This window comes from Lathyrus oleraceus, chromosome 6 (assembly GCF_024323335.1).
Source record: "Lathyrus oleraceus cultivar Zhongwan6 chromosome 6, CAAS_Psat_ZW6_1.0, whole genome shotgun sequence".
Taxonomy (NCBI): domain Eukaryota; kingdom Viridiplantae; phylum Streptophyta; class Magnoliopsida; order Fabales; family Fabaceae; genus Lathyrus; species Lathyrus oleraceus.
The window spans coordinates 436,244,206-436,316,294 of NC_066584.1; the positions used below are offsets into that span (position 1 = coordinate 436,244,206).

The 72,089-nt window shown below is 36.2% G+C and overlaps 1 protein-coding gene, 1 long non-coding RNA gene and 1 pseudogene across 2 annotated transcripts; 2 read left to right on the forward strand and 1 right to left on the reverse strand.

Annotated features, from left to right (window-relative positions):
• Window positions 1-8,216: 8,216 nt before the first annotated feature.
• On the forward strand, window positions 8,217-49,256 carry LOC127096126 (uncharacterized; annotated as a pseudogene).
• A 16,334-nt stretch (window positions 49,257-65,590) lies between these two features.
• LOC127091789 (uncharacterized) lies at window positions 65,591-70,048 on the reverse strand. Its single transcript, XR_007792004.1, has 2 exons — window positions 69,703-70,048; window positions 65,591-65,814 (listed from the first exon to the last, which is right to left on the reverse strand). It is a non-coding gene; the product is annotated as an uncharacterized LOC127091789 (long non-coding RNA).
• Window positions 66,377-68,632, forward strand: LOC127091784 (uncharacterized). Its single transcript, XM_051030488.1, has one exon. The coding sequence runs from the start codon at window positions 66,539-66,541 to the stop codon at window positions 68,507-68,509; it is 1,971 nt and encodes a 656-aa protein (XP_050886445.1). The 5' UTR covers window positions 66,377-66,538; the 3' UTR covers window positions 68,510-68,632.
• Window positions 70,049-72,089: the final 2,041 nt, after the last annotated feature.

The following is a 72,089-nucleotide window of genomic DNA, read 5'->3' on the forward strand; positions in this document are numbered from 1 at the left end:
CTGAGCAGTTTATTTTCTTTGTAGGCTTATCTCCCATTTTTATGGTCTTGACCTAAAATTCCCCACAGGTTCGATGATGTGTCTCTTTCCTCAGCAGATCTCCTCCTTCCCTGGTTAGGGTTGAGCCTTTTGGGATTGTTGATCTCTCTGTTCTCCAGCAGTTGTCTCCATCTTTTGTGGATTGACCGAGGATTGTACCGATGATTCAATTTCTTTGCTACACCTTCGTATCCTTTGGGATCATTTTGTCAGCATAATCATCATATAGACATACATTCATATAATTTCATAATTGCATATTCGCATATCTGATTAAATTGTTGGTTTGAGATTCTCATTCCCTGTATAGTGGTACTTTATCCCCATACAAATTTTGGTGTCTGTCCTCCTTCAATTGTAGAGTGTCAGCCCCTTAGGCAGAAAGACTTTAACCTTTCTCCTCTTCCCCACTGAGTTTGTTTCCTCGTGGATGATTATTACTTCAGTTTCCTCCCTAGTTAATTATCTAGAGGGAATCACTCCCCTTGAGTTATATCCTCATTGGGTTGAGTCTTGATTGATTGTTTCTTTCTAGCTCTAACCTAGATAGATACTTTGAGTCCCCTAAGAGTCTATTGCCCAGTAACTGGTAATATTCTTCTTAGTTTGCAGTTTGTTACTTCTTGCCCAATACCCGACAAAAGTACCCCTGTTTTTTCCAGCAGTAGAGTCCCTAGTGGATTTAATCCCCTAGGAAGTATATCCTTGATATGTTCATCCTAACCGGTGACGGATATCTTTCTCTCCCCTGCTTGAGTTTATCCTTGATGTGTTCATCCTAATCGATGATGGATATTCTCTTCTTGGTATTCTACCTAGTAAAAAGGTAGTTGTAATCCCTATTCTTGTTTCCTAGAGAGTTAATCCTTGATATGTTCATCCTAACCGATGACGGGTTTCCTTCTCTTTGCGGTCTTCTACCCAGTAACCGGTAGTTGTAAATCCTACTTTTTGTTCCCTCCGCAGAGTTGATCCTTGATATGTTCACTTTAACCAGTGACATATTCTCTCTCTTGGTATTCTATCCAGTAATTGATAGATGTAATTCCTATTTCTCTCTCCTCACAGAGTCTATCCTTGATATGTTCATCTTAACCGGTGACGAATTTTCTCTTTGATCGGTATTCTATCCAGCATTCGATAGATGTAATTCCTACTCTTTGTTCAGTTGGTTTATCCTTTATATGTTCATCTTAACCGATGACGGGTATCCTCCTTGACAATCCCAGGCAAGTTTATCCTTGATATGTTCATCCTAACCGATGACAGATTTTCTTCCCTGTTGAGTTTATCCTTGATATGTCCATCCTAATCGATGACAGATACTCTCACTCTTGGTCTTCTGCCCAGTAACTGGTAGTTATAAATCCTATTTTTCTGTAGTTTTCCCCAACAAGGTTATTCTTACCCAGTAACTGGTAATGCATATTCCCTTCTGTTGGTTCCCAGCGAGTCATCCTTGATATGTTCATCCTAATCGGTGACAGGTGTTCTCTCTGTCAGATCTTTATTATCTCCTTACCCAGTAACAGGTAGTAGATAATAGATTTTTGCTCCTCATGTGTTGAAGTTTATTTCTCCCCAGTCGAGTTGAGTGCGCATTTCCTTAGTGAAATCGCTTTTCCCTGCATGATTCAAGTATTTCAGTTTTATCCTGACTTACTCGTATCTCCTGCAGATGTTGTTAGTTCCCCGACTGAGTCTTTTCCATGTTTGTGAGGAATCCCTCGAGTCCCCTAGCAGTTTTAAGTCGTAGCCTGGCCTACGCGTAACCTCTTTTATCCCCCCAGAGTCTCGGTCTCCCCAGTGAGTTTTCCTTACAGAATGCATTATACTCCTGCAGATTTTCGGTCCCTCTGATTTCTTTTCCTTTGTGGCAATATTTCCCCATAAAGCATTAACTTTTACATACATATCATATGCATCATGAGGTCTCTTAGGGACCAAAATTTGTTTATGTGTTGTTATTTAACCCATTCTATTGAGTCGACATGAAGATTTTAACCTTCGCCTCCTCAGTTAGAATGTCCTTAAAATAGGGGCAGCTCTAGGACCCCAATTTTGACCCTAATATCCCTCATGCAATTTCATCATAAGCATTAGCATTGGGATCATACCTTGGCATCCTCCTTACCCCTCATTCATTGGGTTTGTTTTGGGAGAGATCACCAAGCTCTTTGTGATTGTATCATACTTGTATGTTATCATTTTACTAACCAAAATACAAAAATATGTCTTTGCATTTTCCTAACTCTTTTGTAGGTAGGGCATGATCACCATTGGTCTATCAAGTTCACATCTAGGGTTTGAGACCCTCATGACAAAGAGCACAACCATGAATTGATACAAGAATGGTTATGGACATCATATATGAGTTCCATTGATTACTACATGTTATATTTATCAAGTTTTCTTCAAGAGTTTGAGGGTGATTTGCCTTGGAAACCCTAGTTTGATTAGGTATCTTGAGTAACTTCTCCAACAAGCTATCTCACCAATTGATCAAATTTATCAAGGGGCACTTCAAAATTCATCATATTATGCATATATGATCTACCATGAGCCTAGAAAGTCAATAGAATTGAATATTAGCAAGTTGGTTGTTGGTGGTTGGCCAGATGAATTCATCTGATCAAAACTGGGTCTCCCTAGACCCTATCTCCTACAATTTTCACCATATGAAAATGATTCCAAGATCAAACTTACTCTAAATGACATTCCAAGAAACTTTCATGTTGAGACCTAGAGCTCATTTTGCTTGGAAAATCATTTTCTATGTTGAAACATTATAGGTCATTTTGTCTAAACCCTAATTCAAAAGTCAACTTCCCAAGGCCATAACTTGCTCAATTTTTATGATATTAAATATTTCCAAGTTGCACAGTCAAATTCCGGATGTCTACTTCAACTTTTATGTTTGGAGGGAGAGCTAATTCAACTTTTTTGAGCATGTGATATGAGGTTACATTATAGGTCACTTTTGACCTATAACATTGATCAAGTGATTTTTCCAAACTTCGAAAATGCATAACTCTATCATTTCAAATCCAAATGACATTAAATTGGTGACCATTTTAAAGGTCTTTGAAAGACTTACAACTTTGATGTAGACACTTTTCTCATTTGAAACTCACATAAAAAGTCAAGCAAGGTGGAATATTGAGACATATGGCTTGACACTTAAGAAACATTTTCAATATGTTAAAATTTACAAACTTCCACCTCAAAATTCTTCAAGTTCCAAGCTTCAAATGGAAATTTTTTGAACATGAAAGTTGTTCTCTTGATCTAACGTTTCCAAAAAGCCCAAATTCATCCATTTTGGACAAGAAATGAATAGGTTGTGCATGACTTGAACATGGTATCATCATTTGGCAAGATTGAACTTCAAACATCCATGCACATTTTCCTAGAATTCCAACATGACTTCTGCCTCGCTTACACTCAATTATGGATCAGATGGAGTGATTTCATGGGCCTGCACACGCCCATGCACTCATGCATCACACATTGCTAATTTTGGAAGTTCATTTCAAGTGTGCAAATATCAATTGAATTGGCTATAAATAGAGCCCTCTTGCATCAGAATTTCACATACATTTGCATCAGCTTTGATCCCAAACCTCTAACCCTATCATTCCAAAGGATAATCCTGAGAATATCACTTGAAATTGAGTTTAAATTCTCACTGTTTTGAGATTCAAAACTCCAGGGATCCAAGACCTTTTGAGCATTCCAGAAATTTTAATCTCTTCGATTCTCTCTCAATCTTGCTCAATTCTCTTGATTCTTTGGTTGTCTGAAATCCTACCAATGTAGGCAAGAAGATTTAGTTGCTTTGAGGCCAAATCGAAGCAACTCAGTTCATGTACCTCAAATTTCAACTCCATGTATCTCTCAATATACTTGGAGTTAGGATAAATTGAGGTCAGATTCGTGCTCAGTGCCATTTTACTTTGAAATCATGTGCTTCTTTTTAATTTTGGTGATGGTTATGACTGAACCAGTCCGGCGAGGCTCGCCTGAGAAGGAGACAGGAGCTGTAGCTCCGGTGGTAAGTTGGCGTGTTCAGAGCCACATGATCCTTGTGAAATGAAATAATCTCGTGCGTTGGTTTGAATTACCTTTCCTGTGGCGCGCTGACTCGGGCATATCGTGGATTGCGCGCTTGTGACCACTTGATCTGCCACATCAATTAATGATGGAGATCAAGTGGTCCACGTTTTTTCTGATCATTTAATTTTCATTTTACTCCTTTTATTTTCATTAATTCATATTAATTTTAATATTGATCCAAAAAATATGAGAGTTTCACCAAAAAAATTCAAAAAATTTCCTCTTTCATATTCTGAATTAAAATTATTTTTGGGATCATTATTAATATTTTTCATGATTTAATTGTTTTTATATTTGTTTTTAATTGTTTAAAAATACTTTTAAATGTCCAAAAATTATGAAATTTTTTCTCCAAGGTCCTTTGACCTTGTTTGACCTATGATAAATCTCATGGCCATTTCTTTGGTGTTTTGATGAGGTTTTAGGAATTGGACAAACCATATTTAATTTAAATGCCTTATTTTAGTATTTTTAATTTGATTAAATGCCAAATAATTTTGTTGACCAATTGTGATGACTTGTTGGTGTTTGACTATTGTTGTTGGGCCTTGGTCAAGGTTGATTTGACTTTGTTAAGTTAATATCATTGGATTTAGGGGATTGATGGAATGTACATTCCATCTCCCAAAATGAATGGATGATATTAATTTGGTTAAAGTCCTCCTTTGACCAATTTGTGTTTTGATCTATTCCCCTCCCACTTCATCTTATTCCTTTTCATCATTCATTCATTCATTCCATTTGGCCTATGATATCTCAAAATCCTAAGGCTAGTTGATTGAAAAATTAACATGAGTATGGATGAGATTAGGCCACACCTTTTGCATATCCTTTTTTGTGTGTGGTATGTTTCATGAGCATAGTTCATAATACTATGTCTCTAACATGCATTAACCAAAATTCTATTGCACGACCTCATATAGTTGTGACTTCTACATAAGTCCAATTACGATTGCTTAACATAGCACTAAGTTTGTGACATAAAAGACATAAGCATTCTAGTTAGTGAGATTGTAAGTCTCCCCTCTTTCATGGTATTGTGTGGAAACTTGGCCTTTTTTCATTCCTTTGAAAGATGTCTTGGTTCAAGGATCCATGCTTGTGATAAGTGGGTTGAGTGTTCTCCAAAGAATGTCTTAAAATGAAAAGCAAAAGCAAAACAATACTAACTTCTAACCTATTAACTACTAACATTTAAATTCAAGCCATTTACCTTAATGCAATTTACTTTTAGCATTTTATTTCATTTGCCATTGTTCATATCATTCTAATTGTTTATGTTAATGTAAATTTTCACTTTGTCCACTTGGACCATATTGTGTGATATATTTTGTTTGTGTATACTTTGCTTGTTTGTGTGGTCTTTGACCATTAATGTACATAATAACAACAAAAAACCCTAAAAAACTTTTGTGTGGACTGTTGGCTTGATCTTGGACAAATGGACTTAAAACTTAGGCAACATTCATATGCTAAAGGACTTGGCCAATGCCAACTTATTGAGAAACCAAGTGCTTGCAATTTGAAGCTTCATCTTATACATCATTCAAGATCTCTCTAAGTTCATCTACAACATGATCATTGTGAAGTTGTTATTTTGAACCTGTGACTTGTGGAATTCATCTGTTACATGGGCTACTTTGAAGAAGATCATGGAATGGATAAGCTTGGATGTGGCCATCTTTATTTGATGCCTTGCTCTTCAAGATAATATCATTGTGCATTTGTGTGTTGCTTGATTCTAAAAGTCCAAAGGGAATTTTGGGTTTCTATTGACATTCTTGTCTATTGGATTGCTACCCATTTGGTCAGATCTTTTCAACTCTAAACTTTTAACTTTGTACATAGGATAGTCTCTTCATCTTCTCCCAATTTCTTTAATTTCAAAAATCTCTCCCTCCTTTTTCAAAACCTTCTTTGATTGAACTTATTTTGTTCTAAACTTTGACCACTTTTGCAAAAAAGATAGAAACTTTGGCCTTATGCCATTGCATTTTCAAACTTAGATTCTTAAATCAAACTTGTAAATAAACTTAACTATACTTGACTTAAACTTTCAAAAAGCCAAAAAAAGAACTAACTCATTCAAACCATTTTTAGGCCTTTTTGCCTTTCAAACTTAATGTTTGTTAAAAGCAATGCATCCACTTTGAAATTTGTATCACGAACTACGAGGTTTTGATCCTTCATTTTTATGTTGGTACGTAGGCACAAGACCGAAGATTTTGTCAAACACAAAAAATATAATTAATGAATTCTTTTCCAATCCCCCCATTCTATTTGTTTGTAAACATCAATTTATACCAAGTACATGTGCACACAAAAAAGGGCTCCCTAGGAGTACCTAGGACACTTTTGGTGCTAACACCTTCCCTCTATGTAACCAACCCCCTTACCTGTAATCTCTGAATTTTTATTAGTTTTGATTTGAAAACTTCTTACTTTTTGGGTTTTGTTCGTACTTTTTCCCTTTTCCCTTGGAAACAATAAAAGCGCGGTGACGACTCTTATTATTTGATCTCTAGCTTATCCATAGCTTGATGATCATGAATTTACCGCTACACCAGGTGACTCTTTTGGTGCAGGGTGTAACAAGGAAGGACAAATCTCTAGAATCTTCCCTCGTAACTTTAAAGTCTACTAAGGCATCTCTTTCAAAGGCTCAAAGAGAACTGAAAGCTTAGCCTTTCGAGAATTCTTCTATGGCTCGACTTTTGACTGAATGCACGACCGCCGGTTTTTGGGATATCTCGCAACCTTTGAGAATGCCTTGCAGCAAGTGGAGTATTTTCACCATCTTTTGCGTGTTTAGAGGGAGCCGCCTGGATTAGATTCTCAAGAATAGGCCGGTTATTTACCTGTAGGGGTAGCCCCCCCCCCCCCCCTTTTTTGTCCATGCCGTGTGTGGAAAGTACATTTGTAGTAAAGAAAAAATAAATAAATAAATATATATATATATATATATATATATATATATATATATATATATATATATATATATATATATATATATATATATTTGCGATGAAATATTTTACCTATGTAAGGTATGTTTGTGTGATCTCGAGTACGTAGCTATGGTTTTGGTGCTACCTTAAAAGGTATTCCCTTGAAGTTTATTTTGATGTCTTTCAAGCCACTCTCATCCAAAGTTTGATTCCCTTCCCCCACCTAGGTGAAAACTCGATTTGAGGTCGATGTGTAGCCAACTCATTGCAGCCTCTAGAGTGGTTAGCTCCCAAGGGGGGGGGGGTGAACCATATTGCATGTGGGGAATTGATTGTTGTAGTCAAACGCGCATAGCATTTGTGATAACACCCTTGACTTCCTTTGTGCTTGCTTTACTTTATAGGGAATTTATTGATGTAGTCGCACGCGCATGGAAATTACGACATTCCCTTGAGTTTCTCGTGAGTGCTTTACACTATGGGGAATTAATTGATGTAGTTGCATGCGTACGGAGTTTATGGCAACACCTTAGACTTTCTCTGTGCATGCTTTATGTTATGCGGAATTGATTTCTGTAATCGAACACGCAAGGCATTTGGGACATCCCTCCCGAATTTCTTTGTGTATGCTTTATACCACAGGGAATTGATTATTGTAGTCGCACGTTCAAGGAATTTGCGACAACACCCCTGATTATTTGTACTAGGGCCTCGATCTCTTTGGTTGTACTCCATGCTCGTTGTTACCTTACATAATCACAAAGAAATGAATATTTTGGAATTTGTAATATTTCATTCATATATGAGAATCAATTCTACATATGAAGAAGGTGATTGTACATGCATATCGTTTAATATTAATAATAAATAAAACCATAACCAGACGCGTTAACTGCAACTTATTCCCCCTATTTCTCTTTAGTTTGCTCGGCCATTTTTTTGGGGGTGGATGATCGTGCGTCTAAGTTGGCCGGTTAGGGAAGTCACATTGATTTCTATTGCCTTGCCTTCTCCTTGGTCTCACTAGAGTGATTGATAAGTTATCTTTTCTCCCTCGAGATTAACATTGATGGTGTCTGGTTCCTCTTGAAGGTTATCGTATTTAAGCTTAAGATGGACCAGAGATGCTACAATATCCAAGGTGAATATGAAGGGTCTTCTTATAATGCAATTGTAGATGCTCCTGCAAGGGACCATGAGGAACTGTGAATTGACGAGCCGAGTGTCTTTCCCTTTTCCTATTGATAGCATCATCTCGATATATCCCCAGGGACACGTAGCTATATCATTGAATGTATTGGAAAAAAATTGTTCACATCAATTAGGTTTTAATGATAACAAAATACTTAAAGAAAAATGGGATATACTAACATTTGTTCAAGTATGCAGGACCATAAGCTTAAAAGTCAACTCAGAATTGACCCTGTTGAAAGCATTTGTTGACAAGCTTGTAGTCTTAGATTCTGATGGATCAGAATTTGATGACTCTGATAGTGGTGTTTCAGCCTCTAAAGGATCAGACTTTGAACGTGGTGTTTCAACTTCTAAAGCTTCAGACTCTAATCATGGTATCTCTGCCTCTGGTGACAACTCTGACTCTGGAGAGCTCATCCTCTATCCTGTACTTTGTCCCCATAACAGACCTTTCTTGTCAACACCAAACTTATGGAAAAAGTCAACTAGAGTCTTTGAGTGGAAGGCTCAAGGAAAGTTGATGTGACTTCTCTAGTCCTTCCCCTCATATGGTTTATATCTAGTTTGATAAAGATGTAGTGGACTATGTTATTACACTTTGGTTGAAGATGTGCAAACAATTGTCCAACGACTCTTTTTCTACCTCTATAAAAGGGAGCTAAAGATTTGATGGAAGGTTAACAACTCACAAACAACTATCATACAATCTAACAAAACGCATTGAGTAAAAACTTTGAGCTAAAGTTTTATTTGTTTATTTGCATAAAGCATTTAAAATTTCTTATCTTTGTATATCTTAGAAATCTTAAGTGTTAAGAAGCATTGTGGTTATTGTAATACTTATATACTTCTGATTGTGTATCAAAGTATAGTTATAATATTTCTACTAAACTATTTTTTAAAGTAGAAGAAGTCTCTTGCAAGGTTGCTTGAGTAGTGAAGTCTCTTTCCCATGGGCTTGAGTAGTGAAGCCTTTTGCCTGTGTGCTCGAGAAGAAGTCTCTTGCAGGATTGCTTGAGCGAAAGTCTCTTTCTGGTTTTATTGAGAAGTTAAAGTCTCTTTCTGTTTTGATTGAGCAAAGTTGTATTCAGGTTGATTACAATGAAAATACCTTGTTGGATAAGGGGACTGAACTACTCTCAATTTATGGGAGGAACCATGATAAACTCTGTGTGTTGATTTGTATATTACTTATGAACTTTATTATTCTTCCACTACTAGTTACATTCTGATATCAAACTTTGAACTTGTTCAGATTCTAAAGTTGTACATCATAATAGAAATGTTAGTACTTCAGTTAAACATAGTCGTCATTGTTGTGGCCATAATCCATATGGAAATGTTAGTACTTTAACTTATCGGCCGTGGACTATTCTTTAATGGGAAAATGGGGCCTAATCCCTAATTTTTGGAACTTTATGATAGTAAAGTCCTGATAGATCTTCTCTCACGATGCATTTATCAGCATGTATCTGTCATATGGGTCCTGCATTCCTCGATCAGACTTATCCTTCCGCCAATGGGACTAATTTCCTGTAAGGTGCTAGAGTCGTTGTCAGTGGAAGCGAGATTATCAATCCAGGTATTCAACCTTTCCTCCAAGTTGATGTAAGATTGAGTCATGCTTAATATATCCTGCATGGTTTGCGCTCCTTTTCTTCCCAACTTCAATATGAAGGGGTGATCTCGCAGAAGGCCATTCTCGAAGATCCAACAATTAAGACCTTTTTGGCCCCTACCACTTCAACTGCTACTTGTGTAAATCGATCTATATAAGACCATAGGTTATCCTCATTTCCCTGAACAATCCATCTCAAAGAAGCTATGATCAATAACTACCTTTTCTGGGAAATAAAGTGAGTAGTGAATATTTCATAGAAATTTGTCTAGGATTAAATACTCCCGTCCCACATAGTGTTGAACCAGAGCCTGGTCGTACCAACCATAGTTATCGCAAAGAGTTTACATTTGGAGGCCTCATCAGCATTGAAATAATTCAATTGATCGTTGGCGAGTTGCACGTGCTCGTTTGGATCTCCTTTTATGTTATCCTCAATTATTTTGGGAGGTCTCTCTATCAATTTGGGTATTCGACTATCTAAAATACGAGGGCATAGGGGATGCTTCTACTAGTTCTTTGGCGGTTTCTTTTCTTCCTAGTCCTACGGAAGAGTGTGTCTACCTCAATCTCCCTCAGAACTCTATGGAGGGCTCTGATGCTTCTTTCTCCTCTGTTGATTTGGTTATCTTAGAGCTTTATCTTTCCTCGTCACAGTCGAATCAAGGAAGGAAATTTGAGTTCTCTTCGATATAGCCTCTTGCATGATAGTCCCTCGTGGAGGCGTGTTGTGTAGGATTTCTTAGAGACAAGATAATCTCTCCTTGATTTCTTGCAAATTTTGTTACCGAACATTGTTGTACGTAATGTTTAGTAGTTCGTTGGTGAATTGTAATCCAAGGCTAGCTCGTAATAATTGGAAACCAGGAAATGCTTAAAGTTATGAAACTAGAGGTGGTACATGAGGCACAAGAACAAAGCTAGTGACTTGAGGAACTTGGAGTAGATATCTATGTAGAAGAATTTATGTCACTTGATTTGTAACACCTATCTAAGGAGGTGTAAGCGATTGATTGACCGTCGCTTGAGCAGCAACAACTTCGTACATTACGAATGAATGAGTAACTTTGGATCCAACGATTACCAAGAAATGTAGAAGTCAGAAATTTGAAAATTCAAGAGGTTAAAGTTGATATGTTGTTTGATTATATCTAACATGATGGATCTTCGCATTCAATTTTGAGAGCTCTTGGTCGAGTGAACTGGAAATGATTCGAACGGACGAATGAAGAACTAACGTGAGATCATGGAAAAATTCAGGAATCATAAGTTTATTCCCATAGACCATGCCGCTATTCTGTTGTGAAATCGAAAATGGAGCAAGAATTGGCGCTAACGACAGATCTGAGCTTCTAATGCGACAAAGAGGGGGCTGACCTGTAAGGTTAGCACTCCAACACTCAAGTCAGTATGTGAAAGAGACGAGTGAATTGAAATTGAAATTTAAATTTTGTACATGAACTTGAATGTTTTTTTATATATATTGGAGAGGAAATAATAACCTGACATTTGTTAGGCGTGAATCACAAGGAGCCGTTGGATGTATCTTGAGTTTGGGTCCTCTATACTTATCTGTAGAGTAACTCTTGTGTGCTAAGAAGGTTCTACACAAAGTTACCTATTATTTTGAACGGTCGGTTAGGGACTTTTATGGTCATTTAGAAGCAAATATGACTCCTCATTTGGTGTTAAATGTGTATCCTTTTGAGTCTTCAAGGTCATTTAAAGTCAATGAAAATCCAACAATGTAATCGCCTCATAGGGCGACAGTGATCCTTTAGTGAAAGTACAATAGATAATTGCCTCGTAGGATGGCAAGGATCCTTCAATGAAGGTCCAGCAGATAACTGCCTCGTAGGGCAGTAATGATCCTTAAATGAATATCCAACAAATGATTACCTCGTAGAGAGGCAAGGAACCTTCAGTGAAGTTCCAACATCTTCAATAGCATAAGGATTCTCCCAGCTATCAATGTATATCCTGCAAAATCCATACATCTTAAAAAGAGATTGGACACCTCCTTAAAAAATTATACCCGAGGAAAAGAGTGATACCTCATTTGTTGTACCCCAAAATTTGCCATCCCCTTTTCCTAGTTTTCCATCCAACCATATAACTTGGGATCAATTGCATACATTCATGATTCATTCATATGCATCATTCCTTCATTAATGGATCACCATGGATTCAAAACCTTGGGCTTGTAAAGTTAGGGTTTGTGTGGATATCAAGCTTCAAAAGCATGGTTTGACTAGCTCATCAAGCATAGGGATTGTCCAACCAATCCTCAGGGGTCCTCAAAATCCTAATTCCTCAAGATATGATTATGGGATCTCATGGACTTACTTTGAATCTTGTCTTGACTATCAAAACCCTAATGAGGGCTCAGACATTGGAAGACTTGTTGCTTAAGCATATGATTATGTTCAAAGGACTTGCATGAGGGGTAGGCCTCAAGGAAACCCTAATCAAGGAGATGATGAATCTGATGGACTTGGTGGCTTGACTTTTCATCTAGTAACATCCATAACCCTAGTGTCACCCACTTTTCACCTATTGTCATATACATGGTCTAATCTTAATTTGGTCTCCTTTGGGCATTGGTCTTGAATCCACCTTGGTCTCAATATCCTATTGTTTGGTCCATCTAATTGTTGGTGCATCTATGGCCTTGGTCATCCAAACAACCAAACCTCATGTTTCACAATCTAGTTGTAGATCATGCCCATTGATTTATGGGTGTTTCATTCAAACCCTAATCTGATGCCCTAAGTTCATAGCCTTGTTCATGGACCATGTTAATGTATGGTATCAGTCAAGGCATGTCCTTTTCATTTTAAAATCAAGCATTCATGTACAAAAAACAAAACCAATTTGAAAACCAATTTCAAACCATTTGTCAAGCCAGTTCAATCCATTTCACATCATTCTAAACCATCATACATGATTCTACACAATAAGATACAAAATTTGACATTTTTGACCAATTGTTAACTTTGGTCACTGTAAGACCCTAATTTTGACCCTAAGATCCCTCATGGCATCATATCATTGCTCAGTGCATTGCCTCAAGGATCATAGCATGTTTAGCTCCTTAACCCTAGGGTGGGACTTGTTTGAGTGTTTTTAGACCACCAAGCATCCTTGTATTGTATATTATTTCTTCTCTTATTTGATTACTAACCAAAAGCACAAAAATATGTCACTAACTCTTTTTGTTTTGAAGCTCAAGTGATCATGTGCTCCAATGCTCCTAGGAGGCTCCTAAGCTCAATGCAATGGCTAGATGAAGATGAGAACAAGCATGAAAATGGTCCACAAATCTCCTAATCATCATATATGTCTCCCAAGCATCTCATTTTGCCAATTTGATCAAGATAACCCAAAGGGCTTGAGGATTGTTTCCCAAGGAAACCCTAATTCAACTGTGCCTTGCTCATGAAGCAACCTCAACCTATGATCAAATTTAATAATCATAAGTTCTTTCATTCATTATTTTATGCATATATGAGCCTATGTGAGGCCCCTAAATCATTTATTCATCAAGATTGGAAGTTTGGCCTTGAAAAGTTCACCAGTGAAGTCATCTGACTAAATTGAAGATCACTGAGATACAACTTTTAATGTGTTTGTCAAATGATGAAGACCCCAAGATAAGAAATGTTCTTAATAACTATATGAACAACTTTTATGTTCATCAAAAATCCATTTTAAACTTGTAAGGTCATCATTCATTTCAAAACATTATAGGTCATTTTGACTGAAACCCTAATTTTGGGTCAACTTCCCAAGGACATAACTTCCTTAATTTTTATGATTTTGAGGTGAGACCAAATGAATTAGAAATATTAAGATGTCTAATTTAAATGTTATGTTGGACAAAGTTTCATAATCCTAAAATAAATACATGTGATAATACAAAACATTATAGGTCAGTTTGGACCTAAGTCTTTGAATTTGAAAAATGCCCAACTTCAAATGCCCATAACTTTCTAATGAAAAATCCAAATTGTGCAAAATTTGAGTCTAAATTGATCATATTTAAAATATCTACAACTTTGATGTTGGAGGTTTTTCCATTTGAAGCTTGCATCATGGAAACAGAGGGGCTTGAAGATGCTTACTTGTGGTGAAAATTAGGGGGGCTTGATGTTGGAATTAGACATGTTTTGTGCCCAAACTTTCATAGCCAGTTTTCACTAATTTCCAAATGCCAAATGAATTTTTGCCCAACATGACTTTTGTTCCTTATTTCAATATCTTTCCAACCATTACTCACATTACTTTTTTGGACTTTCCATGTGTGAGTTTCAAAGAGCTTTCTCTTTATGTCCATTTTGGCATTTCATGATATAACTTGATGTGCAGGCTTGTGTGGTTCATTATGCACGTCCAATTCATTTCCAGTTGACCTCAGCATGGTGTTTCACCCATCATTGGGCCTTACATGCGCCTGTACAGGCCCATGCAAGGAGAATTCAAATCCCATGCACACGAGGGAAGCATGATCTCAGCCACATTTCAGCTATAAATAGAAGCTCAATCCCATTCATTTTTCAACCAAGTGGAGATCTGAATTGCTGCTGAATTGAAATCCCAACCCTCACTAAAGAAATTTTCAGTTTTCTTTCTCTTTTTTCAAGCTTGAAATTCAACATCATTAGTTGATTTTCAAAGCTCAATTCCTTAACCTATCATTTCCATCACACTTCCAGAGCAAAAGCAGATCAAGATCTTGAAGAATTCGTGGAATTTGAAGCTTCATTTCAGAGGTAGAACCTCAAAAAAATTTGATCTAGATCTTGCAATTCAATGTGATTTTCTTTGGTTTATGAGGTTTTCTGAAGTCCTCATACTCGAGGCAGGTCAGTGGTGGTCTTAATTGTTCAAATCGTGCCATTCCAGTTGACATACCATGATCTTCCATCTCACATTTCTCTCTAAATAGGAAGAGTGAGGATGATCCATGGTTACAGTGGTGATGTACATCACCCGAGCTTCATTTTGATGTCCTTACATTTCATTTTCATTTCAAAAAAAATTCCTGCGTGTGGTGGCCGGAGATTGTTGGATCAACGGAGAAGAAGGTGTTTTCCACCGCCTGCACCACATGTGCATCTTCAGAACCATTGGATCATGCTTCCACGTTATAATCCCGGCCATTCCTTATGTTTACTTATTTTAATGCAACATGTCACGCGTTTGACTTATGTCCACCATGTATCCGCGCCTCTGAGCCCTTGATCCCTTGCCACGTCAATTAATGAATTGATCTGATGGTTGTGTTTGTTTTCTATTATTCCTATTTTCTTTTAATTTCAATTAATTCCTTTTATTTTCAAAAATTCATAAATATTTTATTTGAAGTCACAAAAATATGAGACCAATGCCAAAAAATTTCTTGAAAAATCTAGTTTCGTATTTTGACTTTTAATTATTTTTGTGACTTCATTTAATATATTTTGTGAATTATTTGGTTTTTAATAGTTTTAATTCATTTTAAAATACTTTTTGATATTTAAAAAATCCAAAAATATTTTCCTAACACCTATGGATCATGATAAGTCAATGAAAAATAGTCTCATCAATTTCTTATTTGATTTGAGATTTATTTGAGATTTTAATTCATATTGTGTTATTTTTCATTGTTTTTAATTGTTTTAAAATAGTTTTCGATTTCAAAAGTTGTTGAGAAAATTTGTCAAAGTTTGTTTGGCCATGTTAGACCTATGAGAATTTAATTGGACTTGTTGAAGTTGATTTGAATTAAATTTGAGGTTTGACCATATTTTGTTTATTTTATTTTGCATTTATTTTTAATTCAAAAATTACCAAAAAATTATGGTTGACTTGTTGACTTGTAACCTTCATTTCTCTTCTGTTTGGCCTTGATTGATGATGATTTGATTCACATTTGATCAATTGAGTTTGATACTTGAATTCTCTTTCCATGCATTTCATCTTCATCCCTTTCTTTTTATCATTTGGCCAATGAGTTAATGTCTTATGGTTGGTCTTGACAAATGAGAGGTTTAATCTTCTTTGATTCAAATCAAACTCAACTTGATCCAAGATCAAGTGAGTTGTTTTGTGTCCAAGATAGGTTGCTTCTTGGTCAAGCAAAAAACCTAAAGTCCATACAAGGCCCTTCCCCTTTTGTTTTGGCATGACAAGTTTGTGGAGCTTGGCTTACTAGTCATGATCTCTAACTTGTGTTTATTTGCCTATAGTTTTATTGACCGACCTCAGATAGGTGTGACTACTACATTAGTCCACTTACGATTGCTTAACATAGCGCTACATTGTCTTATGACAAACTAACATAACCATACTAATTACTAACTTTAATTTGAGCATTTAATTTCTTGCCCTTTACTTTTAATGTCATCTATTTCTTGCTCATTTATTCATATTGCTTTTCACTTTGCTTACTTGAGCACATATTTTATGTTTATGTCATTTTCCTTTTTCTCATTTGAGCTCATTATTGTATATAAATATATTGTTGTCTTGTGTTTGTTTTGTCTTTGTTTTTTGTGAACCCAATGCAAAAAGGAGAAAGGACTTAAAATTAGGATATACCCATGCTTAAAGGAGTTCAAGAGCAACTAGGCCTCATGCCTTTAGAATGCTAAATTTGTTGAAGAGCAACTAGGCATCATGCCTTTAGAATGCTAAATTTCAAAGTTGACTTTAAAGGACTTCTCATCTAAACTTATTCTTTGTCTATTCCTCTTATTGTGTTGTGAACTTTTTGATGTTTGCTCTTGTGTGATAGGGATTCCATCTTGAGATTGTGTAAGAGGACCATTGTCATGAATAGCCAAGTTAATAGAGACAAGTCAAATGGAGATCCTAGGAGCTTGAATCTAAATTGTTTGATTGCTTAATTGTGTGCTAAGTCCAAAGGAAAGAAGCATCTTGAATCATCTTTATGACTTCAAGAAAAGGAACTCCAAGGGTTTATCTTTTCTCTCTTATCTTTGCATGCTTTAGGACTAGCCCTTCTCTTCTTCTCCCCATTCTAACCCAAGCCAAAAATCATTTTTTCAAAACTTTGACATTGTTTTCAAACTAGAAACCTAGGCCCTATGCCTTTGACTTTTCAAAACCATTTTCATCAATACTCATTGTGAATAAATCTTAATCCAACTTTGACTTCCTTTTGTAAATAAACCTAACTTGTAAATATAACTCACTTCAAGTTGTTTTTGTGGTTCCAATGACCACCTCATTAAAACCTTTTCATAAACATTAGTCATAGGTTTGAGTTATCATAGTGGTTGATGTGAATCTCACCTTATCCTTAGTGATTGAATTATAAGCCTTCCGTACTTATTATAGGGTTAACCCCTCACTAGTATGTTGAAGCTTTCCTCACATGGTGGATTGTTGGTTTAGGTTGAGTTTTCTCCTTTTGATAACAAAAGACCTTAAGGCTTTTGATCAAATCAATTCACCAATCTTTGAGATTTTTACCCCGAACTACGAGGTTTTGATCCTCCCTGTGTGATGGTACGTAGGCAATGGGTTCATCCATTCAAACAACAAATTTGTAAAATATAATATATTCTTCTCTCATCCCCCCAATCTTTTACACATATTTTCACAAATACCAACCTACAACACATATTTGCAAAAAGGTTTCCCTTAGAGTACTAAGGATGTTTTGGGTGCATAAAACCTTCCCATTTCATAACCAACCCCCTTATCCAGATCTTTGACATTTTTATTAGTTTTTGATTTGATAAAACTTCTTACTTGGCTTTTGTTCGCTTTTTAGCCTTTCCTTTGGACAAATAAAAGTGCGGTGGCGACTCGAATTGTATGTTTACTTTTGGTTTAGTCAATAAACCTAAAGGTAACGAAAACCCCGCTACAGTCAACAATTGACTTTTTGGTCAACTTTGACCAAAGTCAACCCAAAACCCTAAGGCCCTAAAATTTCACCTTAATCATCAATCCATTATTCATTTACAAGAAAAACACCAAAAAATGGATTTTGACAAATTGTTGACTTTGGACAACGGTTGAATTTTTGGTCAACTTTGACCAAAGTCAACCCTAGATCTTTGGTCATCCCTAATCACTAATTAACTAATCCTAACTCTCATTCTATCCTTCATGTCCATGTTATCTTTGGTTTAATCACTTGAACTTGACTCCTTCATTTTTTTGCCAATATGCATGGTCATGCCTTGAACATTTGGAGATTTTTGCCTTGCCAATTAACTTCCATCTTGTTGCATCTGCCCTGCTATACCAACCTACTGCAATGCCAAACCTGCACAAACCAAAGTAAAAAACAATGCATCACTTCACCTTTAATTAGTGCACAAACCATGTTCATTGCACCACAATATTGAATGGATTCATGTGGCCATCAACAATGCAGCCAAAACCAAGTCGTGTGCCAAAATTGCAACAAGAATGTGGAGTAAAGGGCACGAATTCCACAGCTGTCTCGAGCCATAGGCCATACATGCAAGACATTTTGCCATGAACCAAGTAGACTCTGCAGTAAGTTCAGTTCATCAATGCACACATGCTTGCAACTTACAGGACCATGTGATCTTGCAACAAACCAACACAATCACATCCAGTCATGGCATATGCTGCTCCACATTACCTTTCCAAATCATCCAACCTGCAATCAAACATCAACCTGCAGAGTGTAACATGTGTATAACAGTTCAACACAAACCCCTGCCAAGAGATTGTTGGTTCGTGCGTATGAGACTTGCAAAACTTGGCTTCAAGAAATGCATAACAGGCCTCATTAACAACCTAGAACAAGTCACAAGTTAGCCTACATAAATGCAACATCCCCAGGCCATAATGCAGTCAACACACTACACTAATTTGCATCAGCTTGCACAACAGAATTACAACAACAACCTGCAGACCACAACATACAACACCAATCCATCATAAATCCTGCCAAAAATCATTGGTGCACACACAAAATAACCATATTCTGCAACAAGGTAAAACTGATGTCAAGTTGTTACCAAACCTATACAAGCATTCACCATCAATGGATGAAAGCATATAACCCATCTCAGTTTATGCCCCTTGTTCCAAGCCTGCATCAAAATAATTCCATTGCCAGCTATAACCAAACCAAGTATGAGCAAGATTTGCCAAAAGGTGATGAGAACAAGCAGGCATCAATGCAAAATAAACTCAAGTATGTTGTGAGCCAAACATTCAAAACCTGTGTCAAGCATATTAGCATTGCAGCCATCAATCCAAACAAGTGAACCAACAACACATGACATTACCCAAGTCTAATCCATGGGATTACCAACCTCATTGAACAAACCTTGAAATCAAGAGAGGCCCATGAGAGGTCTTTGGCTTAACCATAGAACCTGCATCAAAACATCATTATCCAAGGCAGCGTAAAGGGAAGCAAAGCAAAAGAGGTGTGTGCAAACTGTGGAAATATAAACATGTTGGAGCTTGTGAGGCATTGGCATAACATAACACAACTTTTCCTAGTTCAAATCACAATCAAATAGGCATTCAAGAGAACCTATGCAGTAGGTCATGACTGAAACTGCAAGGCCAAATCCACTTAAGTGGTAACCTGCTATAGCTAGTTTGTGCATCAAGGCCACTGACATTCATTCAGCATCATTCTAAGCCAAGCCAAGGTCACTTAAATTCAACTTGTAACTTGGACAACAGGTCACAAAACCATTCTCACAAGACTTCAATCTAATCCCAACCTGTAATAGCCTGTCCAATTTCATTTCATTCATTCATTAATCAATTAAAACCAACCTAGTTAGCTAAGTTCATCACTCATTAACTAACTAAGTTTGCAGTTAACTCAGTGAGTCAGGTCTAACTAACTCCTAACCAGACTTAACTAATTCCTAACCATTGAAGCCCCATGCAATTTTTGCTCACATTGGCTAACATTGGCCAAGCCTAAAGTCTATTTCAGAAACTCATCATTCACATTTTGAAGCCCCATGCAATTTTTGCTTGAACCTGCATTCTCTCTCTCTCTCTCTCTCTCTCTCTCTCTCTCTCTCTCTCTCTCTCTCTCTCTCTTGCAATCTTTTCCCTCACCCTCACCAGAGCTCTATTTCTCTCTCAAAAAGCCATTGAAGCTTCACACTGAAGCTTCAATCTCGCTTGAGCTAAGCCACACTATTCCTGATTGGTATTGTTCTAAGCCAGAGAAAGAAGAAAGAGACGAATCAAGGAGAAGAAGAAGAAGGAATCAAGGTCAGAGAACTCATCGACGAACTGTTTCGATCGTCTTCTCCGGTATGTAATTTCATTTTCAGCTGGGTTTTCTTAATTTGAGCTCACCAATAGCTAGTATTTGGAACGGAGAGTGGAAGCCTTATGGCTGTGAGGGTGGATTTGCACCATACACCGTTTAATTTAGCTTTTAGAGACTAGGTTTCTTCCCTTTAGAGGTGCGATTTGGCCAGGGCAAGGAACGCCTCTCTAATTCACATCCATTTTGGTACTCGGCATGGTGTGATGCATAGAGTGAGGTAGGGTTTGAGGCCTTAGGTGACATCGGCGCCGGTGACGGCCGCCGGTGCAATGAATCAAGACGGACGGTGTTACGCGCGTTTGGAATTAAGTTTAAAACCTGTTGACTTGTACAAGTCAACAGGGATGAGTGTTTGGGCTCAATTACTGAAGCTCGGGGCAATTTGCTCTTTACACACTGTTTCCCTGATACACCCCTCCCTCCCAGCGTTTACAAAGGAAAATGAAATGGGCTTCACTAAGCCCATTAGCGCTCTTGCTAACTCACCCTGAATTTCAGTTTACACCCCCCTGTTTGGAGTGTTGAAACACAGATTGGGCTCCAAAAGCCCATTTTCAATTACCCTGCGCGCACCCCCTATTTTTGGCCGGACAAAAGCCAGTAATGGGCTCATTTGGAAGCCCATTAACCTGGACTCTTATACACACCAGCTTTGTTTTTTCTGTATTAACTTGCTGTACAAAAACAGCAGTGGGCACACTTTACAGCCCATAAATCATAATTCAGTCTATACCACCCTTGCCATTTCACACCTCCCAATTTAATTTTTCTTTAATTTCTTTTAATTTCTTATTTAAAATTTAAATAGGTTAATTAGCAATATGTTTAGAGCAATTATGACCTAAATTGACAATTAGAATTTAGATTTTGATTTTGTTAGCATATTAGGATTAACTAGAATTTCCCTTAGAATTTAATTAGGACTTTTCTTTAGAATTTTAATTAGGTTTTAGATTCTAATTAGAAATGATTTAGCTTTTGGTTAAAAATTGAGAATTACACCATTTTAGTATTAGGTTAAGATTCATCTTAGGATTTAATCAACCTTAGGCCATGAGTAAAATTAGACATATTTTGGTAAATGACCATTTTACCCTTATGGACTTATTTTTGGTATTTTTGTGTTAGAATGTGTAAGACCCCAATTTTGACCCTAAGATCCCTCATGCAATTTAATCATATGCATTAGCATTGGGATCACACTTTGGCATCCTCCTTACCCCTCTTTCATTGGGTTTGTTTTGGGAGAGATCACCAAGCATCATGTGATTGTATCATACTTGTATATTATCATTTTACTAACCAAAATACCAAAAATATGTCTTTGCATTTGCCTAATTCTTTTGTAGGTAGGGCATGATCACCATTGATCTATCAAGTTCATATCTAGGGTTTGAGACCCTCAAGACAAAGAGCACAATCATGAATTGATCCAAGAATGGTTATGAGCATCATATATGAGTTCCATTGATCTCTACATGTCATATTGATCAAATTTTTCTTCAAGAGTTTGAGGGTGATTTACCTTGGAAACCCTAATTTAACTAGGTATCTTAAAGTAACTTGTCCAACAAGCTATCTCACCAATTGATCAAATTCCTCAAGGGGCACTTCAAAATTCATCATCTTATGCATATATGATCTACCATGATCCAATAAAGTCAAGAGAATTGAAGGTTAGCAAGTTGGTTGATGGTGGTTGGCCAGATGAATTCATCTGATCAAAACTGGGTCTCCCTAGACCCTATCTCCTACAATTTTCACCATATGAAAATGATTCCAATCGAAACGTTACTCTAAATGACATTTCAAACAACTTTCATGTTGATACCTAGAGCTAGTTTTGCTTGGAAAATCATTTTCTATATGGAAACATTATAGGTCATTTTGTCTAAACCCTAATTTGAAAGTCAACTTCTCAAGGCCATAACTTGCTCAATTTTTATAAGATGAAATATTTCCAAGTTGCAAAATCAAATTCAAGATGTCTACTTCAACTTTGATGTTTGGAATGGAAGCAAATTCAACTTTTATGAGCATGTGATATGAGGATACATTATAGGTCATTTTTGACCTGTACCATTGAACAAGTGATTTTTCCAAACTTCAAAAATGCATAACTCTATCATTACAAATCAAAATGACATGAAATTGGTGACCATTTTAAAGGTATTTGAAAGAGCTACAACTTTGATGAAGACACTTTTCTCATTTTAACCTCGCGTACAAAGTTAAGTAAGGTGGAATATTGAGATATATGGCTTGACACTTGGAAAAATTTCATCATGTTGAAATTTCCAAACTTCCACCTCAAAATTCACCATGATCCAAGCTTTCCAAAGAACCCAAGTTCATGCATTTTGGATGAGGTCTGTTAGGGTTGCGCATGGCTTTAACAGAGCTGCATCATTGGAGGAAATCAAATGTACAAACTTCATTCCACACTGCCTTGCCAATCAAGCTTCATTCAGACTTCAACATGATTGATTTTAGACCTTAATGCATTGCCTCATGGGCCTGTACATGCCCATGCACTCGTGTCATTCACATTGCTAAATTTGGACAAAATTTCAAGTGTGAAAATATCACTCCCTCATGCTATAAATACATGACCTTTGTGCTCAATTCAAACACACCTTGCGCGCCAGCTTTGCCCCCCAATTCAAACCCTCTCATTCTAAAGGAAAACCTGAGAATTTTCAATTTGAAAATTGAGTTTGAATCTCAACTGTTGGAGATTCAAAAACTCCAGGATCCAAAGCCTTGTACCCTTCCTAATCACTTCCTGCAAGCTTCTCAAGTGTGATCAGATCGTGTTTGAAGCAAGCAACATCAAGTTTTGCACAACATTGAAGGTAATTTTCAGAAAACTTCATTTCTTCGATTCTCCCTCAATTCTCATCAATTCTCTTGGATCTTTGGTTGTCTGAAGTTCTACCAATTTAGGCAAGAAGATTGAGTTGCTTAGAGGTTAAATCAAAGCAACTCAGTTGACACACCTCAAAATTCAACTCCTCATATCTTTCTATATGTGTGGAGTTAGTTAAAATTGAGGTGATATTTGTGATCTACACCATTTTATCTTTCAGATCATATTCTTCTTTTTCATTTATGTTATGGTGATGAAAGAACCAGTCCGGCCAGGGTCATCGGAGAAGATGGTCGGCCTTTGGCTCCGGCGATGAGCTGGAAGTGTTCTGAACCATTGGATGGATTTAAAATGTTTTAATCAGGGACTTGCTTGTAATGACCAAGTGTGTGGCACGCTGACTAGCGTGTATCATGGAACACGCGTTCCTCACCACTTGATCTGCCACCTCAATTAATGAGGCAGATCAAGTGGTACACGTTTTTTGGTATTTTCTAATTTTTCTTTTATTTCTTTTATTTTCATTAATTCATATTAATTTTAATATTGATCCAAAAAATATGAGAGTTTCACCAAAAAAATTCAAATAATTTCCTCTTTCATATTTTGAATTAAAATTATTTTTTGGATCATTATTAATATTTTCATAATTTAATTGATTTTGTGATTGTTTTTAATTGTTTAAAAATACTTTTAAGTTTTTAAAAATTCAGAAAAAAATTCTCCAAGGTCCTTTGACCTTGTTTGACCTATGATAAATCTCATGGCCATTTCTTTGGTGTTTTGATGAAGTTTTAGGAATTTGACAAACCATATTTAATTTAAATGTATTATTTTAGTATTTTTAATTTGAATAAATGTCAATTAATTGTGTTGACCTATTGTGATTACTTGTATAAGTTTGACTCTTGTTGTTGGGTCTTGGTCAAGGTTGATTTGACTTTGTCAAGTTAATATCATTGAATTTAGGGGATTGATGGAATGTACATTCCATCTCCCAAAATGAATGGATGATATTAATTTGGTAAAAGTCCTCCTTTGACCAATTTGAGTTTTGATCTATTCCCCTCCCTCTTCATCTCATTCCCATTCTTTATGCATTCATCTCATTTGGCCTATGATATCTCTAAGTCCTAAGGCTAATTGATTGCAAAATCAACATAAGTATGGATGAGATTAGGCCATCTCTTTTACATATTATTTTTGTGTGTGGTATGTTTCATGAGCATAGTCCATTATACTATGTCTCTAACATGCATTAACACCAAAGTTCCATTGCCCAACCTCAAATAGTTGTGACTTCTACATAAGTCCAATTACGATTGCTTAACGTAGCGTTAAATTTGTGACAAAAAGGCATAACATTCTAGTTAGTGAGATTGTAAGTCTCCCCTCTTTCATGGTATTGTGTGGAAACTTGGCCTTTTTTCCTTCCTTTGGAAGATGTCTTGGTTCAAGGATCCATGCTTGTGATAAGTGGGTTGAGTGTTCTCCAAAGAATGACTTAAAATGAAGAGCAAAAGCAAAACAATACTAACTTCTAACTCATTAACAACTAACATTTAATTTCAAGTCCTTTATTTTAATGCACTTTAATTTTTTAAGTTCTATTCATTTGCCATTATTCATATCATTCTAATTGTTTATGTTAATGCAATTATCACTTTGTCCATTTGGACCATATTGTGTGGTATATCTTGTTTGTGTATATTTTGTTTGTTTGTGTGGTATTTGACCATTAATGTACATAATAAGAACAAAAACTCTAAAAGAATTTTGTGTGAACTGTTGACTTGATCTTAGACAAATTGGGCTTAGAATTTAGGCAACCTCCATATGCTAAAGGACTTGGCCAATGCCAACTTTTATGAAACCAAGTGATTGCAATTTGAAACTTCATCTGATACATCATTCAAGATCCCTTTGAGTTCATCTGTAACATGATCATTGTGAAGCTTTGATTTTGAACCTGTGACTTGTGGAATTCATCTGTTACATGGGCTAGTTTGAAGAAGATCATGGAGTGGCTAAGCTTGGATGTGGCTATCTTTATTTGATGCCTTGCTCTTCAAGTTAATATTGTATGCATTGTTTGTTGCTTGATTCTAATATCCAAGGGAATTTGGGATTTCTATAAGACATTCTTGTCTATTGGATTTCTACCCATCGGTTAGATCTTTTCAACTCTTAACTTTTAATTTTGTGCATAGGATTAGTCTCTTCATCTCCTCCCCATCTCTTTAATTTCAAAAATCTCTCCCTCATTTTAAAAACTTCTTTGAACTTGTTATTTTCTAAATTTTGACCACTTTGTAAACTAGAAACTTTGGCCTTATGCCATTGCATTTTTAAACTTCTTTTCTTAATCAAACTTGTAAATGAATTTAATTACACTTGACCTAAACTTTCAAAAGCCAAAAAGAACTAACTCATTCAAACCATTTTCAGGCCTTTGTGCCTTTCAAACTTAAATTTTATTAAAAGCAATGCATCCACTTTGAAATTTGTATCACGAACTACGAGTTTTGATCCCTCATTTTTATGTTGGTACGTAGGCACAAGTCCGAAGGTCTTGTCAAACACAAAAAATATAATTAAGGAATTCTTTTCTCATCTCTCCATTCTATTTGTTTGTAAACATCATTTTGTACAAAATACACATGCACACAAAAAAGGGCTCCTAAGTGTACCTAGGACACTTTGGGTGCTAACACCTTCCCTCTGCGTAACCAACCCCCTTACCTGTAATCTCTGGAATTTTATTAGTTTTGATTTGAAAACTTCTTACTTTTGGGTTTTGTTCATACTTTTACCCTTTTCCATTGGACATAATAAAAGCGCGGTGCCGACTCTGGTTTTATTGATCTCTAGCTTGTCAATAGCTTGACGATCATAAATTTACCGCTACAGAAATTAAGTGGCGACTCTACTGGGGAGTAGTCTCCAGTGGGTTTAGCCTACTTTTTGTGTGTATATAATTGTATATGTGTGATGTTTGTATATTTGTTTGTATGATATAATCTGCTTGTTGTGCTTGGTGATCTCCGAGTAGTGAGATAAGTACTAACCCGAACTTGAGTGCAATTAAGATAGGAGGATGGTATAGTCATGATCGACTTGTGTAAAGTAGTCCTTAACAAGTTAGCTTGAGATCCATCTGCTCAGTGGAGACTCTTTTAGATTTGTAAATGTCACACAAGTATTTGTGGTTAGGCATTACTATCTCTAATTTGGGTCCGAGGAGATGAGGACCGTAGAACATTTAACCCCTCTTGGCCTATTTAGGACGTAGTGCGGAGACTGTTCAAGTGTAGACTTGATAACAGTTGTTACGTGATACTACACTCGGACGAGTTTCTCTTGAGAATATTATGGGTCGATGAGTCAGTCATCTTAACCTGTAATATCCGATAGATGGAATTAAGACTCTGGGAATTTTTTAGAACATGATCTACAGGTTTTTATCCTTAGTTCACTCCTTTGGGATGGTTCTTATCCAGACTCCATGCTCGTGACTCATAACAAACCCTTGATTCTTGGTTGATCCAATCAAGTCTTGTCAATATCAATGGAACTTGGGTGTTAATAAGGTCTAAACCATAATCCATCAAAATGGATGATTGATTTTGACTATGGTTTGATTTATCCCTTGACCTTTGTTTGTTTGCCTTATGTGTGATCCCTTATTTGTGATTGTTGCATTCATGCATTCATGCGCATCATAACATTCATCACACGAAAATTTCAAGGAACTGAAGGTATTATTTGCAAAAAAATTCAGACCATGGATTGTGGACGAAGGAACACTAAGAAGTACAGTTTCAGATGTCCCGACTTTAAAGAGTTAAGGAAGCTAACATCTTTTGTACTAGATCTCTTGGACTTCAAACAACGTCATGGGAGGCTTATATCTATCTTGTCTGCTGATGTGGTTGAAGGACTCTTGAGTGTGTTGATGCAGTTCTATGATCCTCTATATTGTTGCTTCATTTTTCCTGATTATCAGCTTGCGCCTATGTTGGAGGAGTATGCCCATCTTTTGGGAATACCTGTTTCTAGCAAGGTACCTTTTAGTGGATTGGAGGAGATTCCCCGATCTAATCTTATTGCTGAAGCTCTTCACTTGAAGAAGTCTGAGATAGAGGCTCGTTGGGTGAAGAAAGGAGGATTATTTGGGTTGCCATCTGATTTCCTCATCAAGGAAGCCACTGCTTTTGCTCAAGCTGGTAGTATGGATGCTTTTGAAGCCATCTTTGTGTTGCTCATTCATGGATTAGCTTTGTTCCCTAACATTGACGGTTTTGTTGATGTTAACACCATTGGACTTTTCTTGATTGGGAATCTTGTGCCTACTTTGTTGGGTGATATGTATTTCTCATTGCATCTAAGGAATTCTAAGGGTGGTGAAACTATTGTCTGTTGCATTCCTCTTCTGTACAAGTGGTTTATTTCGCACTTGCCTCAGACACCTGCTTTTGTGGAGAAAAAACAATGTCTACGGTGGTCTCAGAGACTTATGTCTCGCACTAATGATGATATAGTTAGGTATGATCCCTCTTTAAGCAGTTTGGATATTATTGATTGTTGTGGTGAATTCTCTAATGTGCCTCTCATTGGTACACAAGGAGGAATTAACTACAACTCTGAGAGACAAACCTAATAACACTTTGTAAGAAGGTTTTTTCTATCAAGAGGGTAAAGATCCCCAACATTTAAAGCAAAAGATTGTGCATGCTTGGCATAATGTGCATAGGAAAGGAAGATTTGAGCTTGGTCCGTGCAATTGTGTAGCTTTGGAAGCTTACACTCTTTGGGTGAAGAAGAGAGATTTGGAATTAAAGATGTTGTATGCTTGTGAGAGACCTATCTCTATGATTGTGGCTGAGCCATTAACTCTCCCTAACCAATATGTAGAGGAGTTGGAGGACGCGCTCGCCAAGATGAAGCAAGAGAAAGATATGTGGGAAGAGCGTTTCCATGCTTTAAGCAAGAAGCATGAAGAGTTGAAGTTGGAGTCTAAGGAAAAATATGCACTTATTGAGCTACTTGAAGACCGAGTGACAAAGAGACAGAGAGAGCCAGAGGTTTCATCTTCTAGCATGCCTCAGCCTTCCGTTGCTTGGAAGAAGATTGTTGATCAGTTTGTCCTCGAGAAGACTCAGATGAAGACTTCTTTTGAGACCGAGATTCGTCGCATTCGAAGGAAGTACGCGTCTTTAGCTAGGTCTTCTGACATTGTTGTTAGGGATCCTTAGGATGACTAGTCTCCTTTTCTCTTGTATTTTTCATTTGTTTTCTGAATTTGTACTCAATGTAATCCTTTCAATTACATAAATAAAAAGAGATTTTTGATCATATAAAAATGATTGCAATTGATATATATATATATATATATATATATATATATATATATATATATATATATATATATATATATATATATATATATATATATATATATATATATATATATATATATATATAAGTTCCTTGAAAATAAAAATAAGTAAACAAGCATTGCATTTCATGCATCATTTGCATAAGCAGGTTTCTCTTTCGCCAGATGTCTCATTGGTGTTTCTTCTGTGCTTTAGCCAAGCTGACTCATCGGTACAATACTCGCGCCAATCATATCAAAATCATGGAACATTTGGAGCAAGAGAACAGAGAACTGAAGGACGAGATCGCCCGACTGACTGCCATGATGGAGTCGGTACTAGCTGCTTAGAGCCAGTCTTCTCCAACACCCGCAACTCCTCCTCAGAGGACCGCTATTTTAGAGGTGGCTACCTCTACCATGCCTGCTGTTGCCGCTCACTTCGCGCCTGCTATGTCTGCCAGATTCCCGTGGGGAATGCCGTCGAAATTTATGCCTGAAGGCTTTGCGCCTACTTTTGCTTCCATGCCGACATCTAGCCCGGTCATGTCTGTGCCACCTCCCGTTGTGCACACCTTACCTCACGTAGAAGACACCATTTATCACTCCGAGCCGTCTGAAGGTCCGGATGTTTACGAGAAAATGGATGAGATGAAGGATTAGTTTCTTGAGTTGCGCAAGGAATTGAAGACACTAAGGGGTAAAGATTTGTTTGGGAAAAGTGTTGTCGAGTTGTGTTTAGTGCCAAATATGAAGATCCCGGTGAAGTTCAAAGTGTCTAACTTTGAAAAGTATAAAGGGAACACATATCTACTCAGTCATCTAGTAATGTATGCTCGCAAGATGTCTACCCAGACTGATAACGATCAACTGTTGATTCACTACTTCTAAGACAGTTTGACCGGTGCTGCGCTCCGTTAGTATATAGGGTTGGACAGTGCAAGCATTCGCACTTTCAACGACTTGGGAGAGGCTTTTGTTAAGCAGTATAAGTACAACGTGGATATGGCGCCTGATAGAGACCAGTTGAGGTCTATGTCTTAGAAGGATAAGGAGTCATTTAAAGAGTACGCGCAAAGATGGAGGGAATTGGCTGCTCAGATCACTCCTCCCTTGGAGGAAAAATAGATGACAAAGATCTTTCTGAAAACCCTGAGTTCATTTTATTATGAACATATAATTGCTAGTACCCCCAGTGACTTTACCAAAATGGTAAACATGAGGATGAGGCTTGAGGAAGGAGTCTGAGAAGGACGATTGTCAAAAGATGAAGCATCGTCAAGTAAGAGGTATGGCAGTAGTTTTGGGAAGAAAAAGGACAACGAAACTAATGCAGTAACCAATGGGAGGCATAGGAGACCTCAGATCAGGAGGAGTCAACCACCCCATCAACATCATCACCAAGTATCTTCAGTCATTCCAGTATTCTCTAATAATCAATCAACACCAGTTCAACAACAACAACGTCAACAACAACAACCGCAACAACGAACAAACACCTACAACAATAGCAATACCAACAACAATCATCATCAACAAAACTTTGAGAGGAAGGAGGTCTCTTTCGACCCGATTCCTATGTCATATACCGAGTTGTACCCATCTTTGGTTCTCAAGAACCTAATCCAACCAAGAAACCTTCCGCAGATTCCAGAATCACTTCGTTGGTGGTACAAACCTGAACTCCGTTGTGCTTTTCATCAAGGGGCACCCGGACATGATATAGAGAACTGTTATCCGGTCAAGTACGAGGTTCAAAAGCTGACGAAGAGTGGAATGGTGTCCTTTGAGAACCGAGCGCCGAATGTGAAAGCAAATTCATTGCCCGCCCATGGGAATTCTTCTGTGAATATGGTGGATGGTTGTCCTGGCGAGTTTAAGGTTTTTGATGTTCGCTTTATCCGAAGGTCCTTGGTGCAGATGCATAAGGACATTTGTTTGGTGAGTGATTGTGAGCATGACCATGAGGGTTGTGATGTTTGCAGTACTAATTCAAGGGGTTGCGAAGTTGTGAAAAGGGACATCCAACGAATGATGGATGAAGGCATGATTCAGATTGTTCAATCTCATCATGTAGATGACGATGTAAATGTCATAGTACCCATTTTCAAGAAACCAGAAAGGTTGGTAATTCAGTACGACAGTAACAATAGTAACAATGTCAGCAATAGATCAGTATCGCCGTTAGTAATACGGCTAGCGGGCCCAGTCCCGTATTCATCTGATAAAGTTGCCCCATATCAGTATAATGCTACAATGATGAAGGATGGTAAAGAGGTCCCGTTGCCTACAACTAGTTCTATGGTGAGCATTGATGATGTTACCAAGGTGAGTCAGGTCTAACTAACTCCTAACCACACTTAACTAATTCCTAACCTCACTCCAAAGATAACATTGGCCAAGCCTAACTTTACACCTACAGAATGTGCACATGCTCCCGTAGGACTTCTAACTTATAATTTTAATCAATTTCAATACATGATCCCTTAGGGTAGATCCTAACAATTACTAACTTCAATTAAATCCATACTTAGTTCCCTAAAAACAAAACAAAACCCATGATTAAATTGATCAAAAGCAATTTGGATTAATTAAATCCTTTGAACTTGTATAATCCCACGGTCTAATTTGAGTGACCAAAAGACCCTTGGTCACTTAATAAGACTTTTCTTCCAAGCTGTGGAGCTCAAGGCTTCAACTCAAGATCTTCAATCAAGGCATCCTCAGTCACACCAAGCAGCGGATTATACAAGATAAATCAAAGGTCAACACTTGGTAAACACGATTCAAGTTGTAAGAAATGAGCCTTAAGTAATGAGGAATGATGAGATTGAGTCTCTCTTATCCTTGTCTAGAGCGACTTTGCGTATGGGGCGTATACGTCAAATTTTCAAAGCGTTCGCCCTAATTCATAGACTTTAGTACAATACGAATCGATTAAACTACCAAGTCTTCTTCATACAAGTTCAACATCAACACTGTTGGTGTAAGCCCTAGAGGCCAATACATTTTGGTACTTGTATCGAATTATTTATTAATAATAAAAGGCATTCTCTTTATTATGGTTGATTAATAAAGTCCCTGGAATAGATAGTCCATTTAATGTATTAAGTGTGACTTAATCATGAGAACACATTAAACATAAGGACACTATTCCTAAAGTATCCGTAGTCGAGCTTTAGTGTGAAGTGGGATAACATTAAAGCATTAAGACTATTATGTTTGTAGACTGATGATCACATCTCATGGATCATGGATAAAGAGTTATCAAGTCTTAAACATAGGTATGAATATTAGGAGTAATATTTATACCGGATTGACCCACTATGAGAATACTATATAGAAAGTTATGCAAGGTGTCATAAGTTATTCTCATGGTGATAATAGTGTATTCAACTCTTCGACCTGAAACCACTATGGACCCTAGATGTAGAGTCGAGTGCTTTATTGCTGATCCAACGTTGTCCGTAACTGGATAACCATAAAGACAGTTGATGGGTACTCCACAAAGCATGCTGAGGGACATGAGTGACCTAGATGGAATTTGCCCATCCTGCATAACAGGATAAATGTCTATGGGCCCAATATTGAACTGGACAAGGATGACACGGTCTATGCCTTGTGTTCAATATAGACATAAGGGCAAAAGGGTAATTATACACATAAGTATTATCACAGAAAGGCTTTGTCAGATCACATGACATTTTCGTGTCTTGGGTAGCAGTGATGTGTTGCTAGATACCGCTCACTGTTTATTATGTTAAATGTGTGATTTAATATAATTGCCAACGTCACGAAAACCTACAGGGTCACACACAAAGGACGGATTGATGAGAGATAGAGTAACTAAGGAATACCGTAAGGTACGGTGCCCTTAAGTGAATTATAGAACATCGTAAGGTACGGTGTACTTGAGTAGAATACGAAATATGGTAAGGTACCATGGGCTTAAGTGATTTTGGGCATATTATAAGATATGGGCCAAAATACACTTAAGTGGGCTTTTTAGCTTGAAGCCCACACAAGTGGTTCTATAAATAGAACCCTTGTGCAGAAGCATAAAAAAAAGGCGGTTGCATTTTTCGTTTTCTCTCTCTCTCTCTCTCTCTCACTCAAAGCCTTCATTCGTACCAGCTAGCACTGAGATTAAAGGAACCCGTTCGTGTGGACTGAGTAGAGACGTTGTCATCGTTCAACGTTCGTGATCGCTTCGTGGATCTGCATCAAAGGTTTTGATCGTCACAAGAGATCTGCACCAAATATTTCAACCGTCACAAGAGGTAAATATTCTATCACTGATCATGACCATTCGTAAGGATCTCTAAAGGAGAAAATTTTAATTTCCGCTGCGTTTTGGACCGCAATTCTCCTTCAGTGGTATCAGAGCCACTTATGAAACCATGACTCGGATAGCTGTTTAATTTCTGTATTAATATGATTAAAAGACAGAAAGAATCAATTAATTAAACGGGCAATTAAATTTGGCATCATGAGTGTATAAGTTGGATGATTGATGTTGACTATGCTTCGGTACCGACATTAGTATGGTGAAGCAGCGATACATCGATCGTCCATAGGTTACGCAATTGAGACCGATCAACTTATATATGATATAAGTAATCCTAATGCAAAGTATGGTATATGTGATATACTGTTTCTGTTTCGTTCATTCAAACACTAAATGGTTGTTTTCCTTTGAACGATCAATGGTCATTTGCTTCGGAATCCGACATAAGTATGGTGAAGCAATGACCTATTGATCAATCATACTGAATCAACAATCGAGGTGTGTTTGACGGTCTGAAATTGGCGCATTAGGGTTGGTGACGGCGCAAGGGTTGTGTCGTCAAGGAGTTGTGAATTTAGGGCTTTTGGAAGAGGTCTGTAGACTGTTTCAAAGTTCTGTTATTTTGGCCGCGTGAAGCTCGTGTGACGAGCGTAACAAGCGTAACAAACTGGATGCGTGATGGTCGTAACGTGCCCTGTGACGGTCGTAGTGTGATCGGTCGCCGAAATTTAATTTGGTTTTAATTAATTAAAGGAATTAAAAATTAATAATAATAATGTGATTGTTATTATTGCCTTGTTGTGATCAGTTATGGCCTTAGTCTTCCTTCATTTTGTTTTGGGTTTTAAATACGACCTGCGTGTCGTGCCTCTCCTTTTGATCTCTTAATGTAACTTCTTTTCTCATCTCAAACCCTCGTATGTAAAACGAGTTTCTTCTGGAATGTAATGTTATGAAGAAAGAGAAGAAGACAATGTCATAAAGAAAGAGAAGATTTCAGTATCAAAGGAGGACAACCTTGAAGATCTTGCTTGGAGAAGCTTAGAGAAGAATTCAATATTAAAGGAGGACAACCTTGAAGATCTTGCTTGGAGAAGCTTAGATCGTTATTAGGTTAGCTTAGGTTCTCTCATTGGCTTGAGAGAACAATTGCGCTAGGGGCCATAACTGTTTCATTGTGTATGTATGTTGATGCATGTGTATGTATGTTGATGCATGTGAATATATGTTGATGCATGTGAGAGACGATTTATATGATAAATAAGCCGGTGAGATCAGAACAATTGAAATTCCCTCAAACTAAAATATTAAGTTTATGCTTTCCAAGTCTTAGCACTCATCAAGACTAGTATCGGATAATGTAGGTTTCGTCAACGCGAGGTGCATGTTCTATATTAGTAAGGTGCGATGGGATAATTGTAATATCCAACTGCTAAGACAATGGGTCAAACTTAACTAAACAAATTATGAGAATATTATAAATGTTTGCTTTCCAAGTTTTAGCACTCATCAAGACTGGTATCGAATAATGTAGGTTTCGCCTACGCGAGGTGCATGTTTTGTATTAGTCAAGGTGCGATGGGATAATTGTAATATCCAACTGCTAAAACGATGAATCAAACTTAATTATAATTTTCTTGTATATGTTTAGAAGCAAGAGTTGGGAATGATCCATATGATGGATTGGAATAAGGAGTTATTCACCCAACTGAAATTTTCGAGAGTTGTATGAGATACAATTGGAAGAGTTCCTACCTAAATAACCTAGTTTTGTGTAATCCGCCTACGCGGACTTAGAACGAAGTGAAATATGGATCTCGACCCACTAGAAAATCTTCCAACGGGATTTTCCGAATCAAATGATGAGGGTCATTTGTTTTGAGTAAAATAGTGGGAGCATATTTGATTAAAGGCCTAATTAAATATGTCAATGATACTTATATTTTCTTAATCCTTATGTAGATAACCATGACAGCAAACACCTCTAACAACATCTTGCGATCAATCCTTGACAAGGAAAAATTGTCTGGGACAAATTTTCTGGATTGGCACCGAAACCTGAGGATTGTCCTCAAACATGATAAAAAGCTGTATGTCTTGGAGACACCTGTTCCTGAAGAGGAACCTCCTAGTTCTGCACCTAAGGCAGAAAGAGATGCTTATAAGAAGCATGTCGATGATGCAAATGAAACTGCTTGTCTCATGCTGGCTACCATGAACTCAGAATTGCAAAAGCAACATGAGAACATGTCAGCGTTCGATATGATCGAACACCTGAAGATGCTCTATCAAGAGCAAGCAAGGCATGAGAGGTTTGAAGTTTCAAAAGCCCTTTTTCAAAGCAAGTTAGCTGAGGGAGCCCCTGTAGGTCCCCATGTACTCAAGATGATTGGGTATGTGGAAAACCTTGAGAGATTGGGTTTTCCCCTCGAAAAGGAACTTGCGACTGATTTGATCTTGCAATCGTTGCCAGATAGTTTCAGTCAATTCGTCCTAAATTTCAATATGATTGATATGGACAAATCTCTTCCTGAACTGCTCGCCATGTTAAGAACTGCCGAGCAGAATCTGAAGTCAAAAGGGAAGTCCATTCTGATGATCGGAAATGGAAAGAGACAAAACAAAAGGCCCACCAAGCAGGGTGATAAAGGGAAAGGCAAGGAAGTTGCCAAACCCAGACCCACTGTTGCTGCTTTGAAGCCTAGTGGAGGCATAGCAAAGGCAGGCACCTACTTCCATTGCGGTAAGACCGGACACTGGAAGAGAAACTGCCCAAAGTACCTGGAAGATACGAAGAATGGAGTAGAGACTTCAACTTCAGGTATTTTTGTTATTAAATAAATTTATCTACTTCTGCATCATGGGTATTAGATACTGGATACGGTTCTCACATTTGTACAAATGTGCAGGGGCTGAGAAGGAGTAGAGATTTGGCAAAAGGTGAAGTTGACCTACGAGTTGGCAATAGAGCAAAGGTTGCTACTTTAGCCGTAGGATCTTATGTATTGACTTTACCTAGTGGTTTTATAATTCAGTTAGAGAACTGCTATTATGTACCTGCAATTAGCAGAATATTATTTCCATTTCTTGTCTGGACAAGTTTGGTTTTTCATTTATAATAAAGAACAATTGTTGCTCAATTTATTTGAATGATATATTCTATGCTACTGCACAAATGAGCAATGGACTTTATGTCCTTGATCTCGAAATGCCTATTAATAACATTAATACTAAAAGGGTGAAACTTAACGAGTTAAAACCAACTAGGTAAGAATATTAAAACTCTTCGATCAGATCGAGGTGGTGAGTATTTAAGCCTAGAGTTTGATGACCATCTGAAAGAGTGTGGGATCCTATCCTAGCTTACTCCTCCTGGAACACCCCAATGGAATGGTGTATCTGAGAGAAGAAATTGAACCCTGTTAGACATGGTACGATCCATGATGAGTCACGCCGATCTTCCAAACTCCTTTTGGGGACATACACTATTGACAGCAGCTTACACACTTAACCATGTTCCATCCAAAAGGGTTGAGAAGACACCATATGAGATATGGAGTGGTAAGAAACCACATATGTCTTACATAAAGATTTGGGGTTGCGAGGTTTATGTGAAACGACAAATTTCAACTAAGCTTGAGCCCAAATCTGACAAATGCTTATTTGTGGGGTATCCTAGAGGGTATTACTTCTACAATCCTTCTGAGGGCAAAGTGTTTGTCACTCGAACTGGAGTTTTCCTAGAAAATAATATTATTTCTAAAGGAACCAGTGGGAGGAAAGTAGAGCTTGAAGAAATTCAAGAATCACAAAGCATCGACACACCTATGGAGGAATTGGAGCAGGAAACACAAGTAGTTGTGTAAGAGCAACCTGCTCAAGTAGAACAAGACCAGCGTAGGTCAGGCAGGATACGTCACCTACCTGAGATATATGGCTCAAGGTGATGTATCACTCATGGATCAAGATGAGCCTGTGACCTACTCATGGAATTTTCGTTTTGATGAAACAGTAAAACAATATGGATTAATCGAGAACGAAGATGAGCCTTGTGTCTACAAGAAGGTTAGTGGGAGCATGATCGTATTCCTGGTATTATATGTAGATGACATATTACTTATTGGAAACGATATCCCTACCCTGCAACAAGTAAAGTCTTGGGTGGGGAAATGTTTTTCTATGAAGGACCTAGGTGAAGCAGCCTATATATATTAGGAATCAGAATCTATAGAGATAGATCATAAAATGCTTGGCCTAAGTCAGAGTACATAGACAAGGTGCTGAGACGCTTTAATATGAATGATTCCAATGGTTATGTGTTTTGCTGAAATGGTGGCACTGTGAGCTTGAAAATTTCAAAGCAAGATACAATTGCTGATTCTACAACCGAGGCCGAGTATATTGCTGCCTCAAATGCAGAAAAGGGAGTTGTTTGGATCAAAAAGTTCATTAGTGAACTTGGCATAGTCCATAGCATTGTGGATCCCATTGGTCTCTATTATGATAACAATGGTGCTATCGCACAAGCTAAGGAGCCTAGATCTCACCGACGATCCAAACACATACTCAGGCGTTATCATCTCATTCGAGAGATAATAGATAAAGGAGATGTGAAAATATGTAAAGTACCTACACTTGACAATATAGCTGACCCACTGACAAAGCCTCTTGCGCAGCAGAAGCATGATGGCCATACTAGATCAATGGGCATACGGGGTATGCCTGATTGGCTCTAGTGCTAGTGGGAGATTGTTGGTGTAAGCCCTAGAGGCCAATACATTTTGGTACTTGTATCGAATTATTTATTAATAATAAAAGGCATTCTCTTTATTATGGTTGATTAATAAAGTCCCTGGAATAGATAGTCCGTTTAATGTATTAAGTGTGACTTAATCATGAGAACACATTAAACATAAGGACACTATTCCTAAAGTATCCGTAGTCGAGCTTTAGTGTGAAGTGGGATAACATTAAAGCATTAAGACTATTATGTTTGTAGACTGATGATCACATCTCATGGATCATGGATAAAGAGTTATCAAGTCTTAAACATAGGTATGAATATTAGGAGTAATATTTATACCGGATTGACCCACTATGAGAATACTATATAGAAAGTTATGCAAGGTGTCATAAGTTATTCTCATGGTGATAATAGTGTATTCAACTCTTCGACCTGAAACCACTATGGACCCTAGATGTAGAGTCGAGTGCTTTATTGCTGATCCAACGTTGTCCGTAACTGGATAACCATAAAGACAGTTGATGGGTACTCCACAAAGCATGCTGAGGGACATGAGTGACCTAGATGGAATTTGCCCATCCTGCATAACAGGATAAATGTCTATGGGCCCAATATTGAACTGGACAAGGATGACACGGTCTATGCCTTATGTTCAATATAGACATAAGGGCAAAAGGGTAATTATACACATAAGTATTATCACAGAAAGGTTTTGTCAGATCACATGACATTTTCGTGTCTTGGGTAGCAGTGATGTGTTGCTAGATACCGCTCACTGTTTATTATGTTAAATGTGTGATTTAATATAATTGCCAACGTCACGAAAACCTACAGGGTCACACACAAAGGACAGATTGATGAGAGATAGAGTAACTAAGGAATACCGTAAGGTACGGTGCCCTTAAGTGAATTATAGAACATCGTAAGGTACGGTGTACTTGAGTAGAATACGAAATATGGTAAGGTACCATGGGCTTAAGTGATTTTGGGCATATTATAAGATATGGGCCAAAATACACTTAAGTGGGCTTTTTAGCTTGAAGCCCACACAAGTGGTTCTATAAATAGAACCCTTGTGCAGAAGCATAAAAAAAAGGCGGTTGCATTTTTCGTTTTCTCTCTCTCTCTCTCTCTCTCTCTCTCTCTCTCACTCAAAGCCTTCATTCGTACCAGCTAGCACTGAGATTGAAGGAACCCGTTCGTGTGGACTGAGTAGAGACGTTGTCATCGTTCAACGTTCGTGATCGCTTCGTGGATCTGCATCAAAGGTTTTGATCGTCACAAGAGATCTGCACCAAAGGTTTCAACCGTCACAAGAGGTAAATATTCTATCACTGATCATGACCATTCGTAAGGATCTCTAAAGGAGAAAATTTTAATTTCCGCTGCGTTTTGGACCGCAATTCTCCTTCAAACACAAGGATCAACAACAAAGGTTATTCACCAACAACTTGTTAGTCAAGAGAAGTATCATGCGCTTCGAGTCTTAAGTAATAAGGAATGACGAGACGGAGTCTCTCCCATCCTCGTCTAGAGCGACTTTGCGTATGGGGCGTATGCATCAAATATTTAAAGGGTTCGCCCTTATTCATAGACTTTAGTGTGATTCCTATCAATCGATTGTCAACTCCCTTATCACTTCACTCTCCATTCCATTCTAATCAATTCAATCTCAATCATCCATTTCTTCTTGCCTCCAATCAATTTCTTTTCAGCCCTAGTGGGTTGAACTACGAAAGCTCTGATTTCCTTATTGCACTATAAGGGTACGTAGGCAGGAGAACCCAGCTTCTTCGCGAGCTATCTTATTTATCAATCTACCTTCTTTATCCCTTGGATCATTCTTTATTCATTCAATCTCTACCACCTTTTTGAGAACAATCATACTTCTCCTTTGACGCCTTGTCCCTCCTTTTAGGACGTCCTAACGACAGTCCACCTCCTCAATTGAGAGTTGTTTGGCTCTTATCCCAAACATTTAATTCATTCTTTTTCGGATAAAACGCCACTTTACTCTTCGATTAAGAGTATATCCTTCTCTTGGATCCAAGATACTATCCTGAGTTGATCTCGAATTGCCAATTCCCCAGCAAGTGATACATTACTCCTTGCATTGCAGTTATCCCTTGACTTAGTGTTTGTCTTGTGAGTCCCTGTTGCTTAGACAAACATCTATCTTTCTATTTCTCGTAGTTCCAAACTACGATTGCTCTGATTTTATCATTTCACAATGAGAATACGTAGGCACGAGGATGCGAATCATTGGCGAGCATACTTCTAATTATTCCTCCTTCGTCTTAGGGCATCATTCATATCTTTCACTATTTATTATCTACCTCCGATCATAAATCGCTCACCCGGTGGCATATCCATCTTTTGACATCGAAATACACTTTCTTTGGAATTCCATATACACCCATTTAGGAAGCCTAACGAATAATCTGCATTTCATACCTAGAGTTGTTTGGCTCTTATCCCAAACATTTAATTCCTTCTTTTTTGGCTAACACCCTGTCGCGGTCAGAGTTGTTTCCCTCTATGGTAGAAATCTCATTCCTCTTATGGATTCCAATACACTTTCACCTTTAGATTTCAAAAATACTTATTCAGTCACTTGTTACCAAGTTCTTCTATTTTGTGACTTCGGTCACTTCATTCCGTTCATCCCATGATACACTCATATTCTACCCTCCTTCACTCCATGTGATATACCAGTTATCTCTGAGCCAAATACACTATACCTTTGTGCTTCATCTTGTACCTCCTTGTGAACCAAGAGTTGTTTGGCCCTTACCCCAAACACCTAATTCCTCTCTTTTTCGATAGTTCCAGTGCAGTGATACAAGTGTTATATGCCCTCACTTGTTGGTTCTTACCTGTTTACTCTTGGGTTCACGTTTTCACCCTTGTTGGAGTTCAAACAACACAATTCTTTTGCTCAGACCATACTTTTGATCACATTTCTTTCCACCTCCTGCCTCTAGTTCCTTGAACTATGAAGCTCTGAATTCCTCATTGCACTATGAGGATACATAGGCATGAGGGCCCCAATCCTCATCGAGCGCTCTATCTATTTCCCTTCCTTTCCCCTTATTCTTTTGCGAGTAATCTTAGATCTAACACATATTCGAGTGAGAACAATCAAAACGGTTCCCATGGAGTACCATGGATGTTTGGGGTGCTTATACCTTCCCCTTGCATAACCGACTTCCTTACCCAGTATATCTCTTTCCCCCGGGTTTTATCGATGTTTTCCCTTCCCTTTGGGGATAAATAAAGTTCGATGGTGACTCTGTTATATGTTCGAGCGTGCGATACGTTCGGGTATATTTCCGCTAGCTTCACAATTAATCAAAGTTAAACTTAAAGAGTCCTTAAAGAAATTATACAAATGGAAGAGACAATAGGCCGCCTTATCCAACGACAAAAATACTTTCTTAAAACTACATGCTCTTTGAATATCTGTTAGTTTTACAGGACCCTACAATGGTCGCCAATTATACTTACTAAAAAGTATAATGAGGGCGAGAGTCTACTTGCCTAGGGTTGCAAGAGATTATGTATACATATTTTTTATAGAGTAAGTGAATGTCTCTTCCTCAGTTATGAATTGAGGTATTTATGGATGACTTATTGGACTTGGGCTAGAAAGCTAAGAGGTAATTTCCATTATCCCATGATTAGCAACATAAGAGTATTGGAAGACTTATTCTTTCTTGACTAATATTCTTGGACACCTCATAGTCCACATTTCATAAGAAAATGGATTACCCATTGAATCTGGCGTTCAAGCCCAACTTTGGGGGACCAAGGCAACCATGCCCGACCAGATATGAGATTTTCACATCATGGGCCACCTTTTATGGCCCAATAAGATTATACTAGTACATGTTTCCATGAAATTTTGCACCTCGACAATTTCTAGTTGATTATCCATGACTACATGTGTAGTTATGTTATATTCATGTTGTGTTGTTGTGAAATTTTGTGCTTATTTACTTGTTATTTGATTAGCTAAAAGTGTATGAGTATATTTGTTTGATTATTGAGTTGTCATTAATTTTTGTTCCTCTATGATTATTAACTGATTAACCAAGACTATGTTGGATTCCTATTGAGTCTCCATGAAAATTTGCACCTTTGTGATTCTTAGTTGTTAATCTAAGATATTCTGAGTAATTATGTTGGATACAATCAACCAGTCTATCATATGATATATCAAGAACTTCTCCCATCCACTAAACATGATACTCACAAACATATATCATTGTAGGTGTGCGCTTGGAATAATCTTTCAAATTAGTATCAACTCAAATAGAAAAACCTCAAAATCTAGTAACTCTATTACTAAAAAATTAGTACAAAAAAATGAAAATTAGGGTTTCATAGTCGTAATGCACTCATGTTACCAAATCTTCTCAATAATAACTCAATTCATACATAGCCATAAGATGTTAGAGTAGAGTAAACCTCATTCTTGATAAATAAATTGAAATGACAAAATGGAGGCCTAATTGTCGCATTCGCGAAAAACAACCGGCGGGCAAAACAAAACAAACAGAGCCGCCACCGTGCGTTATTTATCCCAAAAGAGGGAAAGGAAACGCTCGAAGTAAACCTGGAAAAGACATGGTCTCGCGACCAGAGAGAGATGGGATCGGGAGTCGGTTATGCGAAGGGAAGGTATTAGCACCCCTACGCATCTGTCGTACTCGACGGGATCCACGCTCAAAAGAATAGAAGAAAGGTTGCTAAACACTGCTCACAAACTGCACACACACACTGGAAGGAAACACAGATGGAAGAAGAGGGGAACGGGCTCGCTAGGATATCGCATCCTATGCCTACGTATCTCATCTGGAATGAGAATCAGAGCTACCGTAGTTCGGCTCACGCACGCCGAAACAAAACCAACACAGGAAACCGACTGCCAATCGCTGGACTTACGTCAGACTCCACACACACAAACCTCAAACAGGAAACCGACTGCCAATCGCTGGACTTACGTCAGACACCAAGCAAACAAGAGGTTAACCGGACACTGAGTCGTCAAAAGCAACAAAAAGTTGAACAAACAAACCAACAGGGAGTCTGGTACTCGAGCCTGCTAGCTGTCAAGCAAACACACACAAAAAGAAAAAGGGTGCCCGGAGAGATCTCACACGATCTCCTGCCTACGTACCTCATCTGGTATGAGGATCAGGGCAACGTAGTTCCCCTTAACAGGGAAAAAGCTTCTAACCTAACCAGAGACTGGGAAATGACAAACTAGAAGGGAGCCTGACTCGAGCCTAATAGTTATCATACAATCCACAATGGTCCTAGGTTGAGGTTTCTATCTAACTTGCACAGGGAGCAAGCTATCCTAAACAGCACAGTCACACATACAAGCACAATAAAGCAAGCACACACACTATATGCACACAATTTGGGCTCATACAAGGCTAGGCTGCAAAAGCAAACCAACTGGAATGGGGTGTGGTTAGCTCTTAACCCTAACATTGAGAGTTAGGGTGAAGCAGATGAAATGGGAAGTGAGGGTAAGACCTCACAGCTCTTATCCCTGGCCTGGGAAAGCTTGACTCAAAGTAGAAAGTGTGGGAGTTCAGAATGTAGGAACTCTTCTCCACGCGACTGACACAACATGATCTTGGGTTATTATCCATAATACATCAACACAATGGTGTGAGCAAAGTGAATGACACACTGAGTAGCAGGAGATGGATTACACATCTCTTTTATCTGCCAATTGCCTCTTAAGAGGTCTTTACCTGCTTGGCACAAATTTAAACATTCACAAGCATTGCCTCTTAAGGAGGGCTTCAGACAGGTGCCTGCCCACATAACAGGACAGGTCTTCCAGACTACATGAAGTCAGAGAAAATATACCTCAGTGGTTAGCAACCAAGCAAAGCAAAGTTCAAAATGAACTTAAAGCAACTTATGTACCTGTGGAAACATCAAACAAATCAGTACAATACTCAGACAATCAAACAACAGTCAATAAGCAACCAACAATCCCAATGTACAAAATGTGTAAGCCAAAAGTCAAACTCAAGTGAGTCAACATCAACCTACAAAACACACAAATGTTAGTACTCAAAAGCAAACATCAATGCTCAAATGATGAAGCATCAACAACTATGGAACTTGGATGTTCAACCTGAAATCAAAGCTCAAATGTGAGAGGCAAACCACTAGGTCAAAGCCTAGGGTCAAAGGTGGAGAAAAAATTCAAAACAGAAGCTGAAATTTAACATGAAGTAACTTCAAACACATCTTGACACATTCCAAAAGGTCTCACATCAATATCATTAACCAAAAGCATTTCATGATCAATTGAAGTTCAAGGCAATTTTAAAGCTCAAATGTGACCATCCAGAATGAAAAATCTCAATTAAATCAGAAATGATTCAAATAATTCCAACAAAATTCATGAGCAATCACAACATCTATAACATGCTGTAACACCTCAAAATTTGCCCTCCTCTCTTGGGACTAGCTTAGCACATTGCATTTCATGTTTTAGGACATTAGGCATTGCATATTGCATATCATCTGATAATAAGAAGTCATCCTCCTAAGTCTTGCTCAAAAGATAGAGAGGTTAAAAGATTCTAGCTTGAGAGTCTCATGAATTGATCACTAGCCATCTGAAGGTTTGTGCTTCAATTAGGGTTTATTGATTCCTCAAGGAGGATGAGTGTTATCTTATTTGCCAGAGTATATCACCATCATCATGGTGTTATCATCACCAAGAGGTTCTTTGTGCCTGATCATGTTCCTTGGGATTAGGGTTTTGACCTCTGGTCAACCCTAATCAGTTGCATTATACTAGTCAGGGTTTTGCAAGGAGATGAGGTCTTTATTGAGATGGAGATCTTCATATGATTTTATTGAGCTTGTATAAGCTAGGGTTTCATTTTTGGAGCCATTTCATCAAGTGGTTGAGGCTCAAAATCATCTGTGCATGATCAAGTCAATTGCAAAGTCAACTGTGGATTTGGAGGTGGAAGTGGTCAGAGATACCTCTATTCATGTTCAAACAAGACTCATTTGACATTTCAAACATCAACATTGAAGAATTTGAAGTCAGATCAAGACTTTCCAAAGATAGCAAGTGACCTGTAATTTGAACTTTCCAAAAATGGAAAGGTTTTAGACCAACTTAAACTTCAAATTACATCATCAAGAAAGCTTCAAATGAAATTTTGTCCAACATAAAAGTTGTAGATCTTTCTCTCCCATTTCCAAAAAGTCCAAGATCATGGATTTCTCATGTGTGGTTGAGGAGATATGGTTCAATCATGGCAAAGTGTGGTGTAAACTTCAAATGAGCATAATTTTCAAACCAAAACTCCAATTTGGGTGGTTCTTTTTGCACTTTGATCCTTGTAACATGTATTTTTAAAGCATACTATCACTTGGCATGAAATCTCATTGCATGATCATTGGTGCATTCATGAAGATTTTTGGGAAAAATTTCATAAACTCATTTTGATTGAACATGTGCGTACCAAACCAATTTCAATGTGTGCATGGAATCATTTTTAAGGCATTTTGGGTCAGAGCATGCACTGTTCACGTGCATGGAGGTGCATGGAGTAGAAAATGCATTTTTGCACAAACACCACAAAGCTCACTAATCACATTTGCATTTGCCCTAAACACTTCTTAAACATGATTAGCATGGAGTATATATGCTTAATCATAACTGTTTTGCTCAGAATCATCAATTCTAGATCTAGAATCACCAAATTCTCCAAATTTTTCTCTCACATTTTTTTCAAAATTCTTCAAACCTAAACACTTTTCATTGATCCATTCATCATCATGAAGCATAATTGAGCACTTTTGGACGTGTGAGCGAGAGAAATCGTGGTTGTATTGTTCATGTTCATAGCTTGGAGCATCCATGGCAATTGAAGATTGAGCTAGATTCGTGTGCATTCAAGCTTCCAGTTCATCATCATTTACTTCAAGAAGCATATTGGAGAAGAATTGGAGCATCAAGAACCTTGGAAGCACGTGATTTCATTTCTGCTCATCAAGAGGTTGGTTTTTCGACCTCTTTAATTTTCCAATCCATTATGCTAGTTGTGAAGATCTTTGAATGGTGATAAATCTGAGCTTTGAATGAAGTGATTTGGTGCCATATTCACAAAGATCCATGTGATTCAAGTTTGGATGATGATTTTTAATTTCTTCGATCCATGCGTGTGATGTTGTTTTTGCATGAAATATTCATGGATTCTTGATGCACATGACCTAATGAGTTGATTGGTATGCTTGATTTTCATTTCTGGACGTTTTGAATTTTTCTGGAAAATTCTGGATGAAGATCTTCATGATCTTCATCATGTTCATATCGTTTCCAGATTTCCTGCGAATTTAGTTAGGAAATGCATGTGTGTTCCTACGGATTTTGCTGCGAGTTCATAAGGTTTACCTACGAATTTTTAAATACATGCAGCACGCGCGTTTTAGGGTTTGATGATCAAAACACTGGCGTTTTTGTTTGGCGCGCATGTAGGTTCAAAACTGGCCAGGGTTCGATACTGGCTGAAAACATTTTCCAAATGGCCTTGTGTTTTCTCCATTCCTTCATATGTTCAGGCTCATTCACTTCATTTTTTCAAAATATTTCTCAACTTCCAAAATTCATTTTAAATTGAAAAATAAACCAAATGATCTCCAATTTTTTGGCATTGTGATCCTTATCTTGTCTATTATTTTTTGATCATTAATTTCAAAATTGTGCTTGGCTGGATATTTTTTGGTGCTAGAATGTTTGAGTACATGTCCATATTTGACCTTGCTTTGGTTATCATGTTGTGAAATGCTTGTCTTTAATCCAATGCTTCTGAAATTTTGCACGCTATAACTAGACACATTGCTTGACATTTTGGTGTTGATTTGGTATTTTTATCAATTGTCAATTCTGTTTTATGAATGTGCTAAGTTGGTGTGACAATTTGTGTCACACCTTGTGATGTTCAACTTGAATGATGTGGTTGCCATGCCAAATGATGTCCAATGCTCCTGATTTTTTGTGTGATGCATCTTATAGATTTTGTGATTGCTCATGAATTTTGTTAGAATTATTTGAATCATTTCTGATTTAATTGAGATTTTTCATTCTGGATGGTCACATTTGAGCTTTAAAATTGCCTTGAACTTCAATTGATCATGAAATGCTTTTGGTTAATGATATTGATGTGAGACCTTTTGGAATGTGTCAAGATGTGTTTGAAGTTACTTCATGTTAAATTTCAGCTTCTGTTTTGAATTTTTTCTCCACCTTTGACCCTAGGCTTTGACCTAGTGGTTTGCCTCTCACATTTGAGCTTTGATTTCAGGTTGAACATCCAAGTTCCATAGTTGTTGATGCTTCATCATTTGAGAATTGATGTTTGCTTTTGAGTACTAACATTTGTGTGTTTTGTATGTTGATGTTGACTCACTTGAGTTTGACTTTTGGCTTACACATTTTGTACATTGGGATTGTTGGTTGCTTATTGACTGTTGTTTGATTGTCTGAGTATTGTACTGATTTGTTTGATGTTTCCACAGGTACATAAGTTGCTTTAAGTTCATTTTGAACTTTGCTTTGCTTGGTTGCTAACCACTGAGGTATATTTTCTCTGACTTCATGTAGTCTGGAAGACCTGTCCTGTTATGTGGGCAGGCACCTGTCTGAAGTCCTCCTTAAGAGGCAATGCTTGTGAATGTTTAAATTTGTGCCAAGCAGGTAAAGACCTCTTAAGAGGCAATTGGCAGATAAAAGAGATGTGTAATCCATCTCCTGCTACTCAGTGTGTCATTCACTTTGCTCACACCATTGTGTTGATGCATTGTGGATAATAACCCAAGATCATGTTGTGTCAGTCGCGTGGAGAAGAGTTCCTACATTCTGAACTCCCACACTTTCTACTTTGAGTCAAGCTCTCCCAGGCCAGGGATAAGAGCTGTGAGGTCTTACCCTCACTTCCCATTTCATCTGCTTCACCCTAACTCTCAATGTTAGGGTTAAGAGCTAACCACACCCCATTCCAGTTGGTTTGCTTTTGCAGCCTAGCCTTGTATGAGCCCAAATTGTGTGCATATAGTGTGTGTGCTTGCTTTATTGTGCTTGTATGTGTGACTGTGCTGTTTAGGATAGCTTGCTCCCTGTGCAACTTAGATAGAAACCTCAACCTAGGACCATTGTGGATTGTATGATAACTATTAGGCTCGAGTTAGGCTCCCTTCTAGTTTGTCATTTCCCAGTCTCTGGTTAGGTTAGAAGCTTTTTCCCTATTAAGGGGAACTACGTTGCCCTGATCCTCATACCAGATGAGGTACGTAGGCAGGAGATCGTGTGAGATCTCTCCGGGCACCCTTTTTCTTTTTGTGTGTGTTTGCTTGACAGCTAGCAGGCTCGAGTATCAGACTCCCTGTTGGTTTGTTTGTTCAACTTTTTGTTGCTTTTGACGACTCAGCGTCCGGTTAACCTCTTGTTTGCTTGGTGTCTGACGTAAGTCCAGCGATTGGCAGTCGGTTTCCTGTTTGAGGTTTGTGTGTGTGGAGTCCGACGTAAGTCCAGCGATTGGCAGTCGGTTTCCTGTGTTGGTTTTGTTTCGGCGTGCGTGAGCCGAACTACGGTAGCTCTGATTCTCATTCCAGATGAGATACGTAGACATAGGATGCGATATCCTAGCGAGCCCGTTCCCCTCTTCTTCCATCTGTGTTTCCTTCCAGTGTGTGTGTGCAGTTTGTGAGCAGTGTTTAGCAACCTTTCTTCTATTCTTTTGAGCGTGGATCCCGTCGAGTACGACGGATGCGTAGGGGTGCTAATACCTTCCCTTCGCATAACCGACTCCCGATCTCATCTCTCTCTGGTCGCGAGACCATGTCTTTTCCAGGTTTACTTCGAGCGTTTCCTTTCTCTCTTTTGGGATAAATAACGCACGGTGGCGGCTCTGTTTGTTTTGTTTTGCCCGCCGGTTGTTTTTCGCGGATGCGACACTAATGAAGGAGGAAGAAGAATCTGAGGCAAAAAGGTATAGATCTTGTAACTCGTAAAACTTTGTCTGAGGTTGAGAATAATGGAGAGGAAAATTCAAAGAGTCAGGAGAAAGCATCAGAGTTACTATTATCATCCAATGAATTGAACCTTTTGAAATCACAGAGTTCTAAATCATATACAACTTCTAACTATGAGCATACAACATCATCTTCAATTCACCAAAAGAGTGTGCACTAGAAATGGAAGGTTCTTGCCACAAATAAATTTTCATTGACAGGTTCACGAGTACAAAGTCTCAGCACTCAAATATGATGGGAAATTTTCAATTCAAATGAGTTATGCAAACAATGAAAATGATTATTTACCAAATGATTCAAATAGTAGTAATCGTTGGTTCAACCAAACTGAAAAAACATTTTATATGAGTCCTTATTAGTGTCATTTCAATTCAACAACAACAACTATATCAACAACTATGTTTCTTCCTAATTCTTTTTTACTTGATATTCCATATGGCAATGTTTCACATAGATGAGAAGTAACATCAATAACTTAAACATGCACAACAATAATTTGTCTTGGGAAGGATTGATGGAAAATCAAACAAAAGAACTAAGAGGAATAATAACAAATACTTTCATAATCCAATTTTAATGTTGGCTTATGAATCTTTATGTAATGAGACAAATCCTAAAAATAATTCGGTATCTAATAATTTCATACTAAGAGCTAAGTGGCGGCAATGGCAGTGAGACTATGAGAGAAACGGAAGTAGCGACAATGAACTGGTGATGTAGTAACAACGACAAACACCATATGAGTGGTGATGTAGTAACAACGACAACAACTACATGAGTGGTGATGTATGGGTGACGACAACGAATCTAAGAGTGAAGTGTCGATGAGGAGGTATTGAACTGACGGTTTTAAAGAAAGAGGTTAAAGGTAGTGCACTGTCAGTATAAAGAAATATTACACTGACATCCAATCAAAATATTTTATATTGCCAAATCATAACAGTATTTTAAAAATAAAAGTGTGATGTTGCGGGATACAGGGGTCTCATTAGTTGACAGTGTAAAAATATTTTACACTGTCAGTGCATATTTCTTTTTCTCTTAAAGAAAATGGTAGCGGTTTCTTGAAAAGAACTTTATTTTAAAATATTATTAATTATAAAGATGAAAATGAATTGATCATGAAGAGTTGACAAAATTAGTTGATTTTGAAATGCAAAGAGTGAACTTGGTAGGTTGTGTGTCGAAATGGGAGTTTTACAAAAAAAAAGGAAAAATAAAGAGATAACTTATTAAGGAGATAGAGTGAAGGAGAAAGAACCTAAAAGAGAATAAGCAATTAACTGATTTTAAAGAGAAAATTTATTTATTTATTATTTGAAAAAAAGAACTTACAAAAGTAAGAAAATCCTAACTATATGAAAAAAGTTACACGTGAATGATCTTACATGTTCTCACTCTTTATTATATTAGATTTAAAGCATTCATTTAAGTCTTGGTTATTTTTGTGGATTTTACCGCTGAAGAACTTAATTGAACCCTCATTCTATATGTCAGCTAATATTATTATTTTTATTGGATTATTATTGTATTAGACTTTGATTGTACATATATCTATTTATAGAATAATAATGATTTTATAGGATACTATTTTTGAAAATCCTTATTGTATATAACATTAACCAAATGAATGAAAAGGAAAGGTATATGATTCTAACATGGTATCAGTGAGCATCAGATAGTGATCCAAATATCTAACCTTAACCCTAAATCGTGCCACCTTATCCTTCCTCAACCTAACCGCACTCTCATTTTACTTCCACATCGCACACGATTTATTTCACCATCTTACCATGGCCGACGACAACCACTCCTTCTCATCTCCTACCAAAACCCCGACCTCCTCTCCTAAGTCTGCCACCATGGCAACAACCCCATCTCCTATCCACCTCGCTTTCACCATCTAAAAAATAAAAAGTTTCATCAAAATTACCTTGAGCATTAGAAGAGCCAATATAAAACATAGTATGAACTCTTCAAAATCCATGCTCGAGTTTATCAAGATATCGATCACATTATTCTGATCAAACATGCATCCTCTCCCGACCTCAAAATTATTACCTCTGGCAACGTTTAGATGTCGTTGTCCTTCAATGGATTTACGGTAATATATTAGATGATCTTCTTCATATCATTATCGAGTGTGATTCAACCGCGGAACAAGCATGGAACGGGTTGCTCAGTACCTTTTATGACAACAAAAATTCTAGGGCTCTCTACCTATAGTAATAATTTTCTAATGTTCATATGGAACAATTTACTAGTCCATCTACCAACTGTCAACATCTGAAATCATTATCCGATAAATTCTCCAATGTCAATGCTTCCGTGTCGAACAAAAGGCTTGTGTTTCAACTTATTTATGGCCTCACTAATGCGCATGCCACAGTCGGATCACAAATTTGTCACAAAGATTCTCTTCCCCTTTTTATAAAGCTCGTTCCATGATCATCATAGAGGAAAAAACCTAGGCCAAAAAAGCAGCAAGTTCAACCGAGAAATCTGCTTTATATACTCTCAAGATGATGATCCAGCCTCAGCAGGTCATAACCGCAACAACAATAACAGAGGACACAACAATAGTGCTAGTGGTGGCATGAACAATGGTTGTAACTCTGTGGCAGGGGAAAACACAATGGTCGAGGTGGAGGTCACTCTCAGTCGCAATAACAACAATGATTTCCATATCCTAATCAGCAGCAGACGTGGGCATATCCATGATTACCATGGGCAACTCCACCATGTCCCTATCAGAAACTAGGTACGTCCAAGAAACAATCTGGCACTATTGGCCATAAGCCTCAGCAAGCCCATATAGCCACTGATCCATTAACTTCCATTGATCAACAATAACTGCAATACTATGCTTCGATGGACATCCAGGATGCTATGCACACCTTCTCCATCTCTCTTCCCGATGATCAATGGTATATGGACAACGAAGAAACTTCTCATATGACGGGCCATGGAGGTAACCTCACGTCTTATTTTAATATGAGTAATAATATTACTATTGGAAATGGTCATCATATTCTATTATAGGTTATGGACATGCATCTTTACCAATTCCCTAACCTTAAACAATGTTTTACATGCACCTAAACTTATGAAATATATTGTTTTTGTCAAAAAATTTACAATTGATAATGATGTCTCTGTTGAATTTGACCCTTTCGATTTTTCTATGAAGAATTTTCTGACAGGAAATTTTGTAATGAGATGTAACAATTCCGATGACCTTTTCCCCATTCCTAAGAGACAAAACACAAGAACATCACCACCATCTACTTTCGCCGCTTCATCTACCGAGTTATGGCATAGTCGTTTAAGACATCCAGGAGCTTCTATTTTAAATTCTCTTCATAAAAGCAAACTTTTTCTATGTGATAAGTTTCAAAATTAATTTTTTGTCACTCTTGTCCACTTGGGAAACAAATAAAACTACCTTTTTATGATTCTTTGTCATTTACTTGTATTCCTTTTGACATCGTTCATAGTAATCTTTGGACTTCTTCAATATTAAGCTCTATAGGGCATCATTATTATATGTTATTCCTTGGTGATTTTATAAATTTTTTATGGACTTTTCCAATCTCAAACAAATCACAAGTACATTCCATATTTTTTTTACAATTTTGTGCTCACATTAAAACATAATTTGAACGTGCCATAATTTTTTTCAATGTGACAATGACAAATAATATGATAATTCTCTCTTTCAAAAGTTGTGAACTAAATGGAATGTCCTTTAGACTCTCTTTTCCTCACACCTCCCCTCAAAAATGGAAAAGCCAGAAGAAAAATATGTACAATCAATAATATCATGTGAACCCTCCTTGCTCATGCTTCTATTGCGCCAACTTTTGGCACCATGCTCTTCAAATGACCACTTACCTACACAACATACTTCCAAATAAGAAACTCACTCTCCAATCATCCACAAAAACTATTTACCAAAAAGACTCGACCTATTCACACCTTCTAGTATTCAGATGTCTTTGTTATCTTCTTATTCCATCCACCACTAGGAATAAACTTCAACCTCGGTCTACACCTTGTGTCTTTCTAAGCTATTTGTCTAATCATAGAGGTTACTAGTGTTATGAATTGTCAAGTCGTAAAGTAATTATTTCTCGGCAAGTTATTTTTGAAGAAAATACGTTTCCATTTTCTACCATGAATGCTCCTACAATGAGTAACTATAAATTTCTAGACGGAGGCATAATCTTCCAACACAAGTGTACGCCATGCCTCAAATGACATCTTATCCCCACATAACTACCGACCACCAAAATCTTCTACCTCCCAACCTACACTTACAGTCTCAACACCTTCAACCTCCCTAACACCCTCCTCGGTTAAACACACCTTCCCTCTCAACCATAACCTACAACCTAATATCCCCCTTCCTCTCAACCAACATCCATGGCCCATACAAATTACCCATCCCAAACACCAACCTCCACTACAAAAACCATTCCTACCTCCTCACCTCAACCTACCAACACACATATCTCTCATCCCACACCTCATTCTCCTTAAATGACTACCCACACGCAACATGGTATTGTCAAGCCTCATAAGCTTTTCAACCTATACACATCAACCCACCCATATATTTCTCCTTTACCTACAAATCTCGTTGATGCATTAAATGATCATAATTGGAAAATGGAATTGAAAGACGAATATGATGCTCTTATTGACAATAAAATGTGGGAATTAATTCCTCGTCCTTCTAATGCTAATGTTATTCGAAGTTTCTGGATTTTTCAGGCACAAAAAGAAATATGATGGTTCCTTTTAGTGATACAAATCTCGTCTTGTAGGTGATGGTGAAAATCAACAATATGGTGTTGATTATGGTGAAATGTTCCGCCTCATTATCAAACCGGCCATTATTTGCATGGTACTTAACATTGCATTACCTAAGTCATGGTGTCTTCATCAACTAGATCAAGAATGTTTTTTTGCATGGAAATCTTGATGAAACTGTGTATATGCATCTGCCTCCTGTATTTCGTGACCCACAATACCCTGAGCATGTTTGTCTCCTCAAGTAGTCTCTTTATGGTCTCAAACAAGTACCTCGTGCCCGGTACCAAAGATTTATTGACTATATTGCCCAATTGGGTTTTTCTCAAATCATCTTTGATCACTCTTTATTCATTTGTCATCATGGTACTGATATTGCTTATATCCTTCTATATGTGAATGACATAATTCTCATTTCTTCCTCTAATCCTCTTCACGACTCTATTATGTCTAAAATCATCTTTGAATTTTCTATGAAGGATTTAGATCCTATGAGTTATTTTCTAGGAATATATGTCACTAAACATACAGGTGGTCTCTTCTTATCTCAAAAGAAATATGCAGAGGAAATTATAGAACGAGCAGCCGTGTCCTTTTGCAAGTCATCACCTATACCATTCGACACCAATATAAAACTCTATGGATCTTCTAGAATTCCATATCGTGACCCAACAGAATATCAGAGTCTTGCAGGTGCATTGCAATATCTAACTTTCACAAGACCTAATATATCTTATGTAGTACAACATGTATTCTTGTTCATGCATGATTCTAAAACGCAACATATGTCGGCTCTGAAATGTATTATTCGATATATTCATGACACTCTTGATTTTGGTCTTCATTTGTATCCCTCTTCTGTCAGCAAACTGCTATCTTACACTGATGTTGATTGGGATGGTTGTCCAGACACCAGACAATCCACCTATGGCTATTGTGTCTATCTTGGTTACAATCGCATCTCATGATCTTCCAAACGGAAACACACACTTTCTCGATCAAGTGAAGAAGTCGAGTACCGTGACACCACTAATGTTGTATTAGAAACTTATTATTGAAACTACATTGCACTGTAACCACAGTCACTCTAGTCTATTGTGATAATGTGAGTGCAGAACCCGATAACCCAGTTTAACATCAACACACCAAAAACATCGAGATGAATATACATTTTGTGCATAAAAAGGTGGCTCGCAACCATATATGAGTCTTATATGTTTCTTCCCGCTACCAAATTGCGGGTATCTTCACCAACAAACTTCCATTACAACTCTTTGATGATTTTCGTGATAGTCTGAATATTCGTCAACCTCCCGTTTCGATTACGGGGATGTATTACACTATTATTGTATTAGACTGCGATTATACATATATTTATTTATAGAATAGTAATGATTGTATAGGAGATTATTTATGAAAATCCTTATTGTATATAACATTGATCAAATGAATGAAAAAGACAAGCCCTATATTTCTTACAATTTTTTATATTTAACTTTTATTCTTTGTTTCATATTACTTGTGTGCAGTGAAATAAACCAACTAAATTCTCAAAATAAACATACCCTTTAGTAAAAAGGATTAAAAAAAGAAAATTACATTCTTGAGGTTTATTAAAATAACACTCACTCTCTTTAATTTTAAATCATGCACTAATCTTCATTAAAGTTTATTAAAATAACCCTCACACTTCTCTATAATGTTAAAGGACAGTCAAAAATCATAGATAAAGATGATATTTACTTAAGATTTTTTGTCCATTACTAAAACATTATATTGGTATATCTAAATTTAAAATTAATCAGAGTCTATTTTAAAACTAGTATTATTTTAACAAAGCATCAGTTGTCCCTTAAAAAAAATATAGGGCAAACAATATTTCCATGAAGTAATGCTAGTGACTATACAACCTTAGCAGTGGTCACTCAACAGACAACACTTCATATAATAGAGCATCTTTAGATTCTTGTATAGATTTTCCTCCTCCTCTACTGATGACAACTTTAAAAATTAAGAATATGAAGTCAGTGGAGAAATCTTTTTCAAGCTAGATTGTGAGAGAATCAACACTAGCCCAATCTTTGTTCTTAAACAGTCCTCTCAATTCCTTTAACAATCTTTTTTGTTGCTGTTACACAAGTATATCCAAAGCATAACCCTCTCTAGTTTATACCATATTTTGTGCCTTTAACCTTAGTATGGTGCCTATATATAAAGTTTTGGAGAGTGTGTGCAACTAATAAAATCAAACCAAACACATTTTAGGAAACTAAGCACCATTGATTTTGGTACTATATTAAGCAAATCATTCAAAGGGCATATCTCCTTTGGCAAGTATATATAATGATGGTTGTTGGTTTATTTTACGTTGATATTAAAATTTTGTTTATAAAAAAATTATAGTAATTAATTTGCCAAAGGAGAGCTGCTCTTTGAGTGTTTAGCTTAGACATTGTCTCGTTCTGTTGTGTGAATGCAATCTTCCAAAAGTCTATGGACTTTCAAAAGAAAGGTACATCCATTTGTGTGAAAGAAAACTGAGTATTTTGTATATTAAAACTGAGTTTTTTTAGTTGTTAACTTGCTATTTTTTCCGTTTTTATACGCATTATATTTTTATTATGTTTTTATAATATTTTTATTTTCTTATTTAGTTACTTATATTTTGTTTGTTTAGGGTTTTGTAGCTTTTATTCATTTATATTATTTATTTTTTTATTTCAATATTTATTTTTTATTTTTTTATATTTATGTCCATGACGTTGTATTATTTTTATAATTAATTTTATAAATATTTTATTGGATTTGATAGTTTATCAAAATTGAAAAATTGTAATTGAAAAAAAAATTGCATAGAAATGTTATAGCTTGAAATTTATAAAATTAAAATGTAACTTATTTTTCCAATATTCCTCTCATTCTTGTGTGAATTAAAAATATTTGAAATTGAAATTTTCTTCTTTTTTTCTTTTAATTTGAAAACGTATTTGATTAAAAAAATCCTTCTTTTCATCTTTGTTATTAAATTATTTAAAATAGAGATTTTTAAACTAGACATTTAAGAACAAATGATCGAAAATTATCTTTCTATATTTTACTGAGAATGTAGCAAGTCTAAGTAATAATTTTATATTGGTTGGAAATATGGAGATTTGAGCATTTATAAGTGAGAGAATTCATTCACACATCATCTTAAAGTTTTGAGAACATAGTAAATGTGAATATGTGGTGTGTCTTTCACAAATGTGTTGATCTTAAAAGAAAATATCTCACAATGTTCAATGTTCCATAGTGAAAAACTCCCCCAACACATAGTATCATGAACATTTGGTTCGAGAAAGAGATCGACTTATTTGTATCAAAAGTCAATGTTGCCACAAGAGTGATGAGTAAAAAATGTTTCGTTTAAGAGTGTCAACGACGCCACAAGTGACGAGTAAGAAATGTTTCGTGCGATACAAAAGTTTGTGGAAGTCAGAAGAGCTTTCAATTGAGGGGAAATATTGTGGAGTCACACTTGAGGGGAGTATTGAGAATGTAATAAATGTGAATAGTGTGGATAATAGTCCAACATTGGTTGAAAATGTAGAGATTTGAGCATTTATAAATGAGAGAATTCACTCATCTATCGCCTTAAAATTTTGAGTGAATATTTAATGTATCTCTCATAAAAGTATTACTCTAAAAAGAAAAATTATACAATATTCAATGCTCGTTAGGAAAAACTATTCAATCATATTTGATATTGAAATTGAACTGACTTGTGGATTTGACAAATCACAATGACCCAGTATAATTTTACAAAAAGACCAAAAAAATTATCCATAATACTCCCTCTCTTCCACAATGAGTGATTCATTTGGAATAAAATAGTGTCCCAAAATGAATGACCCATTTCAATTTCCAATGCATTTTTTCTAATTTTACCCTTTAATTAATATTGTATTACTTTCATCATTCGCAATACATATTAAGGGTAGTTTAGTAAAAATATCATTATCTCTCTTTCATTTATTTCTTTTTTTTAATCTGTGTAAAATTATCAATTGAATCACTTATTATAACTGAATCACTTATTGTGGAGCGGAGGAAGTACTATAGTAATTTAAAGAAAATCACGGATAATCAGATGTCATACCATACTAAACATATATGCTAAGAAATTTGTAATGAAATTAGGAGTAAAGACTTACGTAAAAAAAATTATATAATAATCAATTTTTAGACTTACGTAAAAAATATTATATAATAATCAATTTTTAGAATAAACATTTCAAATATAATCAGCTAATAGAATAGAGAAAATTGAACAGAAACTTGTTAAAATTAATTTATACAACACATACTTAATACAAAAATTTAAAAAAATTATAATTATAATTATGGTTGGCTCAATCAATTCGAAAGTCTATTATAATTTAAAAAATACATCTAAAAAATATTAATTTATACCGAATTTTTAATAAAATTGATATAAAATTATAAATTATAAAAATAAATTATGATTTTACACTTACTTTTAAAATAACATGTGTAAAATGTATCTTTATAATAATTTTAAAAAAGTGAGTCCTCTAGAATTTGGAGTTAGTGTTGTAGTACAGGTTGCACCAGCACTTACAAACATACGAACATGCATACACACAATCTTATGATCTACGACATATTAATTTGGATTTAATTGAAATACATTGACAGTGTAAAGAGATTTTACACCGTCAATTAATCCTAGACATTGGATATTAAAATAAGTTTGACTTTTATTTTAAAAATCTATAAAATAATGCAAATGGGTGATGGTGATGAATCGACAGTGTAAATCTTTTTACATTGATAGTGCATACTAATTAATCTCTATTAATTTACGAGATATTATTAAATATTATAGGAATACTTGGATGAATTAATGGAGAAAACTTTCCAAGCATTAATAACAATAATCCCAAAATACAAGAGTGTAGAGACAAGTGGATAACACTTGTTGGATTGTGGATCTTCCCTAAACGGTATTTCTAATATCTTAAACACTATTCAGATGATGATAAGAGATAATATGCTTGTAGTACAATATATTTGGGACCATAACCTATATATAAGGTGATAGCCAATTAAGATTCTTATTATTTCAATGTCATCCTGATATTCATTCATATTTGAGCTCATATCCAATTTATTAGTTAATTAATAAAATTTTAAATAGAAGTCTAATTAATCATTTTAACTTTATTAACCATAACTAATTAAAAATTTTAATTTGTTAAATAACTAATATATATATATATATATATATATATATATATATATATATATATATGCTCACATAATAATAATAATTAGATAATAATATTTAAATATTCCAACAGAACTCCCTCATAAAGTATCAAATTAAGACCTAGATCACACCACATGTCGGCAAGTGTATCTGCATAAGTATTCGACTAACGGTAAATATGGCAAACCCGAACCTTCCAATCCAATTTGAGTAACTATTGAATTTGTTGTACCAAACGCATTCCAATCATACCCTTGTCCATAATCCAAAATATTTTGAATAACTACTTTGGAATCTATATGAATTTTAATAGCTTGGAATTCAAACTCTTTTGCTAATCTTAATCCTTCTAACACACTCCAAAGTTCAACAATATATGCACTACAAGAACTTAAATATCTTCGGAAACCTTCAAGCCACTCACCCGTACAACCTCTTAAAAGACCACCACATCTAACTTTCACGTCATTCTTCCTAGCTCCATTACTCTTTAACCTTACACAATCTGAAGAGGAAGAGTCTGCCTTATTTGCTTAGCCTCTTGAGCCAAATCCATCTTACTACCATGCAGCTCTGCTGTAAAAAAATACCCATGAGCAACTGTAGTAACATGCCGCCACGAAATTTTATGTCTCAAAAAATTTTCATCAGTTGTTCCTTATTCCTCCACATCCAAAATGCATGGAAAGAGGTTTCCCAAAGTTCCAACCACATCGGATTTCCACTAATAACAAAATCCAAACGCAAATTAGTACCCACCCACTCCTTAATATTATTAGTGAAAAAAGATCCCTTTATATCCAACTCAGAAGTGAGGGCCAAGCAAGCTCATGGAGAGTGAAGTTAGAATGTCTCAAACCTTCTGAATCAGCAGTCTTGCCTAGCGAGATCTAGGACAGTGAAGTCATAATGTCTAAGATTCCTAAAATTAGTCGTTTCGCTTAGCGCAAGTTAGCGAGGTCAAAGCGAGAAATCTCGCTAGGCGACCCAAAACTCGCTAAGCGAGGCAAGGCAGTTTAATGATGATGAGGCATAAATATTCCTGGTAAAGAAAGGTCATCTCGCTAGGTGAGATACTTTATCGCAAAATTTTCAAAGATAGAAAAACAAAGAGAAACAAGGGAAAAGCCAAATTCGAAGGATTGAAGGTGCATATGCAACAATTGTCGAGAAATCAACATTGATGCTCATTCATCTCTCTTTTTTTCATTTGTATAAAGCTATCATGACAATGAGTAGCTAAATCTCTCTCTTGTTGGGATTAGATGTAATTTATTGTACTCGTATGTATCTCTTTTGATCATTGTTATATATGAACTAGTTACTCATCAATATTGATATTATCATTATTTTAATGTTTAATCATATGGATTTGAACTTCTATTGAGAAATACTTTTTGAATCTCGACTTAGGATAATCACCTGTTAAAAGCTAAACTCTAAAAATAAATTTGTATTTAACATTCACTATAAATATCGATTCTTAATGCTACTGTAATGTTCAATAGGCTATGAGATCGTCGACTAAATACGGTTGAACTCCTATCATTATTTAGACATAAATGGCGGTGGTGAGCGATACATGAGGATATTGAGTGATATCTAGGATATATGTAACCGATCAGGATGATACATGCGAAATAGTTTAACAAAATATAATCCCAGCAAGCTCATATCTCTCTTACTTTACTTACTATTTACCGCTTCACCACTAGAGAAAAAGTGTCAACATAATCAAGGCCAAATATTTGTGTGTATCCCTTGGCTATTAAACGAGCTTTGAAATGATCAATCTGACCATCTGGTCCAACTTTCACTGTATAAATCCATCGACATCCCTTTGTATTTTTTCCGGAAGGTAAAGTAACAATGTCCCAAGTGTTATTTGAATGCAATGCAACCACTTCTTCCACCATCGCCTGACGTCAATTGGGATCAGTCATAGCTTCACTTGTAGACATAGGAATAAACACATAATCCAAAGCAGACACAAAAGAAACATACGAGTTAGAGAGATAGTCATAATTTAAAACACAAGCATATTTAGAATTTGGATTATGAGGTCGAATACCTTTTCGTAATGCTATTGGAAGGTCAAGCTCAGGCGACGTAGCTGGAGGAACAGTTGGAGCAGGAGGTGGTACTGGTGGATTAATATTATCTCTAACTTATGATGGACGGGCTGCTCGTTGCTGGTAGACCTAAAATGAAGGTTTAATGGGTGTGGGGATGAAATAAGGGATATCTCGAACATCTGAATTACAAATCTCATCGGGTGACGCCGAGGCAGAGAAAAAAAGGGGAACCTTCAAAGAATATAACATTGGAGGAAGCAATGTATCGTTGAAGTTGAGGACAAAAACAAAGGTATCCCTTTTGTATACGTGATTAGCCTAGAAAAATACATTTGAGAGATTTTGTGGAAAGTTTGTATTTACCTGAACTAAGATCATGAACAAAGCATGTGCAACCAAAAACGCGAAGAGGAATGGGGTAGATATCATATTGTGGATTCAAGATAGAGTATGGAATTTGATATTGAAGGACCGATGAAGGAATTCAGTTAATAAGGTGACATGTTGTGAGGAGAGAATCACCCCAAAAATAAGAAGGTACATTATGGTGAAGTAAGAGAGTCAGAGCGGTTTCAACTAAATGACGATTCTTTCGTCTAGCAACACTGCTCTATTGTGGTGTATGAGCACATGATGATTGATGAATAATTCCCGTGATGTTAAAAAGGATTGAAACTGGGATGCTATATATTCACGAGCGTTATCAGTGCATACAATTTTAATGGAAGTGTTTAAATGGTTTTTAGTTTTAGCATAAAACTCTTGAAATATACGAAAGACATCTGAACCATTTTTCATTAGAAATAATCAAGTTCATCGAGAGAAATCATCGATGAAAGTTACAAAGTGCCACAATCATGAAATACTTACTTTATTGTTCATCATAAGTTGTTGCATCTCTTGTAAAAGGCATTAGGATTGTGAAATTTGTCATTAACGCGTCAAGCTTACTTAGATAGGATTGCATATCCATATTCTCCAATTTCAAAGAGTTGATTTTGGTGATGACACTGTAAAGATTATGGACATCATTAGAGAAGACTTTCTTAGCCTTTTTCCAAACCTTATAGAAAGTGGTAAAGGCTTGGTACCGTCCTTGGAGATTAGTTGCTATGGAAAACCATAACACAATGCATAAAGAAGCGTCGGTCTGTTTCCACTTATCGCATTTGGCGGTGGGAATACTATCAGATTTTGTAGTTAAGGGATCCTCATATCCTTGACCTTGAAACCATATTTTGACAACATCGACCCATATTTTATAGTTGGTTGTCCCGGTTAGTTTCTCACACACACATAATCGATATCTCCCATGATATTTGATGGCTTGAAACGAAAACCCGATAGCAAATCTGGAGAGAGAGCGGGAAGGAGGTGTCAGCGACGAAAATGGTGACAGAAGGGGAGGCGGGACGCACAGCCATGCGCGGGTTTCGAGAGGGTGCGTCGGACGGCGGATCGCGGTGGGGTTTTTGGATTTCGGCCTATCGGGAGGAGACGAATCTGGCGGTATGGTTATCTCGCTAAAATGTCTTCAGGAGCGGTGGGGCGCTCGTGTCAGTGTCGTGGATGGCCGAAAAATTGTGGAAAATGAAAAAAAAAAGTGGAAGACAGTAGGTCAACAAGATTTATATACCATGTTGTAATTGTATCTCTATGTGTCGAATATGATCACATATGTTGTATATTTATATGCAAAAGAGGAACACACAATAGGTAATAATATAATTTACATTTATGACCAATTGAATATCAATCAATACTAATTGATTGATAATGGATTCTCAACAAGATTCATTAAACAATCAATGTATCTAGACTATTTATAGTCGAGATACATTAATTCTTCAATGAATCTAAAAAATAAACTTTTTCTTATATTAAGGACTAGAGGGAGTATTTTAGATTAGGCAAACCTCTCACAAAACTAAACTTATAAAGCTATGAGATTAATCTCAAGCTTGCATACCTTAATCATTTGAGCCATAATCATTACTCATCATTTACTAACACAGGGAATTTCACCTCTAATTTTTGTAAATAAGACAACTTTATTTTATAAATTCTATTTTAAAAGATGGCCATAGCCATGATCATAAGACAAGTTCTTGATTGTGATCTTTTTTAAAAATATACGAGCGTAAAGCATTAGGATCGTGAGCTTTAATAATTGACTCATGAACGTATCCTAAACCTCTCTAATTGTTTTTGCTCATACCATTGATCACTGAAGTCATATTGATCTTATCTAAATTGTTTTCTAGGAATTATTAAAAATCATTTTTATACTTTTCTGAATTACATTCATTTGTTATGGAAGAATTACATATTTGAGATTTTAAAGAGTTCTTTTTGAATTTTCAAAATAATAATATATTTTTCCAGACATTCATGATATTCTAATGGAATATCATAAATATTTTTAATATTTTTGTATTTATCATCCATTCTCTGAGTTAGACCAAGTAACTCACTTAAGGTATAACAACTCATCATGAGATAGGTTAAAAATACTTCATCTTTATCACCATCATCATTCGGTTTGTCATCTAGGTGCATACTAGAGGATTTTGTAGCAATTAGAGAAATATTTGCATGTTCCTCGTCTTCACCATCGGAGGATTGGTTAGAGTCATTTCATATAGCCATGAAACCTTTATTTTTTCCTATAAGATCCATTTTTTATCTTTCATTCTCCATTTAAGGACCTTCATTTAGGAAGTGCCTGAGTTTAATGCGCTCATAAAAAATAACATTCTTTTGCATCTTTAATGATAGTTACATTTAGCCTCCATTTCTTTTCTAGGTTCCTAAGGTTTTTCTTCATATTATCAATATTAGTGTAGCTTTTATTCAAAACCTTGAGTCTAAAGACTAGATTTTGGAATATAGAAAGCATGGATTTCACATCTTTATCATCTTCCATTTTTAATAGTTTGTACTGTCTTATTAAGACATTTTTCTTAAACTCTCTGACATGTTTGTTGTCTTCATTGTTAAGACATAAAAGAATCATAGATAGTCTTTATTGATTCCTTATTAGAATTTTTTTCAAACCCCATGTAAGAGAAGATTCATAAGAAAACTTCTAATTTTGCGATGCATCTTGAATGTCTTTCTCTGTGTAGTATCCTTATTTAGAATTTCTAATAACTTTTCATTACTATATATAGGTGTTATGTAACCTTTTAGTACCATATTTTCAAATATTTCACCATGTTAACATTTGTATGGTTAACCATTGTTTTCTCAAATATCTTTACTCGTACACGGTTAGATTGTGCTAAGTAAGATTTATTAAGAACTCAAATTGACTATCTCAAAACAATTTGAATACTGAATAAATTAGTATTTCTTTGATTCCAACTGTTGTCCAACTCTTTTGAAAAAGATAAATTACTTATTAGATAGAAACAAACATTCACAAAAGATAAATTACTTATAATCTTTTAAATAGATTTCTACATGTTAGAGGATAAAATTGTTTTTTTTCTAATATTTATTAGTATTAAAATTAAAATTAAAGAAAATTATCATTCAATTAAATTTTAATTCAATTGCGTTAACAACTTCCAGAGGGTTGGTATAGTGGTAAAAGTTTGGATTACGAGGATATACTCCTCTCAAGATCTCATGTTTGAATTTTGTTAGATGCAAATAATTTCAGGGTTAACACAAGTGTATACAACGATTTACTTTGACTTTAAACGGACCCCCGCAAGTAAATTATATGATTGATTCCTTTGAATTAATCGATTGCAAGAGCGGATACTAAAATTTCAAAAAACGAAATTCAACTGTCTTAACGGCCATACGTTTTGTGACCAATGCATATGTGAACACATAGTGGCTGGTTTTGCCCACATCAAATAGACTTATTTTTGGAATTTCATAGTTTATTTGTATTGTATGTGTGCGAGATCGAATTAAACAATCCAAATTTTAATCTATATTTATACGAAATAAAAGTATAATGAACCTGACAATACTTATTAGATAAGGACTATCCGAGATTTTAGAGTTTGTCGAGGATTAGAGCTGATCCACGTGATAAAGTGAAAAGCTGATGGTTGGTAACAAGAAATTTAGGGGATGTAGAACTCCCACGACTTTCTCGGTACCGATTGTTAATCCAATACACACTCCACCCACATTCGCACATTATGGACGGTGAAATGGAAAGTCAGACAACTGATCCAAACAAAAGGCGATCAAATAAGATGAAAGGCGTTCGAAGTAACTCATAGACAACTCGAAAAGAATAAAGTGTATACCTTTTGCCCTTAACCTAAGGTCTTCCTCAATTATTCCACAACAATATTTAATTTAAAAAGAATAAAAATTACTATACCTTAAAACATGTAAAGTCTAATTCTCAACCCAAACGACACAATGTGATGATCGGTGCGTGCGTGCATTGCTTAGTGCAACAAATCAGAAACCAAAACAACCCCTAATTACGCAACAAATCTTGCATGTTCTTTTTCCACTGTCCTCACACAACACTTCAAACTTTCTTCTTTGCATTATATCCTGCAGTCTTGCTTTTTCTTTTTCGCTAATTGCATTTCACTTTAATATCAGTCAAATCCACTTTGTTCTTTTTTGAACAAGGGCCATTTTTCTCATCATAAGCATGCCTCACATTTTATATTGGTATCTGAGCCCACTCTTTTCACACACACACACATAATCAATATATCTCCACCCCAACAAATCATGCAATGTTTCATGCCATATTGGAAATAGAAACTATCTTAGTTTTAATATAATGGGCAGGTGAGTTCACTCAATATATTCAACTTAGAACAAAAATAATTGACATAACTAATGATGTGCACAAACCATAATGATGAAACCTTTTCTTTATATTTTATTTTGGACTTGTGTTTTTCAACCCTTAAACATTAAGCAAAGATTGTCCACAAGTACTTAGAAGAATTCTAAAGAGCCTTTTCTTTTGGGCCTCATCGATAATGCTGGCTTTAACAGCGACCATTCTGTCCTCCACTTACTATTGCTTTCTTTCAATTATATGGCTCCACACCTTTCTCCAAAGTTACTCCTAGTTCTACACACATAAACAAATGTAAGATAGACAAATAGACAAATATTTGATCTGAAAATATGTTTATACACAGAGACAATCTTTTTCTTACTAATCAATTTTATAGAGTTAAATTAGACTCGACCACAATTCTAATATAATATCAGAACTTCGTTTAAAATCTGTTTAATCACCTATTATTAGATTTCCATCAAGTCAATCATTACTTTACAAACCAGCTTTATATCAGGTTTCCACTATTCCTTAAATCAAACTAATACTGTCAACATTTCTATTACCTAAACTTAATTATTCATCACTTTCTTTAATTAGGTGCAACAATAAATGCTTTTTCTCTATTTTCTCTTTTACAACGTGTAATGAAATCATTACAACACAATTCACACATTGTAAGTTTGGCCTGTGGGACAGTCCAAAACAACAAACAAACTAAGAAAGACATAGTCCAAATTTGTTGCATGACCTTGTCAACATGTTCATACAATTCAGTATCAGCCACTCACATCCAGACACATGATTATAATAATTTATAAAGACTTAATAAACATATTTTAAGCCACTTATTTATTTATGAATAAACTAATAGCAACAAAGATCTCTTGTAATATTCTCTATGTAAGTTTCTCACAGAAAAGTATCAATAAATCCAATAGAACGAAACAGTCAATCTGGTATATAAAAACAAGAATTGTCTTTGAGTGCAAACAACAACAAAAAAAAACAGAAAATGCAGTCAGCACTTAACGAAAAACAGGTCTCTCAAACATCTCAAGGTTGCTGTCCAAACTTATTGTTCATCAATTCATCGCTATTTTCTCACAACAACAATAACAACAACACAGTTACCAAACCCAGAAACAGCTCTTCGCAGTGCCGTCAAACCTTTGCAGCAACAACATCATCCTCTATTTTTCCAAACACGAAATTCACAAACCATGAATCTCTTCCATCGCTTCATGAATCATACACTGAATTCAACAAAGTTTACCCTCAATTCTCTGAGACTGAGAAAATTGATAGTTTGAGAGCCAAAGAATATTATCATCTCTCTTTCTTAAATCAATCTTGTCTTGATTATATTGGTATTGGTCTTTTCTCTTATTTTCAACGCCAACAACATGATGCTTCGAAAACTCAACTTTCTTCTCCTTCAACTTCAACGCCTCAATCTCCACTGCAATATTCTGATATACCCTTTTTTAGTATCTCCTACAAAACAGGAAATTTGAAGACTTTGTTGCTTCATGGAGGGAATGAGTCGGAATTCGAGTCTTCAATGAGGAAAAGGATAATGAAGTTTCTCAACATTTCTGAAAATGATTATTTCATGGTTTTCACAGCAAATAGGACATCAGCTTTCAAACTTGTAGCAGATTCATATCCATTTCAATCTTGTAAGAAGCTTCTTACAGTTTATGACTATGAAAGTGAAGCAGTGGAAGCAATGGTTGGCTCTTCAGAAAAAAGAGGAGCGAAAACAATGTCAGCTGAATTCTCATGGCCAAGACTAAGGATTCAATCAACAAAATTGAAAAAGATGATTGTTAGTGATAACAATAAGAGGAAGAAAAACAAAAAAAGTGGTCTTTTTGTATTCCCACTTCATTCAAGGGTGACAGGAGCAAGATATCCTTATCAATGGATGAGAACAGCGCAAGAGAATGGTTGGCATGTTTTGATTGATGCTTGTGCATTAGGACCAAAAGACATGGACAGTTTTGGTCTCTCTCTCTTTCAACCAGATTTTCTCATTTGTTCATTCTACAAAGTTTTTGGAGAAAATCCATCTGGTTTTGGTTGCCTTTTTGTCAAGAAATCTTCTATTTCACTTCTTGAATCTTCCTCTTGTGCAGGAATTGTCAACCTTGTACCTGAGAGAAATCTTCCGAATAATCTATCAGAAAATTATTCCACTTCTAGTAATAATAAAGTAGAAGTTGATCCAAAAAAATCACCATCTATCTTACACGAACAAGAATTATCTTCTTTGATTTCTTTCTCTGGGAGGATGCAAGCACCACAACTTGTAAAAGTTGAAGCAGATCCAAAAGCTCCAGAAGGTTCTGGAACTGATGAGGCAAAAAGGGTAGTTGTGAACAATCAAATTAACATTGTAGAAGATAGTAAAAATGGAAGCTTTGACATCGAATGCAGGTGTTTGGATCAAGTGGACTCTTTAGGATTGACACTGATAACCAACAGAGGAAGGTACCTGATAAACTGGCTTGTGAACTCATTACTGAAGCTAAAGCACCCTAATGATGAAGGGGTTCCATTAGTAAGGATCTATGGTCCTAAGATAAGATTTGATAGAGGACCTGCTTTGGCTTTCAATGTTTATGATTGGAAAGGTGAAAAAGTTGAGCCTGTTTTAGTACAGAAACTTGCTGATAGAAACAATATATCTGTCAGCTATGGATTTCTGCATCACATTTGGTTTGCAGATAAGTATTCAGAAGAGAAAGGAAGAGTCCTACAGAGTAAAGAAGGAAAAGGCGAGAAAGTAGCAACGAACAAGAAGAAAGATAGAGATGATAACTTGGGAGTGACAGTGGTTACTGCTGCATTAAGCTTCTTGGCTAATTTTGAAGATGTCTATAAACTATGGACTTTTGTTGCTCGGTTCCTTGATGCAGATTTTGTGGAGAAGGAGAGGTGGAGGTATACTGCTCTTAATCAGAAAACAATTGAAGTTTAATTGTATGTAAATTTTGATTTATTCTTCTTGGTTTTTGAATTATAGAAAACTCGAAAAAGTGTAAACTTGGATGATGAAGATTTTATGTTGATTTTACAAGAAAAATAATCAACTTAATTCACACATTTGTCTGACGAGTTCACAAAACTATACATTAATTCATGAGTTCAATTGTTTACTTTTATTTGTTTCATATGTCTTATCCTTGGCTGCACATTTTAGCAGCTTCGTAAACTGAATATACAATCTTTTTCAAGAAGAAAGAAATCAAGTTTTTCAGTACTCTATTAGTATCTGTATAACTCATATAAGGACCAAGTCATACCAGTTCTGTTACACAACACAAGGAGGGTTGAAATCAATGTTGTACTGTATTGGTGGCTCACCAAAATTCTATGGTTATTATGCAAGTAAACAAATATTTGTTCTAGGTTTGTATGGACCAGTCAACAAACAAAAAAAAAACAAGAGAAATAACACACAAAAAAACTCTACTAGTAAATTAGGCAATATGCAATAAGGAATTTGACTTTGAAACACCCTTAATTCTTTGCTCTTCTTCTTTTGACTTGAACATTCTTGATTTTTTTTATAAAAAAAATTGAATTCCAAGTATAAGACCGACTAATCCAAGGGGACCAATTTCACCGTCCGTGTGCAGGGGACCTATTTAAAACCAGAGCACAACTCTGGATAGACTGATTCAGCACAGAAATTGTTTGCACCTAGTAGAATTCGAGTCAGAGACCTTAAAAGAAGCACACTCTCGTATCTCAAACCTTCACCAACAAACCACCCCTAGGTTAAAGTCTTGCATTTTTATTCTTATTATTCAAACACATCTAAGTACTTACAAATGCCGACCATCAAGAAGATAAATTCAACAAATCCTATTTTTCTAGTTGAATGCAAACAAATAAGAACAAACAAACTCCCCAACTTTAAATAATACAATATTCCAAAAAAGCCCCAAGTATATGCTAACAAATGTTTCAATGGCATAAAAGAACGTTTCAATGACATATTTGGACAAGCCTGCCTTTACATACCCAGCCGGTTTCCAAACCAGCCCAAGAGACTCCAGTACAACTCTCACAAGCATAATATCAAACACCTTGCAAGCATCAACTTTCCCCCCAAAAATGCAATAAAAATGAACAAAAGTATTTTGCAACAAAAATAAGAGAGCGTACCATATAAAATTGTGTAACGTCGCATTACTATAATATTCAGCACAAGATTGTTGGACCCAGTGCATGTGTCCAGCCAAAGAAATTTGGTCCAAGCAAATTGTCATTCACATTGTCTTCGTGCATTAAATGCATGGTTGCATTTTTCCTACACAAATAAAGATAAACATAAATGTTTGAGGGTGAAAAAGTAAAAACATCGGAAGACCTTAATACAAATATTTTGTGTAGAATGGTGTGTGATGAGAGAGAAAATAGAGTTCAGGTTTGTGGATGTATGCCCTAAAAAATTCAAGTGATTAGAAGGAGAAGTTTTTGTTAGGACAGTTGACTTGTGATAAAAGGTCAATCTTCTATCACCGGTGACTTGGTCAACACTCAATATTAATATTTAAGTTTAACGTATTTTATCTTTAATTTTTTAATTAAAAAATGTTGTATTGTAGTCTCTTAAAAACTGTTGTGTTATATAAAATGGTCATTTATGTTAAACTTTTTATAAAAAAATTGTTAATTTGGACTACGTGGAAATGTTACTGGATCTTTAATATATGACATGACTTTTTTAGTTTAATTATCCAATTTATTATAATTTTATTTCTCAATTTTTTTTTGATTTGGACCCAATTAGATATTAGTAAACATTAGTAGATAGAAACTCTAGATCACATATTCACACTTGGAGATAGAAACGAAGACGGCGACGACGAAGAGGATTGACGAAGCTCAGGAATAATGAAGGTTGTTAAAGAGAGACGAATCTCGTTGAAGATGGACCTTCATTGTTCTTTTTCAACCTTCTAATCAAGGTACGATGAGTATTGTTTACGTTGTTAAAACTCAAACCTTTTTCGTTTTCGTATTATCTAATTTCTTCAATATTTAGCCTAAATAGGTCATGTCTTGAGTTTAGTTGAGTTTCTTCAATATTTAGCCTAAGTAGGTAATGTCTTGAATTTCTTCAATATTGAGGTTTGAGTGTGTTGTCCATCTTGGAGGTGAATTTGTTGAGTTTACGAAATCAGGTTACACGAGATGATAGGAGGTTTTGGAAATAGACCCTGATTATTGGAGTCACTTTTAAGTGATGAGTGGTTTAGAGGATTCAGGGTATCCAAAAGTGGAGAGTTTGTGGTATCATGATGTAATGAATATTAATAAGTTGGTTTTGTTGAAAAATGATTTGGCAACCAAGAGAATGAATGATTAATGAGAATGTGCATTTATGTGTCATTCATTCCATCTCATAACCTAATATTAATGAAGGACCAATACTTTCCCTAGAATATAATGTAGGATCAATTAAAAATCAGAAGAATGTGAGGTAATAGAAAAAGACAGTTTGGAGGAATTAAATTATGCAGAAAAGGACAAGGAGGCCGATTTGAATAACGGAGAAATTGACACTTTTGAAGATTTGATTAATGGAGAAATTGACAAGTTTGATGAAGGAGTGACCACTGGTACAGAAGAGTATGTTGTTGTGGAGAAGACCACTAAGGGTATTGACCAAGTATATGTAGAAGGGGATGTTACTTTGGAGGGGACCACTGAGGGCATTGACCAAGTAGATGTAGAAGAGGATGTTACTTTAGAGGAGACCACTAAGGGGATTGACCAAGTAGATGTAGAAAAGGATGTTACTTTTGAGGGAACCACTAAGGGGATGAATTTAACCCATAAGATAGGGAGGGACCAAATTGTAACCAACAAGTAGTTAAAGGACTTGACTATAATCAAGAAGTCATGAGGTACTTAATTATAACCAGGACGAAGATGGTGCTAGTGAAGACAATGCTTTGAAGGTAAACTTTAAAGATTCGGATGATGATATAGGTATTGTTGAAGAGATTGTAGTGGATAGAAAGGAGGTGACTAGTGGAGATCAAGGAAAACAAAAGAGAAAATCAAAATATAAAGAAAATTGGAAATGGAAAGGTAGATGGAAAGGGAAGGGGAAAGTAAAAGGTAAAGTCAAAAGGAACAGGAAAGGGAAGGGGAAAGCATAAGATAAAGGCAAGGGGAACGAGAACAACAGGCTATAAGATCAAGCTAATGAAGGGAAGTCGAAGGATCATGTGAAGGGAGTGATGCAATTGATGACGAGAATAAAGATGAGGTGCCAACGAAGAATTTTAAAGGATTGAGTGACATTGAGGAATATGATAATGATGAGTTACCTCATGAGTATTATAGTGAAGATGATGAGATTTTAAAGGATGATTTTCAAATCTTCAAACTTTCAAAAAGAATAGAGGATTATAAGTGGGAAGTAGGAACTTATTTTTCTACAAATAAGGACTTTAAGGAGGTAATAAGAACATATGATATACATTTTAGGAAGGAATATGAAATTTAAGAAAAATGATAACATGTGCAAATATAGATTT

Excerpts from the sequence above, each read along its gene's own strand:
- LOC127091784 (XM_051030488.1), top strand. The coding sequence starts at position 66,539 with ATGCAGTCAGCACTTAACGAAAAACAGGTCTCTCAAACATCTCAAGGT.